Here is a 72089-nt window from a genome sequence, read left to right as displayed (position 1 = left end):
GAGAAGGGGTAGAGAGAGAGAGTGGGGAAAGGATGAGTGGGTAGAGAGAGCTGGAGGGAGAGAGTGATGCGAAGAGAGGGAAACGATAGAGAAAGGAAGGGAAAAAGTAGAGGAGGGAGGGAGAGGGAAAAGAGAATGGTGCACCTGGTTGAAGGAAGGGTAATTTGACAGTCGTCAAATGAGGTTATGAAAAGAGAGAGGGGTAGGAGTAGGATAAAAAAGGAAAGAAGAGAAAGAGATGTATGAGGTAGTGTAATTATGAAAACCCACCTCTCTATCTCCATCCCTCTCTCTCTCGCTCTCTCTCTCTCTCTCTCTCTCTCTCTCTCTCTCTCTCTCTCTCTCTCTCCCTCCCTCCCTCTTTCTCTCTCCCTCCCTCTGTCTCTCTCTCCTTTCACTGATATCCAGATATTTATGACAGCACACCAAGGACTCACAGACATATTTTATCTGAGTGCGCGCAAACACACACACACACACACATTTAAATGACAAAATCCACATCTATGGTTGTCAACAGATATGCAGAGTCCCCCCTCTTTTTCACTCACACACACACAATTACACTTTCTTAATGTGAAAGTCCTGCTTCAGTCAACAGTAGCAATAAGTTAGATCAAATTACCCTGTAAAACGCAGCAGAGATGTTGGCTTGTAATACAGAGTTAAAATGCTTCAAAAGCTCTTCTGTGGCTTCAGAAGTTTAGTTCTGGGTTGACTGCTACTATACTACACATTACAGTACATTGTGGTCCTCTGAAGCTCAATTGGTAGAGCATGGCGCTTGTAACGCCAGGGTAGTGGGTTCGATCCCCGGGACCACCCATACGTAAAAATGCATGCACACATGACTTTAAGTCGCTTTGGATAAAAGCGTCTGCTAAATGGCATATTATTATTATATTATTGCAGTTACTTGTGTAGTGGTCCTACACCTCCATCTAGTGGTCACTTGGCGCTATTACTGCACTGCTACTGTTAAATTTTGCAAAAGTTCTGAATGCGGAAGCAGGTCAATCCCAGTTTTATTAAAAGGGTCAATCTGCCTTTGGGACATTATATTTTTTGATTTTTTGATTATGAAAATATATACCCAATGATTCTTGAAAAATATAACTTAGAAATGCCTCATGAGCTTAATTCAACTGTCGTACCCTAACCTAACAGAGCAGGCATAAAATAAACTCCTGAAACTAAATGCCCCACATTCTGGTCCTGACAAGAAGAAAAAACAATCGGGGGAGGTTCTCTTCTGCACTGTTCAACCAATCCAGTAAATGTGGAGGATGAGTGAAGATGGAGTGTTGCAATTCCGAATGGAAACAACTTCAGAGAGCCAGCTCGCAAACTACTATATATTTCACCGCAGACTGCAAACAGCTTGGTGCAAGTCCAAAAGCGAAGTCATGTTACAGACTCTCCTCCTTTCCCCCTGAAAAGCAGATGCTTCCCCGCTGAGGGTTGTCCTACATCGGAACACAAAACATCAGAACCTAAAATACTATGCTTGTTTTACTACATTGTTTGTCAAACAAAATGGGTGGTCAGTCCTTCATAAATATGCCTGAATTTGTGTGTTTACATTTCTCCAACCCCATCCCTCTGCAGTTTACTAAAACAGTGTTGTTGTTTGAACTGCAGAGGGCTATACTACCAAGCAGATATAACTATAGATTTTCTTCTTCATTAAGAAGCCTACATTTTTGGTTGTTGAGTCAATAAGACCACGTCAATTTCATGCTTATCTTTCTAAAAAATAAAAATTATTTCAGAATATTTTGCTAAGTTAAGTGGCTAACTTGCCAAATATTGCATTGTAGTATAAACGCCTAATTGCCCATTTAATTAACAAAGTAGCAACAGGCAAATAACACTGAACAAAAATATAAACGCAACATGTAAAGTGTTGGTCCCATGTTTCTTGAGCTGAAATAAAAGATCCCAGAAATGTTCCATACGCACAAATATATTTTTCTCTCAAATGTTGTGCGCATGGCTCTACCGACTCCAGGAGAATGTTTCTTCAAATTACGTGAGCAAAATAATATTTCCTTTTATTTGGAATGGAAAACCAGATAAAGTTAAACCGGTATTTTTATATAATGAATATGAGTTTGGAGGTTTAAAACGATTAAATATCAAGGCATTAAACGTCTTCTATAACGCCGAAAATATATCTAAATCCAAAATGGTTTTCCAGTAGGCTTCTAAGAGAGGCACATCCTATGTTTAAAAGGGGGCTCTTTGCTGTTACACAGATGAAAACTATCAATTTCCGGTAGATTGACAATGGAACCCTGTTTAAATTATCCTTATTTTTAAATTAAGCTATCCAGAGTTGGCTACAATTCCAATTTTATCCTCCAGAAGAGGCAGAGTCTATATTAGAGCAAATAGTATGGCTAAAATCCCATGGACTGGTAGAGGATAAACCAATTTTCTTGGAGAGAATGTATAAGAAAGGTATCATGTTTATGAATTACATTGTAAACAACGAATGTAGAATTATGTCATACAACCAATTCATCCAGGTGTATAGAGATGCATGCTCAATACAAAATTATAACCAACTCATTGCAGCTCTGCCACAAAAATGGAAAAGGAAATTACTTAAAAGAGAAAGGAATTAGTGAGTTTGTCTGCCACCAATTAAAAAGCATAAATGGCTTGAAATGAATAATATAAATCTTAACATTTATCAGTTTCACTTATGGTCAAGAGGGTTTGTTGACAACTATGCCGCATAAAATTCAAGATATTTGGGAACAGATGTTCGATGTCCCAATGCCATGGCATCAGGTTTATGAACTGATATACAAAACAACAATGCATCAATTCGTTATTTTCAATTGAAGCTATTATATACAATTCTACAAAAAGAATGCTCAGTATACGGGGTATTCAACAGTCAGACCCGTGCAGACTGCCATGCGGAAACAGAATCAATAGAACATCTATTTTGGTACTATCCATCCGTGGCTTGTTTTTGGAGTCAGGTCCAGGAATGGTTGTTATGCCATAATTTCAGGGTGCGGTTGGACCTGCAAACTGTATTGCTGGGGGATTTGAAGGACCACAGTCAGGTATAGGAAATATAATTGTGCTCGTGGGTAAAATATTTATTTTTGGTGCAATTTCGGCAGAAATGTTGCAGATGGGGAGGTGTAAGTCCCCAGTGAGACACCATGGGAGAATGGAGGGATGTATTGCGAGAGGTAATGGTAGAATTATGATTTATTGGGAAAGATGGGTTGATCTGTGGCTGTCTGAAGGGTGGAATTGATGAGTGTTGGAATAATTATATACATAAATGCACAGTATAAATGTTTGAGGTCCTCCAATCAGGGGTGAAGGATTATTGTATGTTTTTCATTTCACCATTTATGTTTTGTGGTTTGGTTTCATGCTGTGAGCGGTAGGTGTGCTGGTCCTGGTAGTTATAGGTGTGCTCGCTTCCATGCCTGCCCGGGTGTCGGGCTGGGCTTGGTTTCTCCTGCCCTTGGAAAATCCCTTTGGGCCGGGGGCGGGGCCTTGCCTTGCCGGGGTCTCGGGGCGGGTGGGGGCGAGCGCACCCACTGACCAGAGCACCTACTGATGGGAGAGGCAATTTGCATTGTCTGTGTATTGTATTGTTGTTTTAAATAAAATAAAATATAAAAGTTAAAAAGTCAAAAGTTTTAGAACTACTCATTCAAGGGTTTTACTTTATTTGTACTATTTTCTACTGTCACGCCCTGGCTCTGGGACTCTTATATGCTGAGCCAGGGTGTGTAGATTCTATGTGTTTGTGTTCTGTGTTTAGGATCTAGTTCATGTGTATCTATGTTGGCCGGGGTGGTTCTCAATCAGAGGCAACGAGAATCAGCTGTTGCTTGTTGTCTCTGATTGGGAACCATACTTAGGCAGCCTGTTTGGCACAGTGTATTGTGGGATCTTGTTCCGTGTTGGTTTGTGTATTGTACCCAAGGACTTCACGTATCGTTTTGTTGTTTTTGTTCGTGTGGTGTATATTAAATAAAGTATGTTCGCATTACACGCTGCGCATTGGTTCACTCCTTTTGACGATCGTGACAGAAGATCCCACCAAAACAGGACCAAGCAGCGTGTTTCGGAGCTAACGCCGGGTAAGGAGATGGAGAGGTTGGCGATGGCCCAGGTGGGTCAATGGTGGTCCTTGGAGGACATGTTCGAGGGCAGAGGACCATGGGCAAAGGTTAAAGCCTTGGCGAGAGAGGAGGTACGGCGCCAACAGTGTCGTCGTCGGACAGGCGAGAGGCAACCCCAAGACATTTTTAGGGGGGGTCACATGGCATGGACGACGGGGCTGCTGGAGGCAGATAAGGGGCGAGTTTGTGGACGAGGAGAGAAGGCCACCGGGTTACGGGAGCCATTGGTGATTAGAGGGAGGGAAAGTGTAGAGGCACAGCGAGAGGTACTGAAGTGTGTTGCCAGTCCGGTCTGGCCCGTTCCTGATCCCTGTATAAGGCCAGTGGTGTGTGTTCCCAGTGCGGTCCGGCCTGTTCCTGTCCCTCGCACCAAGCCTGTGATGCGCGTCGCCAGCACGGTCCGGCCTGTTCCCGCCCCTCGCACCAAGCCTATGGTGCGCGTCGCCAGCCCGGCCCGGCCTGTTCCTGCCCCTCGCACCAAGCCAATGGTGCGTGTCGCCAGCCCGGCCCGGCCTGTTCCTGCCCCTCGCACCAAGCCAATGGTGCGCGTCGCCAGCCCGGCCCGGCCTGTTCCTGCCCCTCGCACCAAGCCAATGGTGCGCGTCGCCAGCCCGGCCCGGCCTGTTCCTGCTCCCCGCACCAAGCCTATGGTGCGCGTCGCCAGCACGGCCCGGCCTGTTCCTGCTCCCCGCACCAAGCCAATGGTGCGCGTCGCCAGCTCGGCCCGGCCCGTTCCTGCTCCCCGCACCAAGTCAGTGGTGCGCGTCGTCAGCCCGGCCCGGCCCGTTCCTGCTCCCCGCACCACAGGGGGTACTGTCACGCCCTGGCTCTGGGACTCTTATATGCTGAGCCAGGGTGTGTAGATTCGATGTGTTTGTGTTCTGTGTTTAGGATCTAGTTCATGTGTATCTATGTTGGCCGGGGTGGTTCTCAATCAGAGGCAACGAGAATCAGCTGTTGCTTGTTTTCTCTGATTGGGAACAATACTTAGGCAGCCTGTTTGGCACAGTGTATTGTGGGATCTTGTTCCGTGTTGGTTTGTGTATTGTACCCAAGGACTTCACGTATCGTTTTGTTGTTTTTGTTCGTGTGGTGTATATTAAATAAAGTATGTTCGCATTACACGCTGCGCATTGGTTCACTCCTTTCGACGATCGTGACATCTACATTGTAGAATAATAGTGAAGACATCAAAACTTTGAAACAACACATATGGAATCATGTAGTAACCAAAAAAGTGTTAAACAAATCAAAATATATTTTATATTTGAGATTCTTCAAATAGCCACCCTTTGCCTTGATGACAGCTTTGCACACTCTTGGCTTCATGAGTAGTCACCTGGAATGCATTTCAATTGCCAGGTGTGCCTTCTTAAAAGTTAATTTGTGGAATTTCCTTCTTAATGCGTTTGAGCCAATCAGTTGTGTTGTGACAAGGTATGGGGGTATTCAGAAGATAGCCCTATTTGGTAAAAGACCAAGTCCATATTATGGCAAGAACAGCTGAAATAAACGAAACAACAGTCCATAATTTCTTTAAGACATGAAGGTCAGTCAATACGGAACATTTCAAGAACATTGAACGTTTCTTCAAGTGCAGTCGCAAATACCATCAAGCACTATGATGAAACTGGCTCTAATGAGGACTGCCACAGGAATGGAAGACCCAGAGTTACCTCTGCTGACGAGGATAAATTCATTAGAGTTACCAGCCTCAGAAATTGCAGCCCAAATAAATGCTTCACAGAGTTCAAGTAGACACATCTCAACATCCACTGTTCAGAGGAGACTGTGTGAATTAGGCATTCATGGTTGAATTGCTGCAAAGAAACCACTACTAAAAGGACACCAATAAGAAGAAGAGACTTGCTTGGGCCAAGAAACACGAGCAATGGACATTAGACCGGTGGAGATTTGTCCTTTGGTCTGGATTCCAAATTTGAGATTTTTGGTTCCAACCGCCGTGTCTTTGTGAGACACATGTGTATTTCCCACCGTAAAGCATGGAGGAGGAGGTGTTATGGTGTGGGTGTGCTTTGCTGGTGACACTGTCTGTGATCTATTTAGAATTCAAGGCACACTTAACCTGCATGGCTACCACAGCATTCTGCAGCGATACTCCATCCCATCTGGTTTGGGCTTAGTGAGACTATCATTTATTTTTCAACAGGACAATGACCCAACACACCTCCAGGCTGTTTTACCAAGAAGGAGAGTGATGGAGTGCTGCATCAGATGACCTGGCCTCTACAATCCCCCGACCTCAACCAAATTGAGATGGTTTGGGATGAGTCGGACCGCAGAGTGAAGGAAAAGCAGCCAACAAGTGCTCAGCATATGTGGGAACTCCTTCAAGACTGTTGGAAAATCATTCCTGGTGAAACTGGTTGAGAGAATGCCAAGAGTGTGCAAAGCTGTCATCAAGGCAAAGGGTGGCTATTTGAAGAATCTCAAATCTCAAATATATTTTGATTTATTTAACACTTTTTTGGTTACTACATGATTCCATATGTGTTATTTCATAGTTTTGATGTCTTCACTATTATTCTACAATGTAGAACATGGTAAAAATAAAGAAAAACCCTTGAATGGTGTTCTAAAACTTTTGACCGGTAGTGTATATATAAAAAATTAAAAATTACAAAGGCGCTACAGTCAGAATCTCGATGTGTAGCAAGTGAGGTGGGAGATTTCTAATCAATGCAATTAATAGAATTAACATTATGGAATTATGTTGGCAAAATGAGGAGTAGGCGACAATGATCAATCAACAGGTTGGCTGTTTTTGATATGAATGGAGTTGTTGTAGACATTGCAACAAGTTTGTCTAACTAGCGCGAGTCAGTTTGGCTACTTTCTCTGTCTCTCTCCCCGTGTGACACATAGACTGTCACTCCTCTCGTCGTCCCTCCCCCGTCCTTCTGCTGAAACAAGCAGAGCGCAGCGCACCGGCTCTCGCGCCAGCAAGTCTCCATTGATTTTAAAAATAAAAAATAAATAAAACATGTATTTCGACTATCTGGATATCTTGAAAAAATATCATGATATTATTTGAATACTGAAATCATTTAAAATGCCGATCCCTAGTGTCCGCTTTGTTTTTGTCTGAACTGCAGATTGCCCCTTTTATGAACAAACTAGTAACAGGGAACATAGATACATTACATCATTAGTTTGACATTGGACTGAGCAGGATAAGGAGGACCAGTTAGAATTCGTTCACAAGTGATCTTGGGTGTATCTCAATACTCTGCTTAGTCCACTCTCTGCGTCTACTTCCTCATTTTCTTTCTTCTTTCCTTTTTTGTTTACTTTCTTTGTGGATCTTTTTCACATGCGTCAGCAGAGGAGTCTTTTGAGTGAATCTTTTACCACAAACTGAGCAGCCATGTAGTTTCACTCCTGTGTGACTCAGTTTATGATTGGTTAGGTTCCCCTTGACACTGAAGCTTTTCCCACAGTCACCACAGCTAAATGGCTTCTATACTGTGTGAGTCAGTTTATGCCTGGTTAGGTTCCCTTTCAAATTGAAGCTTTTCCCACAGTCACCACAGCTAAATGATTTCTCTCTTGTGTGAGACAGCATATGCTTCCTTAGGTGCCCCTTCTGATAGAAGCTTTTTCTACAATCACCACAGCAAAATGGTTTCTCTTGTGTGTGAGTCAGTAAATGCTTCACTAGGTCTCCCTTCTGATAGAAGCTTTTCCCACAGTCACCACAGCTAAACGGTTCTCTCCAGTGTGAGTCAGTGTGTGCAAGTTCATTTGCCCCGTCTGACTGAAGCTTTTTCCACATTCACCACAACTAAATGGTTTCTCACCTTTGTGAATCCTCATGTGCCTAGACAGATCTCCTTTGTATTTGATGTTCTTCACACAAACCGGGCAGGTGCAGGATTTCTCAATTTCTCCCACTCCTCTTCAATGGCTGTGTGAAGTTGCTGGATATTGGCGGGAACTGGAACACGTTGTCGTACACGTCAATCCAGAGCATCTCAAACATGCTCAATGGGTGACATGTCTAGTAAGTATGCAGGCCATAGAAGAACTGGGACATTTTCAGCTTCCGGGAATTGTGTACAGATCCTTGCGACATGGGGCAGTGCATTATCATGCTGAAACATGAGGTGATGACAGCAGATGAATGGCATGACAATGGGCCTCAGGATCTCTTTGCGGTATCTCTGTGCAGACGTTCTGCCAAATTCTCTAAAATGGTGTTGGTGGTGGCTTATGGTATAGAAATTAACATTAAATGATCTGGCAACAGCTCTGGTGGACATTCCTGCAGTCAGCATGCCAATTGCACGCTCCCTCAAAATTTGAGACATCTGTGGCATTGTGTCGTGTGACAAAACTGCACGTTTTAGAGTGACCTTTTATTGTCCCCAGCACAAGGTGCACCTGTGTAATGATCATGCTGTTTAATCAGCTTCTTGATATGCCACACCTGTCAGGTGGATGGGTTATCTTGGCAAAGGAGAAATGTTCACTGACAGGGATGTAAACAAATTTGAAATAAATAAGCTTTTTATGCAACATTTCTGTGATCTTTTATTTCAGCTCATGAAACATGGGACCAACACTTTACATGTTGCGTTTATATTTTTGTTCAGTCTAGATCATCTTTGGATATAGCTATCTGCATTCAGGCATGTCTAAAGGCTTGTAGAGCATAGAGATAACAATTTGACGTGTATAGTTCAAGTGTTTTATTTAATTCTGTGATATATAGCTAACCTCTGCTCCTCTTCTCCTTCCCTCCAGAGTCCCTGCAGCTCACTCTCGCGTGGAGCCCCAGTCCAGGACAGGAGGACCCAGAGCCCACACAGATTAAAGAGGAACAGGAGGAACTCAGGACCAGTCAGGAGGAAGAGCATCTTGCTGCTGCTACTCTGTTAATTATGTATGCATAGTCACTTTAACTCTACCCACATGTACATATTACTTCAACTACTTCAACTAGCCGGTGCCCCCGCACATTGACTCTTAACCGGTACCCCCCTTTATATATAGCCTCCCTACTGTTATTTTATTTTACTTCTGCTCTTTTTTTCCCAACACTTTTTTGTTGTTTTATTTTACTTTTTTATTAAAAAATAAATGCACTGTTGGTTAAGGGCTGTAAGTAAGCATTTCACTGTAATGTCTGCACCTGTTGTATTCGGAGCATGTGGCCAATAAAATTTGATTTGATTTGATACCAAAGACTCCATATTCACTCCTCCCTGTGTGAATGTGATCAAGAGGAACCACTTTGGTCCTCTACTCTTCCCCAAACCCAGACTGTGGAGAACAGAGACAGTGACTGTAAACCAGTGGATCTTTCACCTTTTGGCACTGTGACCCGCCCAAAGGGTCTCGACATTCCCTGTGTCCCTCCAGGTAATCAAAACAATGCTTCAGGTCGCAGCTCAGCCATGAGCAGCGACCCAGTAGGACTTGAGAGCAGCCCACTATTGGATCCCAGCCCACCATTGGAGAAATACTGTTCTAAACCCAGCACCACGTCTAAAAAAACTCACCACTGCCATGACTGTGGTAAAACGTTTGCTCTGAAAGCTGACATGCAAAGGCATGTGTGTCTCGTTAGGACGAGACTGCAAATTCCACTTCTGCAAAAAACGCTACAACTCCACCTTTAAACTAAAGGCCCATGTCACAGGCTAATGCCTAAGAATGCTAGTCCCGGATGTTGCGTATCAGTTGCAGCAGTCTGTTGTTTACCCCTGGAAGAATACGAGGTTTAACATCAGGAAGTAGCATTAGCCACTCTAGCATGGTGGTGGAAAATTGTGTTTCATAAAGAATGCGGGGCGCAACATCAGGAAGTAGCATTAGCCACTAGCATGGTGGTGAAAAATATTCCAAAAAATGCATCCTGTTTGCGACAAGGCACTAAAGTAATACTGCAAAAAATGTGGCAAAGCAATTCACTTTTTATCCTGAATACAAAGTGTTATGTTTGGGGCAAATCCAACACAACACATCACTGAATACCACTCTCCATATTTTCAAGCATACTGGTGGCTGCATCATGTTATGGGTATGCTTGTAATCGTTAAGTACTGGGGAGTTTTTCAGGATAAAAATAAATGGAATGGAGCTAAGCACAGGCAAAATCCTAGAGGAAAACCTGGTTTAGTTTGCTTTCCACCAGACACTGGGAGATTAATTCACCTTTCAGCAGGACAATAACCTAAAACACAGTGGCTGAGTTACAGTTTTGACTTAAATGTGCTTGAAAATCTATGGCAAGACCTGAAAACGATTGTCTAGCAATGATCAACAGCCAATTTGACTCAAAGAATTTTCAAAATAATAATGGGCAAATGTTGTACAATCCAGGTGTGGAAAGCACTATTGTATCCTGGCGCCAACGAAGATGGCGGCCTCTATGACTAGCTCTTAGGAAACTTTGCAGTATTTTGTTTTTTTATGTATTATTTTTTACATTATTAGCTCAGAAAGTGTTTTGCATCATTACATACAGCCGGGAAAAACTATTGGATATCAGAGCAGCGGTAACTCATTATGACCAGGAATACGACTTTCCCGAAGCAGATCCTTTGTTTGCTCTCCCCAGGGCAACTGAACTGATTCCAGCGGCTGACCCAAAACATCGCCGGCGGAGGAGAGGCACTCGGAGCGGCCTGCTGGTCCGACTTAGGAGGCGTGCACACCACCCACCGCTTCCAAGTATACTACTTGCTAATGTTCAGTCTTTGGTTAACAGGGTTGACGAACTACGGGCAAGGATTTCTTTCCAGAGAGACATCAAGGCCTGTAACATACTCTGTTTCATGGAAACATGGCTCTCTTGGGATATTCTGTCGAAATCGGTCCAGCCAGACCTGTTCTCAGTTCATCGCGCAGACAGGAATAAATATCTCTCCGGCAAGCAGAAGGGCGGAGGTGTGTGTTTCATGATTAACGACTAATGGTGTAATTGTAGCAACATACAGGAACTTGAGTCCTTCTGTTCACCCGACCTAGAATATCTCCCAAGATAATTTTCTTCGGTTATAGTCACGGCCGTGTATATCCCCCCTCAAGCCGATACCACGACGGCCCTCAAAGAACTTCACTGGACCTTATTGTAGCCGGGGATTTTAACAAAGCAAATTTGAGGACTAGGCTGCCGAAGTTCTATCAACATATCGACTGTTGTACTCGCGCTGCCAAAATCCTCGACCATTGCTATTCGAACTTCCAGGATGGTTATAAGGCCCTCCCCCGCCCTCCTTTCGGCAAATCTGACCACGACTCCATTTTGCTTCTCCCTTCCTATAGGCAGAAACTCAAACAGGAAGTACTCGTGCTAAGGACTATTTAACGCTGGTCTGACCAATCGGAATCCACGCTTCAAGATTGTTTTGATCACGCGGACTGGGATATGTTCCGGGTAGCTTCCAAAAATAATTTAGATGAATACACTGAAACGGTGACTGAGTTTATCAGGAAGTGTATAGGTGATGTTGTGCCCACTGTGACTATTAAAACCTACCCTAACCAGAAACCGTGGATAGATGGCAGAATTCGCACAAATCTAAAAGCGCGATCCACCGCATTCAACCATGGCAAGGTGACTGGGAATATGGCAGAATACAAACAGTGTAGCTACTCACTCCGCAAGGCAATTAAACTGGAAAAACATCAGTATAGAGACAAAGTGGAGTTGCAATTCAACGGCTCAGACACGAGACGTATGTGGCAGGGTCTACAGACAATCACAGACTACAAAAGGAAAACCAGCCTCTTCGCCGACACCGACGTCTCGCTTCCAGACAAGCTAAACATCTTCTTCGCCCGCTTTGAGGATAACACAGTGCCAGTGACGAGGCCCACTACCAAGGACTGTGGCCTCTCCTTCTCCATGGCCGACGTGATTAAGACATTTAAGCATGTTAACCCCCGCAAGGCTGCCGGCCCAGACGGCATCCCTAGCCGCGTCCTCAGAGCATGCGCAGACCAGCTGACTGGTGTGTTTACGGACATATTCAATCTCTCCCTTTCCCAGTCTGCTGTTCCCACATGCTTCAAGATGGCCACCATTGTTCCTGTACCTAAGAAAACAAAGGTAACTGAACTAAATGACTATCGCCCTGTAGCACTCACCTCTGTCATCATGAAGTGCTTTGAGAGACTAGTCAAGGATCATATCACCTCTACCTTACCTGTCACCCTAGACCCACTTAGATCCAATAGATCCACAGACGATGCAATGGCCATCACACTGCACACTGCCCTATCCCATCTGGACAAGAGGAATACCTATGTTAGAATGCTGTTCAATGACTATAGCTCAGCATTCAACACCATAGTACCCTCCAAGCTCATCATTAAGCTCGAGGCCCTGGGTCTGAAACCCGCCCTGTGCAACTGGGTCCTGGATTTCCTGACGGTCCGCCCCCAGGTGGTGAAGGTAGGAAACAACATCTCCACTTCGCTGATCCTCAACACTGGGGTCCCACAAGGGTGCTTGCTCAGCCCCCTCCTGTACTCCCTGTTCACCCATGACTGCGTGGCCAAGCACGCCTCTAACTCAATCATCAAGTTTGCAGACGATACAACAGTAGTAGGCTTGATTACCAATAATGACGAGACCGCCTACAGGGAGGAGGTGAGGGCTCTGGGAGTGTGGTGCCAGGAAAATAACCTCTCACTCAACATCAACAAAACAAAGGAGATGATCGTGGACTTCAGGAAACAGCAGAGGGTGCACCCCCCTATCCACATCGATGGGACCGCAGTGGAGAAGGTGGAAAGATTCAAGTTCCTTGGCGTACACATCACCGACAAACTGAAATGGTCCACCCATGCAGACAGTGTGGTGAAGAAGGCGCAACAGAGCCTCTTCAACCTCAGGAGGCTGAAGAAATTCGGCTTAGCACCTAAAACCCTCACAAACTTTTACAGATGCACAATTAAAAGCATCCTGTCGGGCTGTATCACCGCCTGGTACGGCAACTGCACCGCCCGCAACCGCTCTCCAGAGGGTGAACGCATTACCGGGGGCAAACTACCCGCCCTCCAAGACACATACAGCACCCGATGTCACAGGAAGGCCAAAAAGATAATCAAGGACATCAACCACCCGAGCCACTGCCTGTTCACCCCGCACTCGGGCTCCCGAGTGGCGCAGCGGTCTAAGGCACTGCATCTCAGTGCTTGAGGCGTCACTACAGACCCCCTGGTTCGATTCCAGGCTGTATCACAACCGGCCGTGATTGGGAGTCCCATAGGGCAGCGCATAGTTGGCCCAGCGTTGTCCGGGTTTGGCCGGTGTAGGCCGTCATTGTAAATAAGAATTTGTTCTTAACTGACTTGCCTAGTTAAATAAAGGTTCAATAAAAATAAAGGTGAGGTCAGTACAGGTGCATCAAAGCTGGGACAGAGAGAATGAAAAATAGCTTCTATCTCAAGGCCATCAGACTGTTAAATAGCCATCACTAGCACATTAGAGGCTGCTGCTGCCTATTGAAATCACTGGCCACTTTAAGAAATGGAACACTAGTCACTTTAATAATGTTTACATATCTTGCACTACTCATCTCATATGTATATACTGCATTCTATTCTATAATATTCTACTGTATCTTAGTCCATGCCGCTCTGTAATTGCTTGTCCATATATGTATATATTCTTGCATCCCATTCCTTACTAGTTTTGTGTGTATTGGGTATATGTTGTGAAATTGTTAGATATTACTTGTTAGATATTACTTTACTGTCGGAGCTAGAAGCACAAGCATTTCGCTACACCCGCTATAACATCTGCTAAACACGTGTATGTGACATATACAATTTGATTTGATTTGATTTGAAGCTCTTAGAGATTTACCCAGAAAGATTCACAGCTGTAATCACTACCAAAAGGTGCTACTACAAAGTATTTACTCAGGGGTGTGAATACTTATGTAAATTAGATATTTCTGTATTTCATTTTCAATAAATGTGCAAACATATTTTCACTTTGTCATTTTGGGGTATTGTATGTAGATGGGTGAGGGGAAAAAATGATACATTTTTATTCAGGCTGTAATACAACAACATGCGGAATATGTCAAGGGGTATGAATACTTTCTGAAGGCACTGAAGATGTTAAGCCTGGGGGATACAAATTAAGCTAGTTTCTAATACAAAAATTCCTTCATGTTTGTAAATAATCTTCACTGTCTTTCACAGAGTCAATTAATCAATCAAATCAATCAAATGTATTTATAAAGCCTTTTTTACATCAGCAGATCACACAAAGTGCTTATACAGAAACCCAGCCTAAAACCCCAAACAGCAAGCATTTCAGATGTAGAAGCATGTGGCTAGGAAAAACTCCCTAGAAAGAAAGGAACCTAGGAAGGATCTAGGCCAGTCCTCTTCTGGTTGTGCCGGGTGGAGATGATTAGAGTACATGGCAATTAAGGCCAGATCGTTCTTCAAGATGTTCAAATAGGGTCAAATAATAATCACAGAGCGTGCAACAGGTCAGCACCTCAAGAGTAAATGTCAGTTGGTTTTTCATAGCATTCAGAGGTCGAGAAAGTAGGTGCTGTAGAGAGTGAGAGAGAGAGGGAGAGAGAGACAGAGGGTCGAAAACAGAAGTTCTGGGACAAGGTAGCATGTCCAGTGAACAGGTCAGGGTTCCATAGCCACAGGCAGAACAGCAGAAACTGGATCGGCAGCACGACCAGGTGGACAGGGAACGGGGACAGCCAGGAGTCATCAGGCCAGATAGTCCTGAGGCATGGTCCTAGGGCTCAGGTCCTCTGGGAGGGAAGGGAGAGAGAGATGGGAGAATTAGAGGGAGCATACTTAAGTTCACACAGGACACCAGATAAGACAGGAGAATTACACCAGATAGGACAGACGGACCCTAGCCCCCTGGCACATAGACTATTGCAGCATTGATACTGGAGGCTGGGACAGGGGAGGGTCGGGGGACACAGTGGACCCGTCAGATGATACCCCCGGACAGGGCCAACCAGGCAGGATATAACCCCACCCACTTTGCCAAAGCACAGCCCCCACACCACTAGAGGGATATCAACAGACCACCAACATACTACCCTGAGACAAGGCTGAGTATAGCCCACAAAGATCTCCTCCACCGCACGAGCCTGAGGGGGAGCACAACTGGACAGGAAGATCACGTCAGTATAGCGTAAAAAGCTTGGCACGATGTGACGCACCCTTCCTAGGGACGGCATTGTAGAGCACTAGTAAGCCAGTGACTCAGCCCCCGTAATAGGGTCAGAGGCAGAGAATCCCAGTGGAGAGAGGAGAGCCGTCCAGGCAGAGACAGCAAGGGCAGTTCATCACTCCAGTGCCTTGCCGTTCACCGTCGCACCCCTGGGCCAGACTACACTCAATCATACGACCTACTGAAGAGATGAGTCTTCAGTAAAGAGTTAAAGGTTGAGACCAAGTCCGCATCTCTCACATGGATAGGCAGACCATTCCATACAAATTGAGCTCTATAGGAGAAAGCCCTGCCTCCAGCTGTTTGCTTAGAAATTATATGGACAATAAGGAGGCCTGCATCTTGTGACCGTAGCATAAGTGTAGGTATGTACGGCAGGACCAAATCGGAGAGATAGGTAGGAGCAAGCCCATGTAATGCTTTCAAGGTTTGCAGTAAAATGTTGAAATCAGCCCTAGCCTTAACAGGAAGCCAATGTAGGCTAGCTCTAGAGGCATATGATCAACTTTTTTAGTTCTAGTCAAGATTCTAGCAGCCGTATTTAGCATTAACTAAAGTTTATTTAGTGCTTTATCCGGGTATCCGGAGAGTAAAGCATTGCAGTAGTCTAATCTAGAAGTGACAAAAGCATGGATTAGTTTTTCTGCATAATTTTTTGACAAAAAGTTTCTGATTTTATGCAATGTTACGAAGATGGAAAAAAGCTGCCCTTGAAATAGTCTTGATATTTGCCACCATCCACTTCCTTATGTCTGAAACACAGGCTTCCAGGGTAGGCAATTCTGGGGCTTCACCATGTTTCATCGAAATGTATAGCTGTGTGTCGTCCGCATAGCAGTGAAAGTTGACATTGTGTTTCCGAATGACATCACCAAGAGGTAGAATATATAGTGAAACAATAGTGGTCCTAAAACGGAGCCTTGAGGAACACAGAAACTTACCATTGATTTGTCAGAGGGCAAACCATCCACAGAGACAAACTGATATCTTTCTGACAGATAACATCTAAACCAGGCAAGAACTTGTCCGTGTAGGCCAATTAGGGTTTCCAATCTCTCCAAAAGAATGTGGTGATCGATGGTGTCAAAAGCGACACTAAGATCTAGGAGCACGAGGACAGATGCAAAACCTTGTTCTGACGCCATTAAAATGTATTTTATCACCTTCACAAGTGCAGTCTCAGAACTATGATGGGGTCTAAAACCAGACTGGAGCGTTTTGTATATACATTATTAGTATTTTTCAGAAAATGTTGAGAGGAATGGGAGATTCGATATAGGCTGATATTATTACTGCCACTTTTAGTGAGTTTGTTACATATCCGGAGGATAGGGAGCCGCTTATTATGTTCAACATAGGAGGGCCAAGCACAGGAAGTAGCTCTTTCAGTAGTTTAGTTGGAATAGGGTCCAGTAGACAGCTGGAAGGTTTAGAGGCCATGACTATTTTCGTGAATGTGTCGAGAGACAGGACTAAAAAAACTTGAGTGTCTCTATTGATCCTAGGTCCTGGCAGTTCTGTGCAGACACAGGACAACTGAGTTTTGGAGAAAAATGCATATTCAAAGAGGAGTCGTAATTTGCATTCTAATGATCTTTTCGTCAAAGAAGTTCATGAATTCATCACTGCTGAAGTGAAGGCCATCCTCACTTGGAGAATGCTGCTTTTTAGTTGACTTTGCGACAGTATCAAACATACATTTTGGATAGTTTTTATTCTCCTCAATCAGGTTGGAAAAGTAGGCTGATCGGGGCTCTTCAATATTGCACAGTACTGTCTTTCCAAACTAGTCATAAGACTTCCAGTTTGGTGGAGCGCCATTTCCGTTCCAATTTTCTGGAAGCTTGCTTCAGGGCTCGGGTATTTTCTGTATACCAGGGAGCTAATTTCTTGTGACAAATGTTTTTTGTTTTTAGAGGTGCGACTGCATCTAGGGTATTACGCAAGGTTAAGTTTAGGTCCTCGGTTAGGTGGTTAACAGATTTTTGTACTCCAACGACCTTGGGTAGGTGGAGGGAGTCTACAAAGTAATCTAGAAACCTTTGGGTTGTCCGAGAATTTATAGCGCAGCTTTTGATAATCGTTGGTTAGGGTCTGAGCAGATTATTTGTTGCGATTGCAAACATGATAAAATGGTGGTCCAATAGTCCAGCAAAAACATTAAGATCCACAATATTTATTCCAGGGGACAAAACTATACTGAACAAAAATATAAACACAACATGTAAAGTGTTGGTCCCATGTTTCATGAGCTTAAATAAAAAATCCCAGAAATGTTCCATATGAAAAGCCCATTTCTCTCAAAGTTTGTGCACAAATTTGTTTACATCCCTGTTAGTGAGAATTTCTCCTTTGCCAAAATAATCCATCCACCTGACAGGTGTAGCATATCAAGAAGTTGATTAAACAGCATGATCATTACACAGGTGCACCTTGTGCTGGGGACAATAAAAGGCCACTTTAAAATGTTCAGTTTTGTCACACGACACAATGCCACAGATGTCTCAAGTTTTGAGGAAGCGTGCAATTGGCATGCTGACTGCAGTAATGACCACCAGATCTGTTGCCAGAGAATTGAATGTTCATTTCTCTACCATAAGCTGCCTCCAACGTCATTTTAGAGAATTTGGCAGTACGTCCAACCGGCCTCACAACCGCAGACCACGTGTAACCATGCCAGCCCAGGACCTCCACATCCGTCTTCTTCACCTGCGGGATCAGTTGAAAACAAAAAACCTGAGCAGCTGGTGTGTACGGTCACCAAAATGCCATACGATTTTGAGAGAGGACTTCGCCAGTATAATAATTTCATTTGTTCGATCTCATTTGTTCAGAGAGTATGGCTCGTTTGTAAATTGGCAATGTGAAACTTAACTGGAACCAATTTTTTTTAAATCCAGTGCTACTGCATAGATATCCTGTTACTAATATAATAGATCACTATAGAGCTCATGAGTTTATGAAAAACAATACTGTGATCTGTGTCTCTCAAATTCTAGGTTGATCTAAGCTTTGGCGTTCAGTTGGCCAAGGAGAAATCACTGATCAATAAAAAAAGCTTCAAAAGCATGACGCGAGACCTGATGGAGGTGCTCTTCACCAGGGAGGAGATACCTTTGTTTTCCGTGTCAGGCAGGAAATCAAACATCGTTCAAGATTCTGTGGCAAAGCCAGCTTTGTCAAGCAACAAAGTGCTCTCTCTTGTTGGTATGATTCTAATTAACTATGCTTAAAAATGTTACATTATTTTTTATTCCAGTTTTGATGTAGAGTTCCCTCATAACATTGCTTTCATAGATTATGAATGTAAGAGTTTGCAGGTAAATGATTCAAATTATGTATGTAATGATTCATATTCATGTTTTATTTCACTTTCAGCTCATGTCCAGAGATGTTTTGAGGGGCCTCAATAAGGCCTCAATAAGGACTGCCAGCCATGGTCTACAAGCTAAAGGACATCGTCACCCAACTGCAACTAGCCATGGAGGTTTAGAAGTCGGGAATTGAGGAAGTACCACCAAAAGTTTACAGCTAGTAATGTCGCACTAGCCATTGAATTATTAGCTAGTAGCTACTATATCAGTGGTTCTCAAATCACCAAGCCCTTGATTAGGTGAATCAGGTGGACTAGTTCAGGGCTAAAACAAAATTGTAAAACGTCTGGGGGTCCACTAGGAAAGGTTTGAGAACCACTGTACTATATATAGGTTAAGCAAATATACAGTTATATTATATAGTAGAATTTATGTCCTATTTGTTGAAGATTTCAACTGAGTCTGTGTGAACCAAAAAATAAACCTATTTATTCTGATACTGGGAAAGAAGGGGAGGTCTCCCTTTATTATCAGTGAATATTTAAATTGCCACACTTGGCTGATGGTCTTTATGACAAATCAGAATTTAATGACAGGAGACGTGGATTCATCATTGGCCGAATTATCAGTGATTTACATAGCACTAAAAATACTTGGATAAGAGTAGTTTAAGACGAGGGCCATTTCCTTCCCCAAAGCATACCCATTTTGAGTAAATTCTATCAATCAAGAAAATAATTAGTTTTGAATTTTATGGTGCAGTCATTTAAGAGGGATCTATATAAATGTTAGCCTTTTACTCTGTACCGGTACCCCCTGTATATAGCCTCGCTACTGTTATTTTACTGCTGCTCTTAATTATTTGTTATTTTAATAAAAAAAATTTACTCATCTATTTTTTACTTAACACTTATTTTTCTTAAAACTGCATTGTTGGTTAAGGGCTTGTAAGTAAGCATTTCACTGTAAGGTCTACACCTGTTGTATTCGGCGCATGTGAGAAATACAATTTGATTTGATTTGATGCATATCTGTATTCCCAGTCATGTGAAATACATAGATTAGGGCCTAATTAATTGATTTCAATTGACTGATTTCCTTAAATGAACTGTAACTCAGTAAAAACTTTGAAATTGTTGCATGTAGCGTTTAGATATTTGTTCAGTGTATTCTGGGAGTTTTAAACATGCACTCTGCAGAAATCACTCCGGCATTTCCTGGTGGCAAAAATTATAATAGTTTGCCTAATTTCAGTTTATGTGACAAACAAGCACATTTAGTGTAGAGAATCATTTTACCATCAAAACTGCTGTGAAATATATTTTCCATAACCAAAAATATTGTACTTTCAGCTGTTTGAAGCTGGTGCACAAAATCAAAAGTAAAAGACGAAAAAAACCAAATTTAAGAACGGGAAGCATAGAAATAACGTGCATAGAACAGATCTACCGCTTCTTAGACTTGCTTTCAATGAGAATGATAGATCTATAACACACATTTCTATGTGAATTTGTTCAGGTCGCCCAAAAAGTTCCATATTGCACTGTATTAGTAGTATAATCCTACATCTCTAACCTGATTTTAATTTGTTACTTTGGACTTTAATTGATTTGGACCAGACTACATGCCATCAGATCTAAACTGGAAGGGTCAGTAGCATCATTTATTAAGGCAAGGTGAGAGCTGGAGGAAATCTTCTCACCATCAATGAAAAAGGAAATTTTACACTCCCATCATACTGTAGCTCCAATTTGTTAGCCTTAACCTTGGTTTTGCTCTGGTATTGTAGGGAGAGTTTATATTTATGATGTTGGTTAATAAATGAACTGCTCACCCTTTTCATATCGGTCTGAATAAACTGATGATGATGATTTTTTTGCCATCAGGCTGCAGAGGGCAGCAGTGAGCTGAAGTTTCTTCTCGAGAGGCTCTGCTGAAGTGAAGAGTGAACTGAGGAGACACAGAGAGGTTGGTGAGCGGAGATTTAACCACTTAGTATAGCCATACAGTATATGGTATGACGACCAGGGCCATTCAATAAGCTGTAGTGGAACTAAGTCAAGTTATATGCTCAAAAAGCAATAGTTCCAAGAAGCATTTCACTACACCCGCAATAACATCTGCTAAATATCTGTATGTGACCAATAACATTTGATTTTGATTTGAATGTACAGATGTAGGATCTTAATTAGACCTATATTGTCACAGCAAAATTTGAACGTTTAGTCAAAGGATAGCAACTAGTGTCATGCTAGCTGTTCCCATAGATTTCCAGTCATTGAACCAACAACTATTAATTTAAAAGCGTGTCTAGGCAGAAATATATGTATACTGTATACTGAACAAAAATATAAACGCAACATGCATGAATTTCAACGATTTTACTGAGTTACAGTTCATATGAAGAAATCAGTCAATTGGAATACATTTATTAGGCCCTGATCTATGGATTTCACATGACTGGGAATACAGATATGCATCTGTTGGTCACAGATACCTTTAAAAAAATTGGCCTCAGAATCTCGTCAAGGTATTTTTGTGCATTTAAATTGCCAACGATAAAATGTAATTGTGTTTGTTTTCCGTAGCTTGTGCCTGCCCATACCACAACCCGCCACCATGGGGCACTCTGTTCACAACGTTGACATCAGCAAACCGCTCGTCCACATGACGCCATACACGTGGACTGTGGTTGTGAGCCGGTTGGATGTACTCTAAAACAACATCGTGAACAACATTGGCTTATGGTAGAGAAATTAACATTGAATACTCTGGCAACAGCTCTGGTGGAGATCCCTGCAGTCAGCATGCCAATTGCACACTCCCTCAAACTTGAGACATCTGTGGCATTGTGTTGTGACAAAACTGCACCTTTTAGAGTGGCCTTTTATTGTCCCCAGCACAAGGTGCACCTGTGTAATAATCATGCTGTTTAATTAGCTTGTTGATATGCCACACCTGTCCTGTCAGGTGGATGGATTATCTTGGCAAAGGAGAAATGCTCACTAACAGAGATGTAAACACATTTGTGCACAACATTTGAGAGAAATAAGCTTTTTGCGCATATGGAACATTTCTGGGATCTTTTATTTCAGCTCATGAAACATGGGACCAACACTTTACATGTTGCGTTTATATTTTAGTTCAATGTACATATAAAATACGAAAAAAAAATTTGTAGCGGTGACAACAATTTAGCAGCGGTGGGCCAACAATGCTTAATGAATATAGCGGAAACACTGATACTGTTGATATAACCGTGTGTTTGTTTACAGCTTTAATGAACATTTTATAATCAGATAATATGCTCTGAGGAAGGTCTGTAGGGCCAAAACATTAGCAGCATTTAAAATAAAAAAAGTGTAACAGTGTGTGGGCGCCTCTCCTTTTGACCAATCAGATAACAACACCCATAAGACTAATAGTTGCATTGTCTCACAGAAACATCATTGTCTTGTCCATGACATTCTGATGAGTTATGTCCTTTACTGAATTGGTTCAAATTAGATTGTTATGATGATGGTGACCTTATTCCATAAATGAGGGGACAGTGAATTTTTTTTTGGGTTCCACTGATTGATGACAGGGGTGTGATGGTTTTGAATGCAGTTACATGGAAAGGCTGAGGGCTCCAAGACATGATCTACCAGGCCTTGATCTGATCTATTACTTGGCTCATTTGTTCTACACTATTTATCCAGTATTCATTTAATATGTGTTTCTTTTTCCAAGAAAAAATACAACATTTTGTTTTCCTAACAGAAACAGTCATTTGCTCGATTTACCAGCCAGATAATTAATTTGGTTATTTCAGGCACACATTATGCCTCCAGCAAAACAATACTTGTGATCCAATCACATAATGGTGATTTGTGGAAAATGAATAGGGGGATTGTCAGGGAAGTCGGGTTTGTTTTCGGATAAGGTCGTTGGAAATTGTTTTAATTATTAACAGTGAAGAAGTCTAACCTACACTATACAGTTGAAGTCGGAAGTTTACATACACCTTAGCCAAATACATTTAAACTCAGTTTTTCACAATTCCTGACATTTAATCCTAGTAAATATTCCCTGTCTTAGGTCAGTGAGGATCACTACTTTATTTTAAATGTGAAATGTCAGAATAATAGTAGAGAGAATTATTTATTTAAGCTTTTATTTCTTTCATCACATTCCCAGTAGGTCAGAAGTTTACATACACTCAATTAGTATTTGGTAGCATTGCCTTTAAATTGTTTAACTTGGGTCAAACGTTTCGGGTAGCCTTCCACAAGCTTCCCACAATAAGTTGGGTGAATTTTGGCCCATTCCTCCTGACAGAGCTGGTGTAACTGAGTCAGGTTTGTAGGCCTCCTTGCTTGCACATGCTTTTTCAGTTCTGCCCACACATTTTCTATAGGATTGAGGTCAGGGCTTTGTGATGGCCACTCCAATACCTTGACTTTTTTGTCCTTAAGCAATTTTGCCACAACTTTGGAAGTATGCTTGGGGTCATTGTCCATTTGGAAGACCCATTAGCGACCAAGCTTTAACTTCCTGACTGATGTCTTGAGACATCTATTTTGTGAAGTGCACCAGTCCCTCCTGCAGCAAAGCACCCCCACAGCATGATGCTGCCACCCCCGTGCTTCACGGTTGGGATGGTGTTCTTCGGCTTGCTAGCTATCCCCTTTTTTCCTCCAAACATAACGATGGTCATTATGGCCAAACAGTTCTATTTTTATTTCATCAGACCAGAGGACATTTCTCCAAAAAGTACGATCTTTGTCCCCATGTGCAGTTGCAAACCATAGTCTGGCTTTTTTATGGCGGTTTTGGAGCAGTGGCTTCTTCCTTGCTGAGCAGCCTTTCTAGTTATGTCAATATAGGACTCGTTTTACTGTGGATATAGAGACGTTTGTACCTGTTTCCTCCAGCATTCTTCACAAGGTCCTTTGCTGTTGTTCTGGGATTGATTTGCACTTTTCGCACCAAAGTACGTTCATCTCTAGGAGACAGAACGCGTCTCCTTCCTGAGCGGTATGACGGATGCGTGGTGCCATGGTGTTTATACTTGCGTACTATTGTTTGTACAGATGAACGTGGTACCTTCAGGCATTTGGAAATTGCTCCCAAGGATGAACCAGACTTGTGGAGGTCAACATTTTTCTTTCTGAGGTCTTGGCTGACTTCTTTGAATTTCCCATGATGTCAAGCAAAGAGGCACTGAGTTTGAAGGTAGGCCTTGAAATACATCCACAGCTACACCTCCAATTGACTCAAATGATATCAATTAGCCTATCAGAAGCTTCTAAAGCCATGGCATCATTTTCTGGAATTTTCCAAGCTGTTTAAAGGCACAGTCAACTTAGTGTATGTAAACTTCTGACCCACTGAAATTGTGATACAGTGAATTATAAGTGAAATAATCTGTCTGTAAACAATTGTTGGAAAAATTACTTGCGTCATGCACAAAGTAGATGTCCTAACTGACTTGCCAAAACTATAGTTTGTTAACAAAACATTTGTGGAGTGGTTGAAAAGCGAATTTTAATGACTTCAACCGAAGTGTATGTACATTTCCGACTTCAACCGTATATACAAAAGTATGTGGACACCCCTTCAAATTAGTGGATTTGGCTATTTCAGCCACACTCGTTGCTGACAGGTGTATAAAATCGAGCTCACAGCCACGCAATCTCCATAGACAAACATTGGCAGTAGAATGGCCTTACTGAGGCGCTCAGTGACTTTCAATGTGGCACCGTCATAGGATGCCACCTTTCCAACAAGTCAGTTCGTCAAATTTCTGTCCTGCTAGAGCTGCTCCGGTCAACTGTAAGGAGCAACAACGGCTCAGCCATGAAGTGGTAGGCCACACAAGCTCACAGAATGGGACCGCTGAGTGCTCAAGCGCATAGCGCGTAAAAAATCGTCTGTCCTCGGTTGCATCACTCACTACCGAGTTCCAAACTGCTTCTGGAAGCAACATCTGCAAAATAACTATTTGTCGGGAACTTCATGAAATGGGTTTCCATGGCCGAGCAGCCGCACACAAGCCTAATATCACTATGTGCAATGCCAAGCGTCGGCTGGAGTGGTGTAAAGCTCACCGCCATTGGACTCTGGAGCAGTGGAAACGCGTTCTCTGGAGTGATGAATCACGCTTCACCATCTGGCAGTCCGACGGATGAATCTGGGTTTGGCGGATGCCAGGAGAACGCTACCTGCCCCAATGCATAGTGCCAACTGTAAAGTTTGGTGGAGGAGGAATAATGGTCTGGGGCTGTTTTTCATGGTTCGGGCTAGGCCCCTTAGTTCCAGTGAAGAAAAATATTTACGCTACAGCATACAATGACATGCTAGATGATTCTGTGCTTCCCACTTTGTGGCAACAGTTTGGGGAAGGTCCTTTCATGTTTCAGTATGACAATGACCCCGTGCACAAAGCGAGGTCGAAACAACAGAAATGGTTTGTCGAGATCTGTGTGGAAGAACTTGACTGGCTTGCACAGAGCTCAGACCTCAACCCCATCGAACACTTTTAAGATGAATTGGAACACCGACTGCGAGCCAGGCCTAATCGCCCAACATCAGTGCTCGACCTCACTAATGCTCTTGTGGCTGAATGGAAGCAAGTCCCCACAGCAATGTTCCAATATCTAGTGGAAAGCTTTCTTAGAAGAGTGGAGGCTGTTATAGCAGCAAAGGGGGTACCAACTCCATTTTAATGCCCATGATTTTGGAATGAGATTTTCGACGAGCAGGTGTCCACATACTTTTGGTCATTTAGTGTATGTGTTGCCTTGTGGCCCCACACCGGAGGAATGTCCTTTTTTTTATCATATGGTGGAGCAAGACATTTATCGTTTGTGCATAAACCCCCTTACAGCAACAAAGTTTACAACGTCAAAGTCGATAGCTCAGGGAGGAGAATCACTCCTCTGTTGCCTTGAGACACAAATTTAAAGTAAACAAACTGTTATTCAAGGCAGAGGAAGAGGAGAGCTGGCCCATATCTGTGCTGTGGAGGGAGCGTGAAATCCAGACAGATGATGGTGATCGTGTCATGGAGCCTGACGGAGGCATGGTTCTGCTGCCCAGTGTAAAATGTTTGTTTAGACTTGACGCTTGTGGCATTCAGGCGCTGGGTTCATGTGCTAAATGCATGGAGAGGTGTAAGAAGCTCTGTTGAAAAGGGTAACTGCTTTGTCAGACTGCATTCTTCTGGACCTGCATCACATCTATAGCTATTTTTATTTATTTAGCAGATGTGACTGACAATTCAGTTCCGACCAGTAGGCTACATTTAAGACTGCGCTCAAATGCTTTATATTTGGTCTAAAGTGTAACAGCCCACTGGGCAAAAACTAGTTGAATCAACGTTGTTTCCACGTCATTTCAACAACAAAAATCTATGTGTACCGTCAAATCAGCCAGGGCTTTGAAAATGGGTTGTGGATGGGCCCCGTCCATCGTCCCTTTGATATGGTGAAGTTGTCCTGTCCCCTTAGCAGAAAAACACCCCCAAAGCATAATGTTTCCACCTCCATGTTTGACGGTGGGGATGGTGTTCTTGGGGTCATAGGCAGCATTCCTCCTCCTCCAAACACGGCGAGTTGAGTTGATGCCAAAGAGCTCGATTTTGGTCTCATCTGACCACAACACTTTCACCCAGTTCTCCTCTGAATCATTCAGATGTTCATAGGCAAACTTCAGACGGCCCTGTATATGTGCTTTCTTGAGCAGGGGGACCTTGCGGGCGCTGCAGGATTTCAGTCCTTCACGGCGTAGTGTGTTACCAATTGTTTTCTTGGTGACTATGGTCCCAGCTGCCTTGAGATCATTGACAAGATCCTCCCGTGTAGTTCTGGGCTGATTCCTCACCGTTCTCATGATCATTGCAACTCCACGAGGTGAGATCTTGCATAGAGCCCCATGCCCCGAGGGGGATTGACAGTTATTTTGTGTTTCTTCCATTTGCGAATAATCGCACCAACTGTTGTCACCTTCTCACCAAGCTGCTTGGCGATGGTCTTGTAGCCCATTCCAGCCTTGCGTAGGTCTACAATCTTGTCCCTGACATCCTTGGAGAGCTCTTTGGTGTTGGCCATGGTGGAGAGTTTGGAATTTGATTGATTGCTTCTGTGGACAGGTGTCTTTTATACAGGTAACAAACTGAGATTAGGAGCACACCCTTTAAGAGTGTGCTCCTAAACTCAGCTCGTTACCTGTATAAAAGACACCTGGGAGCCAGAAATCTTTCTGATTTGAGAGGGGGTCAAATACTTATTTCCCTCATTAAAAATTCAAATCAATTTATAACATTTTTGACATGCGTTTATCTGGATTTTTGTTGTTGTTATTCTGTCTCTCACTGTTCAAATAAAACTACCATTAAAATTATAGACTGATCATTTCTTTGTTGGTGGGCAAACGTACAAAATCAGCAGGGGATCAAATACTTTTTTCCCTCACTGTATGTACACTGAGTGTACAAAACATGAAGAACACCTGCTTTTTCCATGACATAGACTGACCAGGTGAATTCAGGTAAAAGCTATGATCCCTAATTGATGTCACTTGTTAAATCAGTGCAGATGAAGGGGAGAAGACAGGTTAAAGAAGGATGTTTAAGACTTGAGACAAAACTTGTGAATGTGTTCCATTCAGAGGGTGAACGGCAAGACAAAATATTTAAGTGCCTTTAAACGGGGTATGGTAGTAGGTGCCAGACGCACCGGTTTGTGTCAAGAACTGCAACGCTGCTGGGTTTTTCACACTCAACAGTTTCCCGTGTGAATCAAGAATGGTTCACAACCCAAGGACATCCAGCCAACTTGACACAACTATGGGAAGCATCCCTGTGGAACGCTTTTGACACCTTGTAGAGTCCATGCCCCGACGAATTGAGACTGTTCTGAGGGCAAAAGGGGGTGCAGTATGAAAATGTATGCACTCACTAACTGTAAGCCGCTCTGGATAAGAGTGTCTGCTAAATGACTAAAATGTAAATGTAATGCAATTCAATATTAGGAAGGTGTTCCTAATGTTTGATATACTCAGTGTATATCTAGTGTTACAGAGAGCCCTAGCCGGCCTGCTTTGCGACTAGAGCATGACCATGATCTGACTGGAGACGAAGAGTCACCTCAGTGTTACCTGAGCCGTGTAGAGATGACACAAGCTCTTAGATCTGGACTGTGACCCTGGCACTGTCTAAGGTTTAAGCAAAGCCTCAAGCAGCTCAGTGCCAGGGCAGGACATACATACTGCCAAGGCAGCTGAGTCAATCGACAAGGATATTTTAGCATTGACGGCCAAACCTCTGAACCCACTTCACTTCCCCACCTCGTCCTCTCTCCTCTCCTCCCTCCTTCCCTCTTAGTTACAGACAGTAGCAAGCAGCACCCTTTATCTTCTTTCTTCAATGTGCTGGCCGTGGTGTTGAGAAGCGCTTACGGCCATTCTTTAAGGTTAACAAAAGTTTCGTGAATCATTCTGGAGAAGTCACTTTTCGTGAGCATTCAGGCTTCAGGCAGCCCTAAATCCACAGGGTTGCCCAGCCATTACAAATACCACAGGATGAAGGACACCTGTCTGTCCTGTATGTGCTGATAACTACAGAATTGAAAAGAGAATGCCATAATCATTGTGAGACAAGTTCCCCTCAGCAGAAGGTATTGATTATTTGTGTGTGGTTAGAGTTGGAAAATTCAATTAAAGGATTTGTGCAAAGGATTAATAAATTCTCCCCCTCCAACCCATACAGAGACATTGTTCTAAATCACTTCACAATATATTTTCTTAGGAGGATAAAAATAAATAACAATTAAACAGCTACAGAAACACATTTTAGTTTCTCAGAAACATTTAGTCATGGGCAACCCACCAACGTGTGGACATCTTCTGGGCAGTATCCAATTTTTATTGCCATTTTCCCATAAGAAAACCCTATATAATATGAATTTTCAGATGATAACATAAGGAGAAGGGACGACTCAGCAGTATAAAAATTGATCAGGCCATAGATGGGTCCATGTTGAGGAAGATTTGTATGTCAGCAGTAATGGGGTGTATCAAAGAAAGGACTCCTTAAATGTAATAAAAGCGATGGGATGGGCTGGTATCCCAGGTCCAGGGCTAAGGCCTAGGCTTCACCACTATCTGCCACATCAATCATCTCTCCTCCTCAGACACATGCCACCTGTTTGGGAGGAGTTTTATGCTTTTTGATTAAACACAGCTGCAATTAAAGAGCAGAGCTGTATATTACTTAAGAGGCTATTTTAGTGACGTTTAAGCCTGGCTGCAGAGTTGCAGCCTTTAGTTTGATCGCCCCCAGAGGCTTTAGACTACGCACGCCTTCAGACATGATTTCTGACACAGACCATGTCGTTGTATCTTCCAATTCTCCAGTGAAAAATAATAATAATTTATTTTATTGCCAAAACTGTAATCAATTAGGTGAGTATTTAAAAACAAAAAATGAAGATATTTATTTCACTGCTAAATCAAACCACTTGGGCCCTCAGATTTGTCCGTTTGGGATGTGTGAGTTGCAGTGTCAGTTATAATTTTCCTCTTAAAGCAGTAACTGTATTTAATCTCTGAATGAGAAGTAGTATCTAATAACATTTTGTTCTCTACAGGTATTGTCTGGCAGCTGGCAGCTCCTCTGACTTTCTGAAATCCATAATGGGCTTCTAAAGGTAAAAACCTCAGAGTATTATAGAGCCTACAGCTTTATCTCAAGTGCAAAAACTTGAATCAAGTCCAACGATCCATTATACTTTAACCCATTCATCGCTGTCTGCTTGAAATGTACAACATGTTACTTGTTTAATTTTCCTCCTGTAGAAGTACACAAATCAGTATGTCTTCCCATTGAATGTGGTGATATTACAGTGTGACAGACAGCAGGGTTACACTCATGTTTGCCTCTCTGATATCCCCCTGTAGGTTCCCCCTGTTGGTTACCGACGACAACTGGAATAGCTACTCTCTCCTTTTCCACAGCGTATGCTTCCTCTTCGGAGATGGCCGGTTGATGAATATAGAATCCAAGCTGTCAGTTGTGAGGCAGAGAGACGTCTCGGAGGCTGCCTGTCAGTCATTGGGGGAATGTGTCAGAAAGTGAAAAGGCAGTGTTAGACATCAGAAACGTTTACATTGAGCCCTGTCTGCTGGAGAAAGCCTCTCCCTCACCACTGACAAATGTTGATTCTACAATAACGGCCGCGATGCAGCACTGCAAAAATAAATTTTATTTCAGTGAGCGAACCCCCTCGTCCCATTAGACCTGATGCTGTATGAAATCCACCCCCACCATTTCCTTTAGCTACCTGGAAAAGTAAAGAAACATGAATATGGGCTCTGAGGAGAGGCTCCAATATTCACGTACGTGTACACACACTCAGACATACACTTCAGTCTCTGGCTCTTTATTTGGCTGTACATGGGAAGGCTGAGGCCTCTTGCAGCCCAAGCGACCTAAGCAACAGCTGGTGTGCACAGACACATTTCCTATTTCTACCCAAGGTGGATCATATAATTCTCACTTTATCATCCTTGGAGGCCATGTGAAGGACAAAGTGAGCACGCCGTTAAACAAAACTAATGTTTTCATACTGGCCCTCCGGAGGTGGGAGAAGGGGCCCTTTGGCGATCCTACACCCCCGGCCACCCACCACCTCTCCCGCTACTCCACATCACCTCAGACCTCGAGCCCACCAACCCTTTCCTCCTCGAGGGGTCCCACTCTCCTTCGCTCTCACCCCCCGTCTCCAGCCCACCACCCATCATGACACAGGCCACTCAGGCAACACTATGGCAATGCTTTGAACGTGGTGCATGAATCTATTCATTTATCAACATTTCTGAATGTAATTTCTAATCATAAATACAATAGGCCTAGTATGCATTTATGAAAATGACAGTGTTTTGGTACTGGCTATAGACGTTTGTACATGTTTCTTTTAACTCCATATCTTCATCTGTTGTCCCCTTCCTCCCAGTCCTTCCACAGTAGTAATTCTAAAGGCACAGGCCTCTGGATGTCTCGCCCTTCCCATCTCTAGTGTTATTGGCTGCAGGGCCAGCGGCTGCAGATACACAGCATAGCAGCCCGCCCTCAGTGACCCGATAACATTTATCGTTGTAATGGATTTTTTTTATGCCTGTCATTAACTCACAGGCAATGGGGGTAAAAGATTGCTTGTACCGTTTTTCTGTGGTATTTCGACTTTATGACATTATGTTCTGATATGTCATCTTCCATCATCCATGTTTTAGGGCCTGTCTGACCTGTCACTGCTTTTTGTGTTTAAATGCATAGCCCTTTGTGTGCTGTGTGGACTCTCTTTGTATCTAGCTGTTGTAATGAATCTTTTATGAAGCTAAATTAAATGGTTGAAAGACATGGTTTGGCTAATTATTGTCTGGCTACGACACAGTGCAACACTATTACCGCCAGTGATTTAGTTAGCTGAAAACTTGGAGAAGATGGACACTTTATGAGGAGGTTATTTGAAACTGCTTCGGACGGATCTAATCTACGTGCTGACAATACGGCTGTAAAATCAAGGTTCTTCGAGAATTCATATCAGAGGTGATTTAAATTGTCAAGAAAAATACAATTTGTAAAAAATAATTGTAATGATGGAACAAACATTTGGAAATATTGAAAAACAGTCAAGTAAAAAAATATAAAGACTTGTTTTAAGTTTGATGTACATAATTAGGCATTGACAAAACACCAACCATTCATGTTGACAGGAGGGTTATCTCTCTAGAATAAAGATTGTAAATGATTGGCCCTAGACTAGTAGCGTTTCTCCATGAGTCCTATTGGTCCTTGGTGGTCAGTGACTGAGGCACTGTGCATAGTTTGTTTTTCAGTAAGTTTTCTTTCTGCCAGGTGGCGACTACTCAGTTAGTTTTCTTCTGATTCTTACTCCCAGGTGGAGGCGGCTCGGCAATCTGGACATTGTTGAAGTAGAGGAGGAGGCGCAGGAAATGGTGGAAGGAGAACACTGACACCAGGAGGGTAAACAAATCATCAGGCAGCCTGGACGGAGGGGTCAGCGCCATGCTCGTAAAGCTCAAACCAGCCATGGCCACGATGGAGATGTAGAACTGCAGGAGAGATTGAGAGAGGAGAGAGAGATGGAGAGAGACTTTTCAGGTTTTTCTTTTTCTAAGGGAGTTAAGCCATCACAGCTAAGCCAAGGCCCACTCATAGCCCAGTGTTGGGCTCATTTGGATTTAAATTCCAGTCAAATCAGAAACTGAGTTTGACATGCAATTCAAATTGATAATGTCCTAATTACATTTTACATTGTACATTTTAGATTAATTAAGGGTTAGATTCTATCAGATCCATGCTAGCCGACACCCGCATAGTGGTTGTTTTGGCGGTGTCGGAGGTGGAACTGCGTTAGAGCGGTCAAATCTACAAGCAGCTCCCGGCATTATACTTAAAGCGGACATTGCCATTGGCTGCACGGAGTAAGTAGCATTAAGAGAAATCTCCATTCCAGTTCGAACACTGGAATGTGAGATGTAATCTACAACTCAATTAAGCTGATAGATTTCCTCATTTCATTTAATGACTTTCAATTTGAGAGTCATTATTTCTATATAGCCTACACTTTCTCGTTCTGACTCTAACGAGAGTGGGACGGGTATGTCTTCGTGACAGATCACAAGAGCAACTGCTCACAGATTTGACAGCTCCGACACTATCAAAACATCAGCCATGGGGGTCTCGGCTATCGCCGTTTAATGCTTAATCTGATTGAATTTAGGCCTCAAGTTCCTGGTCTTGAAATGGAATTGGCCCTAGTCATAATAACTATGCAACGTAGTTAAGATAAAAATCACAAATAAAATGAAGAGACATTGCATGACGATCCCCCATCACAGGACCCTCCCTCATCACAACTGACATTTATGTTGCAAACAGAGTGTTGGTAGCAGGATCAACATGAACATGTCTATTTGGGACCTGTGGACCTAGGGATCAGTGAGGGTAGGTGGCGTAAACGCCTCCGTATGAGACCCACCCCATTAAACCCTAGCCCCAATGCTGGGCCTCCTTATTTATGCCTCTTGGGTAAATAAATATATCTAGGCAAACCTGTGTTAATGACTCTATAAAAAGACACCTCTTCCTTCTCATGATCTCCCACACCGCACTGCGCCGTCCAGTAGCGGTGTCCATGGCTACGTCCCAATCCCAAATGGCACCCTATTCCCTATATAGTACACTACTTTTGACCAGGGCCCATCCTATTCCCTATACAGTGCACTACTTTTTACCAGAGCCCTATGGGGCCTGGTCAAAAGTAGTGTACTATATAGGGAATAGGGTACCATTTAGGATGCAATCCCCGTCTGTCGCTAAGGGAGGGGAGGGTGCAGCAGCACAGCTGAGCAGGGCCAGGAAGCCACTTCAGACAACTGTATCTTAAATAAGTGATAAATAATACTTGGGGCCTGGCAGTGGCTTTCATCCCAGGCAGCTTACACAGCTTACAGTACAGTGGCACATTATATTTATTTATACAGTTGGAGAGATATGTATCTTCTCACGCTGATGCAATTCAGGTTATGAAATTACTGTAGCTAGTTTTCCATCTAATTGGTGACAGATTTTCATGCGAATATTCAAAAATCTGCATAAAGAAAATATGTGAATTTTCCCACCAGTGGTGTTTCCACCAACCAAATTAGTTGTGGATAAAAATCCGTGCGTGATAATATAGTGCAGACAACATGTACTTTTTCACTGAATTTTTCATGTACCGAATAAAAATGTAAAGTTCAATGTGTTTCCACTGTACCAATAGTTTTGTCAAAAAAACTGTTGAGTTAAATGGCAAATGTGCCTACTCAGGTCTTGGCACGTGCGCTCTAGCCAACAGCTAGCAGATACAGTGTGGGTAGGCTAGTCTACATGATGAGATTATTTGTCAAAGGTAGTCAAGCATCGATCATCATGTCACCAGAATAAGATCCATGATATTTATTGGAAAGGAGCATCAAGTTCATCGTAACATTTTCTTTAGTAGCCTAATAAACTGCATGCTTTCCCAAGTCGTAGAGGGAGGACTACACACCATATCATCGCGTGACTCCAAGTTTCCTTCGATATGATGGTTATCATAATTAATATTTGTGCATAAAGGCGTTTCCACCGCCATTTCGCACATTATTTATTTTACCGACACAAAAAGATCTCACCAAACTTCCTGTTTCCATCACAGCTGCTGTGATTTTTTTTATACGGTATGACTTTACTTGCATAAAAACTGTGGATGGAAACGTGGTTAGTGACAACAACCTTCTGAAATTACTTTGAAATTCCTGTGACAAAAACCTCATCTTCCTACCAGGTGGCTGTGGACATTTTTTACTTATCTGAAGTAACTTATGTAAGGTAAAGAAAAGATTGGGCAACCCCTGCCCTACCCACTACTAAAACAGACAACATTGCAACTATCTGCCTGGTAAAGAACGCTATCTGTTTTTGCTTTGCAATCTGATAAATATTTTGCTATGAATGGATGAATGAATACTGTTGTATTTTCTTGTATCACAGACAGGCATAGGGGTAGTGTAACGTGAAACGTGCAACGTGAACCACTAGGTCACACTTACTTTCCACTTGGTGACCCTTCTGAGGTCCATGCTGGGCGTGCAGATAGGGTGGTGGTAGGGCCTCAGACGCAGATCATCATCTGAGCAATGCTCCAGGGCGGAAAGCAGGTATATGCTGACGAACAGGAAGGCCAGGGAGGTGACCACGTACGGCACCAACAGACCATCCTTCAGGAACAATGGCAGCATACTGCAGGGGGGAAGAGAGAGGGAGAGTACAAGAACAATGCAGTCTCTCAGAAACACATATCTCCATCCAATAAACTCTTTCCACGCCACATAAAGACATGTGTTTACAATTCAGACAGCCGTAGTAGGGCCCACTTAAATCCAACAAAACCCCATCTATTCAATGGCAAAATAAATACCCATTACATTTTTTTTAAATACATACTTCGCCAATTCAACAAACCCAGTGCATTCAGACGCTCTTACAATAACTGTGCTTAAGAAACCATTTGACTAAATTATGCAATTATGTCTTCAATTTACCCAAACAAAAGATGTATGTCTTCAACAATGGGTGGAGTGGAGATGCACAATGCAGGCCCTGTCAGTTAGACTGTACTAGAGGAGACATACAGAATGACTTGCTGTCCGTATACAAGACATGCTTAGAGGAGAGGTATGCTGGCTATGCAGTGTAATCCACGGATATCCCTATACTAAACCACACGTACAACAATTAGTACTGCCGGAAGAATTTAACGACAGCTGGTGAAAGTTAGTCAGCTTCACTTCCTCTCCCCTCATACTGACTCCATTTCTATCTTTACTTGACTCTTAGAATATCAACACAAACATTCATCTGACAAAGCATCCTATTCTTTTTGAGGAGTTTTCTAACAGCTAATTTTTAGGATTTACATTTAATGTACATGATTGTACTTCTGCTTTTTGAACAGTCTCTCCTATGACCTTTAACCTGGTCTGTTGGTCTGCTATTATTGGCCAGTATAGTTTCTCCATCAGTGGTTCCCCTACAGTAGCTTCTCACCTGAACATAGAGGCCTGTAGAAACCAGATGGCTGGCAGAGGGAGGTCATTCAGTAGCAGGCAGACTGGCCTAGAGGCAGACAGAAAGTATTAGAGGAGAAAGGGTTAAACACCCCTAAATTATACACACTTTATTGAACAATAAACACCCTATGGGCCTTGGTCAAAAGTAGTGCACTATATAGGGATTAGGGTGCCATTTCGGACGAAACCCATCACTCCCTGATTGTATAATTTCAGTAGTACTCTTTGCGTATCCAGTTACACTCATTCCTATAGCCCCAATAATTGATCGACCACAAACAACGCCCTCCTCTGCTCCACATCCCGGCGTTCCTCCCTAAGCCCTGGACATGCATTACTGATTGATTCGGGGACAGACAGGTGGGAGATATAACTCAATCAATAAATAATGCAACAATCTGCCTGATCTAGATTAATAGATCACAAAATCTGTAACCAAATCCCACTGTGCAGCAAAACCTGGATAGCCTAGCGCTTACAGCTGCCTGTTGCTTTTTATATACTGCACTGCGGTTGGTGAGGTATATGATTAGGAACCGCATGCAGGCAGGAAGGCACACACACACATGCGTGCATGCGTGCACACACACCCCTACTCCTCCCCTCTATTCATCAGGCAGGCAGGAGGATAGATTTTTCGTGAACTTGGAAGGAGAAGGAGAAGAATGCCAGAGAGGAATTGACCTAAAATGACAGTTTACACAGGTTAGCATTACATCATCATTCTCTGTAATCAAACATCAGAAAACGAAGGTAGGAAAGCCAGGACAGTAGCCAGGAGAGTGGCGGCCAAACTGAAAACAAAACAGAGAAGAATGAAGTAATCTATCATCATTCATAGAAACAATGCTATGGTAAATCTGACCAAATAGTGAATGGCCCAGCCCAGAAACCTAAACCTCATGGTGAAACCGAACTGTGCGGCTGCTGGCTCGTTTTAACCCCAGCACGGTCCACCCATAAGACCCCAGCTATGTGGGAACTGTATCAAATACTGGCCCGCTTAGGGCACCCAAAGCATTAGTTTAACCCTTCAATTGTCACTTACTGGGGATAGACACAGGAAGGGAGGGTGAGAGGGGAGTGGACCAGAGGGGTACCTCCACTCCGGCTGAAGGGGTAGGGATAGGGTAAGGTAGGGCAGCGCATGAGTAAGAGGTGTGAGGGCAGCTGTGTCATGGGCCCCATGAAGGCCTAAAGGGCCCCTGGGGAGAAGGGGCAACAGGACCCCCAACATGGGGCAAGAGGAGTGCTTAGAGGGGTAATGGATGGGTGGGCTATGGCAGTGGGCTGGAGGGTCAGGGTGATTTAGGGTACAGTTCACAGATCATTTTTTGGGGTTGTTGAGAACTATTTCGTGGTATTCCACATACATAAATAGTCAACACAGTAGTTCACATCAACTGTAACGATAAGGTGACCAGTGATACATCTTTCTATGGCCTGGTATACCCCTCCTCCCCTCAAAACATACAGTTATTATAATATTCACCCATGACCAACAATATCTAGTGTTTTCATTTGTTTTAAATACGCTGCAGTCAGAGAATTCCCAGTTAATCCCTGGTCTTAACAGTCTGGCAGAAACGTGTCCACCCTGTTCAGAGTGCACACAGCACCACTAAATATAGCCCAACAGGTTATTCAAGCACGCACCACCATGACGACAAGAGAAGGGTTCTATGACTGACTACAGCCTCTCCTCATTCATAAGGACCTTAGGGGAGAATAAGCTTTGACTGGCATAACATTTCATGGCACCACAGAAAAGTTAGCTATCTTTGCTTTGTCCCAAACAGAAATGGTTCAAATGGTTTATTTTGGCATTCCAAATCTGAAATCTCATCAGCAGATTTCCAATAGTTGTCAGAGTGCCCATAAAAGCCCATAGCAGCTGATAGTGCTCAGTATTCAGAAGCTGCTCTCACATATTATTACAAGGGATAATCTTAATTTCACTCTGCTATAAAACAGTGTCTCTAATGTGAGGCTTCTCAGAGAGCGAGAGAGAGGAGAGACAGAAAGAAAACGAATGAGATGGAGTGATAGAAAGAGATAAAGAGATGAAGAGGGGGATTACCTGAGGTAGAGCTGATGAAGAGGGGGATTACCTGAGGTAGAGCTGATGAAGAGGGGGATTACCTGAGGTAGAGCTGATGAAGAGGGGGATTACCTGAGGTAGAGCTGATGAAGAGGGGGATTACCTGAGGTAGAGCTGGGTCTCAGTGGACAGGATGGTCTTAATCTTTAACAGGACGTTCAAGCTGCACCATGTGTTGGCCACTTTATCCTGTCAACACACACACATCTTTAAATAAGAAAATAGCTCACTTCCTATAATGATGCAGAACTAATATACTTTTTTTTATTATTAAGTGTTTATAATTGATGTGAATCAATAAAATTAGTTACAAAACTCATTACAAGCCAAGGGTTTCAAATTTTGAAACCCACATATATAGTATTACAGTACGCTGCTTTAAAAAGCAGAAGGCAAACAAGTGGCATTGCTCTAAGTAAACATTTCCCAACTGAAAGTGCAATAAAAATCCCTTCTGTGCATTCCACAGTGCATTTATAGCACTAGAAGCGATGCACTTATTTGTACACTTGGGGACATAGGGTTAAATGTTCAAAGATAATCACATTACAACAACTTCCGCATACTTCGGCACATTCACATTCAGACCACCCCATAGAAGACCACTGTAGTGTCACAGTGTCCACCCACCACACCCACCTAAGGCAGATGGAGTTATGACCATTGTGATTAATGTGATTTAAGTGCCTTAGAAGTTGTTCTGGGATCAGATATTAAGGCTGTTTCTGTGATATGACACAATGTAGAAATGCAATGCATAGATCAGTCTAACCCAGTGTTTCCCAAACCTGGTCCTCGAGTACCCCCAACAGTACAAATGTTTACTGTAACCCTGTGCAAGCACACCTGATTCAACTTGTCATCTAATCATCAAGCCCTCGATGAGTTGAATGAGGTGTGTTTGTCGAGTGCTACAACAAAAATGTGTACTGTTGGGGGTACTCCAGGACCAGGGTTGGGAAACACTGGACTCTAACCATGTCTTGTAATAGTGTGGTCCCTTCTATAGTGTGAATTTCTACGAGGTCCTCTGGGCCTTGCCACAGCTGCTCAGAGCACAGCTGTGTGTGTGGAGGTTACAGGCAGGCTGTCCTGCCGACATCTAGGCCTCATCTCTCCTAGAACACCCAAATAAGTACCCTACTGGAATGTCACCCAACGCTGCCTGGGCTGAGGTCAACACATGAACCATTCGGTTCAGCCGCATCGGCAGCAAATGTGGGTTAGTGCCGTTGGTGGCGCTCCTCACCTACAGTGGGGGAAAAAAGTATTTAGTCAGCCACCAATTGTGCAAGTTCTCCCACTTAAAAAGATGAGAGAGGCCTGTCATTTTCATCATGGGTACACGTCAACTATGACAGACAAATTGAGAAAAAAGAATCCAGAAAATCACATTGTAGGATTTTTAATGAATTTATTTGCAAATTATGGTGGAAAATAAGTATTTGGTCACCTACAAACAAGCAAGATTTCTGGCTCTCACAGACCTGTAACTTCTTCTTTAAGAGGCTCCTCTGTCCTCCACTCATTACCTGTATTAATGGCACCTGTTTGAACTTGTTATCAGTATAAAAGACACCTGTCCACAACCTCAAACAGTCACACTCCAAACTCCACTATGGCCAAGACCAAAGAGCTGTCAAAGGACACCAGAAACAAAATTGTAGACCTGCACCAGGCTGGGAAGACTGCATCTGCAATAGGTAAGCAGCTTGGTTTGAAGAAATCAACTGTGGGAGCAATTATTAGGAAATGGAAGACATACAGTGGGGAAAAAAAGTATTTAGTCAGCCACCAATTGTGCAAGTTCTCCCACTTAAAAAGATGAGAGAGGCCTGTAATTTTCATCATAGGTACACGTCAACTATGACAGACAAATTGAGAAAAAAATATCCAGAAAATCACATTGTATGATTTTTTATGAATTTATTTGCAAATTATGGTGGAAAATAAGTATTTGGTCACCTACAAACAAGCAAGATTTCTGGCTCTCACAGACCTGTAACTTCTTCTTTAAGAGGCTCCTCTGTCCTCCACTCGTTACCTGTATTAATGGCACCTTTTTGAACTTGTTATCAGTATAAAAGACACCTGTCCACAACCTCAAACAGTCACACTCCAAACTCCACTATGGCCAAGACCAAAGAGCTGTCAAAGGACACCAGAAACAAAATTGTAGACCTGCACCAGGCTGGGAAGACTGAATCTGCAATAGGTAAGCAGCTTGGTTTGAAGAAATCAACTGTGGGAGCAATTATTAGAAAATGGAAGACATACAAGACCACTGATAATCTCCCTCGATCTGGGGCTCCACGCAAGATCTCACCCTGTGGGGTCAAAATGATCACAAGAACGGTGAGCAAAAATCCCAGAACCACACGGGGGGACCTAGTGAATGACCTGCAGAGAGCTGGGACCAAATTAACAAAGCCTACCATCAGTAACACACTACGCCACCAGGGACTCAAATCCTGCAGTGCCAGATGTGTCCCCCTGCTTAAGCCAGTACATGTCCAGGCCCATCTGAAGTTTGCTAGAGTGCATTTGGATGATCCAGAAGAGGATTGGGACAATGTCATATGGTCAGATGAAACCAAAATATAACTTTTTGGTAAAAACTCAACTCGTCGTGTTTGGAGGACAAAGAATGCTGAGTTGCATCCAAAGAACACCATACCTACTGTGAAGCATGGGGGTGGAAACATCATGCTTTGGGGCTGTTTTTCTGCAAAGGGACCAGGACGACTGTTCCGTGTAAAGGAAAGAATGAATGGGGCCATGTATCATGAGATTTTGAGTGAAAACCTCCTTCCATCAGCAAGGGCATTGAATATGAAACGTGCCTAGGTCTTTCAGCATGACAATGATCCCAAACACACCGCCCGGGCAACAAAGGAGTGGCTTCGTAAGAAGCATTTCAAGGTCCTGGAGTGGCCTAGCCAGTCTCCAGATCTCAACCCCATAGAACATCTTTGGAGGGAGTTGAAAGTCCGTGTTGCCCAGCGACAGCCCCAAAACATCACTGCTCTAGAGGAGATCTGCATGGAGGAATGGGCCAAAATCCCAGCAACAGTGTGTGAAAACCTTGTGAAGACTTACAGAAAACGTTTGACCTGTGTCATTGCCAACAAAGGGTATATAACAAAGTATTGAGAAACTTTTGTTATTGACCAAATACTTATTTTCCACCATCATTTGCAAATATATTCATTAAAAATCCTACAATGTGATTTTCTGGATTTTTTTTTCTCATTTTGTCTGTCATAGTTGACGTGTACCTATGATGAAGAGAGGAAGAGAGAGGACCAACTTTGCGGAAAATCTGCCTTCTTCCAGCAGGTGACGTTTTTTCACCCACCAAGCAAGGAGTTTTTGTATGAAGTGTCGAATTTTTGTTCAACCAAAACATTTATGGCTTATTTATGGCATTGTTACAGAAACGCGGTGGTCGGGAGAGGTTGTGTTTTCTCTAGCAGGAGGTAAGCTTGGCTTCTTATATGATGTTGAGTAAAGCTTAAACCATGTATTTAGATTGTAGGTAGGTATTGTAGTCAGGTATTATAGGTAGTTTACTTAGGTAGTTATTGTAGGTTATTGTAGGTTATTGTAGGTAATTATTGTAGGTAATTATTGTATTCGGCGGACCCCGGCGAAGCACGAGTGCTAGCTAACCTACTACTTGGACCAACAAAGCTAGCTAGCTAGCGGGTAGCTACTGGTAACTTTTAGCAACTGTGGTTAGTTGTTTCCAATGTTATTTCACGCTTAAGAGTACCTGTAATTGAGCCAGCTAGCTGCCTACCATTCAGCTGTTTTTCTAACCTCATTATCCGAGGCATTAACGTTAGGTGGTTGGTAGCTGCTGTACTTAATTACAGCTACTGATTGCAGTCTGCCACCCAGTTAGCTGGCGTTGGGTAAGTTTGGCTTTATACATAGCTTGGGCTTTGTCGAGTAAGGCTTAAACTATGTATTTAGATTGTAGTTAGGTATTATAGGTAGGCATCGTGGGCTGTATATTATTAGGTATTATAGGTAGGCATCGTGGGCTGTTGTGGGTAGTTGTTGTATGTAGTTATTGTAGGTTACTTTTGTATTCGGCGATGCCGGGTGTAGCACGAAGCTAGCTAGCTAACTCACCTCCTGGACTAGCTGGCTAGTAGCTATTAGCAATGGTAGCAACTAAATACAATATCATTTTAGCCAGCTACATTCGTTCGCAGCGACGCCGTTTTTCAAACAAAGTCAACACAGCAGCCATTGCTAGCTAGCCAACACTACCAGCTGGTTGTACTGTGGTAGCTAAATACAATATCTTTGTGCTAGCTAGCCAACGTTTAATCATTGCTGCGTTATGAAAGAACTAGACACGGACATGAATTATCTGTTTAGTGTGTTAACACACTATTGGTAGTTTGTTGTAACCAAGTATTGGTGCTAAACTGTGTGTTATTGGATGCTAGCATGCTAGTTAGCTATGGCGTCATAGTTAGCTAGCTGAATAAAGTAAGTTGAGTCTAGTCCTTGAAACATTGAACCGCTGTAGTTTACAACAATTCTAATTTCTAAAGTGGAAGTTGGGAGAGTTTTATTCGGGTGGTTCAGTGAAACAATTATAGTTTCTGAGGTGGAAGTGTGGAGAGTTATATTTTTTGGTGAGGGAGGCCTTGCTCTCTCCTTTCCCAGATGTTTAGTTCATTTCATTCCGATCTCCTCTGCATTATTGTAGCCATCTGCTACAGCCTGTCAACTATGCCTCTGCCTATCCCTGTTCTCTCCTCTCCGCACAGGCTACACAAACGCCTCACACCGCGTGGCTGCTGCCTCTCTAACCTGGTGGTCCCTGCACGCACCAAACACCTGGAGTTCCAGGTCTCAGGCAGCCTCTGGAACTGCCGTTCTGCTGCCAACAAGGCTGACTTCATCCCAGCCTATCCTACCCTCCAGTCCCTCGACTTCCTGGCGCTGACGGAAACATGGATTACCACTGAAAACACTGCTACTCCTACTGCTCTCTCCTCGTCTGACCATGTGTTCTCGCATACCCCGAGAGCATCTGGTCAGAGGGTGGTGGCACAGGAATCCTCATCTCTCCCAAGTGGTCATTCTCAATTTTCCCCCTAACCCATCTGTCTATCTCCTCATTTGAATTCCACGCTGTCACAGTCACTAGCCCATTTAAGCTTAATATCCTTGTCATCTATCGCCCTCCAGGTTCCCTTGGAGAGTTCATCAATGAGCTTGACGCCTTGATAAGTTCCTTTCCTGAGGATGGCTCACCCTTCACAGTTTTGGGGGATTTCAACCTCCCTACGTCTACATTTGACTCATTTCTCTCTGCCTCCTTCTTTCCACTCCTCTCCTCTTTTGACCTCACCCTCTCACCGTCCCCCCTACTCACAAGGCAGGCAATACGCTTGACTTCATCTTTACTAGATGTTGCTCTTCTACTAATCTCACTGCAACTCCCCTCCATGTCTCCGACCACTACTTTGTATCCTTTTCTCTCTCGCTCTCCTCCAACACTACTCACTCTGCCCCTACACAGATGGTAACGCCGCCGCCGCAACCTTCGCTCTCTCTCTCCCACTACTCTCTCCTCTTCCATCCTATCATCTCTTCCCTCTGCTCAATCCTTCTCCCTCCAATCTCCTGATTCTGCCTCCTCAACCCTCCTCTCCTCCCTTTCTGCATCCTTTGACTCCCTGTGTCCCCTATCCTCCCGGCCGGCTCGGTCCTCCCCTCCAGCTCCGTGGCTTGACGACTCATTGCGAGCTCACAGAACAGAGCTCCGGGCAGCTGAGCGGAAATGGAAGAAAACTAAACTCCCTGCCGACCTGGCATCTTTTCACTCCCTCCTCTCTACATTTTCTTCATCTGTTTCTGCTGCTAAGGCCACTTTCTACCACTCTAAATTCCAAGCATCTGCCTCTAACCCTAGGAAGCTCTTTGCCACATTCTCCTCTCTGCTGAATCCTCCCCCCCCCCCCCCCCCCCCCTCCTCCCTCTCTGTGGATGACTTCGTCAACCACTTTGAAAAGAAGGTTGACGACATCCGATCCTTGTTTGTTAAGTCTAATGACACTGCTGGTCCTGCTCACACTGCCCTACCCTATGCTTTGACTTCTTTCTCCCCTCTCTCTCCAGATAAAATCTTGCGACTAGTGACTGCAGGCCGCCCAACAACCTGCCCGCTTGACCCCATCCCCTCCTCTCTTCTCCAGACCATCTCCGGTGACCTTCTCCCCTACCTCACCTCGCTCATCAACTCATCCTTGACCGCTGACTATGTCCCTTCCGTCTTCAAGAGAGCGAGAGTTGCACCCCTTCTCAAAAAACCAACACTCGATCCCACTGATGTCAACAACTACAGACCAGTATCCCTTCTTTCTTTTCTTTCCAAAACTATTGAGCGTGCCGTCTTTAGCCAACTCTCTTGCTATCTCTCTCAGAATGACCTTCTTGATCAAAACCAGTCAGGTTTCAGGACTGGTCATTCAACTGAGACTGCTCTTCTCTGTGTCACGGAGGCTCTCCGCACTGCTAAAGCTAACTCTTTCTCCTCTGCTCTTGTCCTTCTAGACCTGTCTGCTGCCTTTGATACTGTGAACCATCAGATCCTCCTCTCCACCCTCTCCGAGCTGGGCATCTCCGGCGCGGCTCACTCCTGGATTGCGTCCTACCTGACCGGTCGCTCCTACCAAGTGGCGTGGCGAGAAGCTGTCTCCGCACCACGTGCTCTCACCACTGGTGTCCCCCAGGGCTCAGTTCTAGGCCCTCTCCTTTTCTCCCTATACACCAAGTCACTTGGCTCTGTCATATCCTCACATGGCCTCTCCTATCATTGCTACGCTGACGATACACAACTAATCTTCTCCTTTCCCCCTTCTGATAACCAGGTGGCGAATCGCATCTCTGCATGTCTGGCAGACATATCAGTATGGATGACGGATCACCACCTCAAGCTGAACCCTGGCAAGACGGAGCTGCTCTTCCTCCCAGGGAAGGACTGCCCGTTCCATGATCTCGCCATCACGGTTGACAACTCCGTTGTGTCCTCCTCCCAGAGTGCGAAGAGCCTTGGCGTGACCCTGGACAACACCCTGTCGTTCTCCGCTAACATCAAGGCGGTGACCCGATCCTGCAGGTTCATGCTCTACAACATTCGGAGAGTACGACCCTGCCTTACACAGGAAGTGGCACAGGTCCTAATCCAGGCACTTGTCATCTCCCCGTCTGGATTACTGCAACTCGCTGTTGGCTGGGCTCCCTGCCTGTGCCATTAAACCCCTACAACTCATCCAGAATGCCGCAGCCCGTCTGGTGTTCAACCTTCCCAAGTTCTCTCACGTCACCCCCCTCCTCCGCACACTCCACTGGCTTCCAGTTGAAGCTCGCATCCGTTACAAGACCATGGTGCTTGCCTATGGAGCAGTGAGGGGAACGGCACCTCCGTACCTTCAGGCTCTGATCAGTCCCTACACCCAAACGAGGGCATTGCGTTCATCCACCTCTGGCCTGCTGGCTCCCCTTCCTCTGCGGAAGCACAGTTCCCGCTCAGCCCAGTCAAAACTGTTCGCTGCTCTGGCACCCCAATGGTGGAACAAGCTCCCTCACGACGCCAGGACAGCGGAGTCACTCACCACCTTCCGGAGACATTTGAAACCCCACCTCTTTAAGGAATACCTGGGATAGGATAAAGTAATCCTTCTACCCCCCCCCCGAAAATAAATAAATAATAATAATAATAATTGGAAAGTGGTTATCCCAATTTGTAAGTCGCTCTGGATAAGAGCGTCTGCTAAATTACGTAAATGTGCCCTTGAGCAAGGCACTTAACCCTAATTGCTCCTGTAAGTCGCTCTGGATAAGAGCGTCTGCTAAATGACTAAAATGTAAAATGTAAATGTAATGTAAATGTAATGAAAATTACAGGCTTCTCTCATCTTTTTAAGTGGGAGAACTTGCACAATTGGTGGCTGACTAAATACTTTTTTCCCCCACTGTATAAGCCAACGTAGAATTTCACAGGCTGCAGCATTTGGTGCCATTTTTGTGAAGCAGGAACACTGAGATGGCTAGAGTGCTGCTTGGTGGGTAAACGTACGCCCCTCCCCTTCTCACCCTCCCACCCCTTCTCGCCATGTCCGCTTGTCTTGGTCCGGCTTCCGCTTACGTGCACAATTTCACAATTAGTTCAGGCAGGCTTCCCCTGGAGCGCCTCGCACTGCGGCCCATTGGGGTATAGAGTCGCTCACACCCTGTGTATTACGTTGGCATCGTTTCATAAACAAATAACTGCCATGCATTCTGCCACCCTGACCAGTCTCACAGAATGTTCAATTACTTCTCACATCACCGCACCTTGGGTGCCACCTCCGGGAATGGGTAGGTCTACAGGACACGGCGGGCATAGGGCAGGTTTCAAAAAGCCGAACCGCGAGCCCCCTCTACAACCCCCGACCCCCCTCCTCCTCCTCCCCCCATAACAGTGTTACTTTACCTCAGCACCTCGATCATGACACGCTTTCAACGGTGCCGCGGAAGTGTTGCGATGCTACTCTCACTAATGTCCCCTGTGTGATCCATCATTGTCCGTTCGTCTTTAATTTCCTCCCCCCTCTCCCTCCCTCCCTCGTTCCTTCTCCCCCCTCTTCCAGTGTGGCCTCGCTGGGTGTAAGTTCACTTATCAAGGACACAGCGGTTTGGCTGCCAACATTTTGCACAACGAATGGATGTACTCTGACACGGATAGCATTGGACCCTGGCACCACATCAGATCACATCACACGGCTAAAACATGGCCCCACAATGATGTGCTGAAATGACCCTGGCAGTAAATTAGCTAGATTTATCTGTATCCCCCAACCTAGTCACAACGACCCCCCCTCTGACCTTTCAACATTTTATTCCTCTGTTTTCTATGATCCTGCATGGGATACATTTCCAATTGGCTAAGCACAGAGGAATTGTGTGTGTGTGGGCATGTAGGCTGTGCTTTGAAGAACAGGGGGCACAGCGTACCACTCCTGTCTATGAGGGCAGCACTGTGTTAACTACCTTGAGCCCCTCGTCTTTCTACCACCAACTGATTTCAACTTGGCAGATATTGTGGTCCCTCAGGTAAAAACGTAGTTATCACTGTTGATCACGGCCTCCTAAACGATGGGTAGGCATCCTCTACATCCTAAATCAGGGGTATTCAAACAGGGGTGGAGCAGCAGAAGTACTGCAGGGGGTCCTCAAATGTTTGTGGAATTTTTATTTTAATGTCTTTATGAATATCACTGGCAACAGAACAAAAAAATATGGAATTACATACCTACAGTAGAAAAGAGGAGAATATATTATTTCTAATGATGTCAACTTAAAAGCTAATTACACTGGAGTAATCTGACATAGGCTTTGAAAAAGCACCCGGGTTACACTAGTCGTGGCAAGTGCCGCTGGCTGCTGGTAAGCTTTCTTGACTTGGACATACATTTTTGCCAAAACATGGCTAACCTTTGTTTAACCAGCTAAACGGCTGCTATTAGCAAAAATGGGTTTGGAGTTATATTACCTTTCTAGCTAATAGGCTATGTTAGAGTTTCCACTTCCTCTTCCAATTATAGAACTGTGGGGAGGTCAAAATAATGAAAAGCTATCCACCAAATGTATTCATATTAAAATGTTGATTACTTCTCCTTTCCATTATCATTCACCTGATGATAATACAAGATGTGCATTTTTATTTTTTTGCTAACATATGATGGGGGGTAACCTATGTCACCAGTTTGCCTGGGCGGGGACAGTGTTGTAAAGTAACTAAGTAAAAATACTTTGAAGTAGTTTTTTGGGGTACTTTATTATTCATATTTTTTTACAACTTTTACTCCACTACATTCCTTAAGAAAATATGTACTTTTTACTCCCATACATTTTCTCTGTCACTCAAAAGTCCTCGTTACATTTTCAATGCTTAGTAGGACAGGAAAATGGTCCAATTCACGCACTTACCAAGAGAAAGTGCGGTCATCATTACTGCCTCTGATCTGGCAGACTCGAAAAAACAGAAGTGCTTCTTTTGCAAATGATGTCTGAGTGTTGAAGTGTGCCCCTGGCAATTTGTAAAAAATTAAAAATTAAAAAATATTGTGCTGTCTGGTTTGCTTAATATAAGGAATTTGAAATGATTCATAGCATTTCCTTTTACTTTTGATACTTCATTATATTTGAGCAACTACATTTACTTTTGATACTTAAGTATATTTAAAACCAAATACGTGTAGACTTTTACTCAATTAGTATTTTACTGGGGGACTTTCACTTTTACTTGAGTCATTTTCTATTAAGGTATCTTTACTTTTACTCAAGCATGACAATTGGGTACTTTTTCCACAACTGGGTGGGGGTCCCTAGGTCGCCAGTTTGCCTGGGTGGGGGTTCCTAGGCAAGAAAATGTTGTCCTACATCCATCTTTTATGTCAAAAGACTGGGTTGTGGATGGAGAACCTGGTTTGGTCACCATAACACTCTAGAACAAGGAACTAGATTCAGCCATGGGACGATTTTGGTCGGAGAACCGGAACATAATTATAATTATTTGTGCACTTCAAATTGTCCGAAAATAGATTGCATTTTCAAAAAACTTTGGGGGGCCAAAAGACCTTACCATGAAATGCTTACTTAGAAGCCCTTAACCATTACTGGCTATAAATGCACTTGTAAAGCAGTAAAACATGATCATTCATATTTTCAACAGTATTCACTGGCTGAATCTCAACTCTCTCTGTTGTTCTCTCTCACATTCCTCTTAAATTAAGATTGATGTAGCGGACTCCAAAATGACAACAGCTGTGTACATGACTGTCCGCGCATCCCAAGTTAGTCAATGTATGTTGTGAAAACCATGCATCAGCTAAAAGTATTTCACAGTAGGTCAGCTGTAGTAGCTGTGTGGTGATAAAGTTGCACACACAGGAATAGCTGAGGAGCTTGGGCATGGTAATAGTGTCATCTGGACATATCTTCCCCTACCCATCTAATCCAGCTATCCATTTGCTACCAGATGCCCTTGGTACATTGTTACTAGATAAACAAATGTGAGGACACTAGTAACAGTCATCCAATCGGATTGCCTCGCCTCAGTAACTCTGCTACTCTGTTTGGGAGAGTGGACATAGTGTAGGCTACTTCATGGGGCCATGTTTTGTCCAATGGCTACAGGAAGTCGTAGATTCTGAGTATTTCTTGAAAAATAATCATTCTGATTGTGATTCAGAGTTAATTAAAATAATCTGATCTTTGATGCTTTTTTTCGTCAGACTTGATTTAACTGGATGGTAAACTGATAGTCTTTGATTTATTGATTTTATACAGTGAAATCATATATTCTGTGCTGGCTGCCACACAACATCTCTCCACACACACAAACCTCGTTAGCCAGGGGTGTAAGTCTAAGTCAGCTAACTCACCCTCGGCCTGCCAGGCCCTGCTTGAAACACTTGCCCAGTAAGTAGCAGAAGAAGGGCAGGGAGTGGTAGAGCTCCATCTGTTTGTAGTTGAGGGCCAGGATGAAGGCCAGAGAGCCTAGCATGTCCCAGCCCAGACCCAGACCCACCACACTCCATAGGGCCAGCCCCAGGCTTATACTGTTGTATTTGACGCCAGGTTAAAGAATATAGACATGATGATACTGTTAACACCTTCACTTGTGGAAATTGGTCTATATGGATAGGGCCAAATTGAAATGTTTCTAACAGAAGAACTATAAAAAGCATATGCATGACCATGGCAGCAATTGAAAGAGAACAGTTTGGAGATTATGGGGAAATGATCAGACCAAAGGTGAAGACACAAGAGTTCACCTGACACAAGACTGAATCCAAACATTACACTGTTGATTGTATGTGCATTTTACATTTACTGTACTTTTCACAGCATTTGTCAATAGCGAAATCTGAAAATATTCGGAATACATTCAAAAACATAATAAGAATATTCATTGAAATGTTGGAGTAGGTGCAAGATAAGAAAATAACGATTACAAGGGTTTGAGTGACAAGTCTAACTGGTGTCTCCAAGTGGCCACACACCTCTCCAAACTGTGCACAGTTTCTAAGTAATTTCAATGCACTTTTATGACTCAATGAAAGAGCCTTCAACTATAAGGTGCTTTTTTGAGCTCTCCCAGCTTTGCCATTGAGGAACTAAAGCAAGCACACTTGTAGTTTTTTGTTTGGAACACAGCCCTGTGTCCCCACCAACACTAAATAAATCGCAATCTGGGTCAGGTGGGTATCATTTGACAATCTTACAGTGTTAGGCTTTCAAAAGGCACATCAGACAAACAGATTGTAATTTTGGTGAGCATAGAATGGAGTCATGAGTGCATTCAAGTGCGTGTTCTGCAGCTAATTTTCTTCACAATACGACAAACACAGGCTCATTCTGTTAATGACAACCCAGGGTATAACGCATGTCATCCTTGTAACTGTAGATCAATCATAGCGATCATAAAACGTTGATACTGTAAATGACATGAAATTTCAAATATGGAAATGTTAACAGTGGTTATCCCACTGGCTATAAGGTGAATGCACCAATTTGTAAGTCGCTCTGGATAAGAGTGTCTGCTAAATGACGTAAATGTAAATGTAAATGTAAATGTGTGTGGTTTGCTTGTATGACATCAAAGCAGTATTTATTATAATCCTCAACATTTCATCTTTCAGAACACATAGACTCCTCTCGATTTACAGCATTTCCTTCACTCAGACAACAAAACATTTGCAAAAGTAGCCCAATTAGAGGGAGTGATGGGAGGCATCTTCTGGTCGCGAGTGATGCTGAAGTTTATAACGGTTGTCAGTCAAAACCCATACAGAACTGTGAAGCGGAGAACCTGAGCTCTGACATCATTTATAGCATGTTACTGTACAGCCACTGCGTTCCAATTTAGGCGCTTATCAATGACAAAAAATATAAAATTCAACCTGCATATGGGATGACAGGGGCTGTGAGTGGAAAGGGCTACAGCTCATAAAGTTTCTAACGCTGGTCAGTCAGAATCTGTAGTCCAGTGATAAGAGACAGCTTTGGTTTTTAAATAAATGCCCGTAGTCTATGAGAATAAGGCCTGGATAGAGCAGGATACAGAGGAATGTGCAGACCTAGGCAAGAAGAGAATATAACACGCATTATAGTGAGGTAATACCAAGACACTACATTATCTTTGTTTTTCTAGTTCTACAGTATCTTTGTTTTTCTAGTTCTCAAAACTGAGACTGCACTTCTTTTTAGTTACAAGCAAATAGAGGACATGTACATGACAGAATTCTGCCGTACCTTCTCTTCGTTTGATCTTTCACTGAGGTAAAAACAGTCAAGCACAACAGCAGGAACATACAGTGAGGAAAAAAAGTATTTGATCCCCTGCTGATTTTGTACGTTTGCCCACTGACAAAGACATGATCAGTCTATAATTTTAATGTTAGGTTTATTTGAACAGTGAGAGACAGAATAACAACAAAAAAATCCATAAAAACGCATGTCAAACATGTTATAAATTGATTTGCATTTTAATGAGGGAAATAAGTATTTGACCACTCTGCAAAACATGACTTAGTACTTGGTGGCAAAACCCTTGTTGGCAATCACAGAGGTAAGATGTTTCTTGTAGTTAGCCACCAGGTTTGCACACATCTCAGGAGGGATTTTGTCCCACTCCTCTTTGCAGATCTTCTCCAAGTCATTAAGTTTTCGAGGCTGACATTTGGCAACTCGAACCTTCAGCTCCCTCCACAGATTTTCTATGGGATTAAGGTCTGGAGACTGGCTAGGCCACTCCAGGACCTTAATGTGCTTCTTCTTGAGCCACTCCTTTGTTGCCTTGGCCATGTGTTTTGGGTCATTGTCATGCTGGAATACCCATCCACGACCCATTTTCAATGCCCTGGCTGAGGGAAGGAGGTGCTCACCCAAGATTTGACGGTACATGGCCCCGTCCATTGTCCCTTTGATGCGGTGAAGTTGTCCTGTCCCCTTAGCAGAAAAACACCCCCAAAGCATAATGTTTCCACCTCCATGTTTGACGGTGGGGATGGTGTTCTTGGGGACATAGGCAGCATTCCTCCTCCTCCAAACACGGCGAGTTGAGTTGATGCCAAAGAGCTCGATTTTGGTCTCATCTGACCACAACACTTTCACCCAGTTCTTCTCTGAATCATTCAGATGTTCATTGGCAAACTTCAGACGGGCCTCTATATGTGCTTTCTTGAGCAGGGGGACCTTGCGGGCGCTGCAGGATTTCAGTCCTTCACGGCGTAGTGTGTTACCAATTGTTTTCTTGGTGACTATGGTCCCAGCTGCCTTGAGATCATTGACAAGATCCTCCCGTGTAGTTCTGGGCTGATTCCTCACCGTTCTCATGATCATTGCAACTCTACGAGGTGAGATTTGCATGGAGCCCCAGGCCGAGGGAGATTGACAGTTCTTTTGTGTTTCTTCCATTTGCGAATAATCGCACCAACTGTTGTCACCTTCTCACCAAGCTGCTTGGCGATGGTCTTGTAGCCCATTCCAGCCTTGTCTAGGTCTACAATCTTGTCCCTGACATCCTTGGAGAGCTCTTTGGTCATGGCCATGGTGGAGAGTTTGGAATCTGATTGATTGATTGCTTCTGTGGACAGGTGTCTTTTATACAGGTAACAAGCTGAGAATAGGAGCACTCCCTTTAAGAGTGTGCTCCTAATCTCAGCTCGTTACCTGTATAAAAGACACCTGGGAGCAAGAAATCTTTCTGATTGAGAGGGGGTCAAATACTTATTTCCCTCATTAAAATGCAAATCAATTTATAACATTTTTGACATGCGTTTTTCTGGAATTTTGTTGTTGTTATTCTGTCTCTCACTGTTCAAATAAACCTACCATTAAAATTATAGACTGATCATTTATTTGTCAGTGGGCAAACGTACAAAATCAGCAGGGGATCAAATACTTTTTTCCCTCACTGTATATCAGCAGATCTGCAACAGGAACTGAGAAAATATATATTATTCAGTCCCACAAATTAATAATAAGTGAATCATTTTCTTCATTGTCTTCCGACAGGTGGCGTCACTCCCATGCGATGCTCATCCTTCAACCGACAGTTAATGCAGAGGGAGTCGCAATGTTATCGGACATAAGACATTTATTTATTTATTTAATTTTTTTACTTTTATTTAACTAGGCAAGTCAGTTAAGAACAAATTCTAATTTACAATGACGGCCTACACCGTCCAAACCCGGACCAATTGTGCGCCGCCCTATGGGACTCCCAATCACGGCCGGTTGTGATACAGCTTGGAATCGAACTAGGGGGTCTGTAGTGACGCCTCATACACTGAGATGCAGTGCCTTAGACCGCTGTGCCACTCGGGAGCCCATTGCTTCTTGTTGTGATAAATGAATGACATACAATCAGAAGATATATTGTCAAACAGGATAGGAATATGTAGAAAGAAAGCAAATTCTTTATATCGAGCCATGAAATGAGTCCCTTTTGCGTCCCTTTGATATTTTAAGTAGAAATTGTGCACCAATATTGTGTTTTAAAAGCCTGATATACAGTGAGCTCCAAAAGTATTGGGACAGTGGCACAATTGTTGTTGTTTTGGCTCTGTACTCCAGCACTTTGGATTTGAAATGATACAATGACTATGAGGTTAAAGTACAGACTGTCAGCTTTAATTTGAGAGTATTTTCATCCATAATGTTTGTGCATCTGTAACTTTCTCACTCATCATTATTCACAATTCATTCAGGACTATGCATAATAATGGTAGCATCCACATTAATGTAGAAGTGTTTAGAAACACATTCCATTCTTAATTACAATAAAAGTGACTCCAAAATGACACAATACATTATTTACCATTAATTTCTATTGGGCACAAAATAATCTGAAACACAACCAAAACAAACAGCAAATGCATCCAACAAGTTTGTAGAGTCACAATCTTGATGTAATCATTGCGTGCTAGGAATATGGCACCAAATACTAAACTTTTGACTACTTCAATAAACATAAGTAAATTTTCCCAATGCTTTTGGTCCCCTAAAATAGGGGGACAAAAAGTGCTGTAATTTCTAAACTGGTTTCCCCGATGTGGATGAAAATACCCTCAAATTAAAGCTGACATTTTTTACATTTTTGTCATTTAGCAGACGCTCTTATCCAGAGCGACTTACAGTTAGTGAGTGCATACATTATTATTATTATTATTATTATTATTATTATTATTATTATTATTATTATTATTATTATTATTATTACACAGCTCAAAAAAATAAAGGAAACACTTAAACAACACAATGTAACTCCAAGTCAATCACACTTCTGTGAAATCAAACTGTCCACTTAGGAAGCAACACTGATTGACAATACATTTCACATGCTGTTGTGCAAATGGAATAGACAACAGGTGGAAATTATTGGCAATTAGCAAGACACCCCCAATAAAGAAGTGGTTCTGCAGGTGGTGACCACAGACCAATTCTCAGTTCCTATGCTTCCTGGCTGATGTTTTGGTCACTTTTGAATGCTGGCGGTGCTTTCACTCTAGTGGTAGCATGAGACGGAGTCTACAACCCACACAAGTGGCTCAGGTAGTGCAGCTCATCCAGGATGGCACAACAATGCGAGCTGTGGCAAGAAGGTTTGCTGTGTCTGTCAGCGTAGTGTCCAGAGCATGGAGGCGCTATCAGGAGACAGGCCAGTACATCAGGAGACGTGGAGGAGGCCGTAGGAGGGCAACAACCCAGCAGCAGGACCGCTACCTCCACCTTTGTGCAAGGAGGAGCAGGAGGAGCACTGCCAGAGCCCTGCAAAATGACCTCCAGCAGGCCACAAATGTGCATGTGTCTGCTCAAATGGTCAGAAACAGACTCCATGAGGGTGGTATGAGGGCCCGACGTCCACAGGTGGGGGTTGTGCTTACAGCCCAACACCGTGCAGGACGTTTGGCATTTGCCAGAGAACACCAAGATTGGAAAATTCGCCACTGGCGCCCTGTGCTCTTCACAGATGAAAGCAGGTTCACACTGAGCACATGTGACAGACGTGACAGAGTCTGGAGACGCCGTGGAGAACATTCTGCTGCCTGCAACATCCTCCAGCATGACCGGTTTGGCGGTGGGTCAGTCATGGTGTGGGGTGGCATTTCTTTGGAGGGCCGCACAGCCCTCCATGTGCTCGCCAGAGGTAGCCTGACTGCCATTAGGTACCGAGATGAGATCCTCAGACCCCTTGTGAGACCATTTGCTGGTGCGGTTGGCCCTGGGTTCCTCCTAATGCAAGAAAATGCTAGACCTCATGTGGCTGGAGTGTGTCAGCAGTTCCTGCAAGAGGAAGGCATTGATGCTATGGACTGGCCCGCCCGTTCCCCAGACCTGAATCCAATTGAGCACATCTGGGACATCATGTCTCGCTCCATCCACCAACGCCACGTTGCACCACAGACTGTCCAGGAGTTGGCGGATGCTTTAGTCCAGGTCTGGGAGGAGATCCCTCAGGAGACCATCCGCCACCTCATCAGGAGCATGCCCAGGCGTTGTAGGGAGGTCATACAGGCACGTGGAGGCCACACACACTACTGAGCCTCATTTTGACTTGTTTTAAGGACATTACATAAAAGTTGGATCAGCCTGTAGTGTGGTTTTCCACTTTAATTTTGAGGGTGACTCCAAATCCAGACCTCCATGGGTTGATAAATTTGATTTCCATTGATAATTTTTGTGTGATTTTGTTGTCAGCACATTCAACTATGTAAAGAAAAAAGTATTTAATAAGATTATTTCATTCTTTCAGATCTAGGATGTGTTGTTTAAGTGTTCCCTTTATTTTGTTGAGCAGTGTATTTTTTTTATATTGTTTTATATATTTTTTTTATACTGGCCCCCAAAATACCGGTTGCCTTTTACCACTCAAAATCAGCAATTTGACAAGTTTACAATAGCACGCTAGCTAGCTATGTTTGAAACTGAGAGCTGTCAGTGAGCACTGCAGCTAGCTAGTCCACTTCCTACCTGAATAAGAGTTCAAGGATACAGCCCATCTCGCCGCAAGACCGAGCAAAATACAAAGGGATACAAGACTCCAGTTCTCTATGCTCGCGACCATAAAATAGATGTATTATCGGCAACGAAATGCTATAGTTTTCGGTGCATGTGCATGTTGCAGATTCCCTGCAAGATTGTTGTTTACACTTCCTGGACACGTCAGAGCAGGCGCGGGGTGATGACGTATCTCTCTTCCTCTCGGTGCCTTTTTGATTAGAGATGGATGATGCTGACTGAGGATAGAGAATATTCGATCCCCATCAAAAGTGGCATAAACCGAAATTTTCACATCATGTGTCAAAAATGTACAGGTAATAGGTGAAAAAGCAGAGATAGTAAAGGTTGTATACATTATGTTTGTTCATACGTGATTTGGAGATTTATGGAACCAGTTTTCCACAAATGTCCTTTTAAAATGTCAGTAGTAGGCACACATGAGTTTGAACGCTTAATAACCGTTTCCAGGTGTTAGTCCAAATGATAAACGAATGCCTAGTCTGAACATTAGACTGACTTATTTTTATACAAATGATGAGCCTGAGACTTCAGTGATTAGTGCTATGAAAGCCATGATTCTCTCTGGAGGAATGACATAAACGAGAGAGGCTATAAGCTAATCACAACAAGATGTGACAACAATATGAGGTAATTTATGACTATCCAAATACTGTAGAAGAATATACTGTATCACCAAGGTGCTTGTTGTCACCTCCAGTCCAGTTACTGTCTGTCCAGAGGCACATCCTGTATGACCTTTTAATCCGGTGACATCTACAGTACAACCATGTCTCTGTTTCCATTCTGAGGGGTAAGAAGTTATTGGATAAAACACGTCACTTTTTTTGTGGTTCACGCATCAATTATTTATAAATAATAATAACCTCGGACAACTGCTGATTTGCAATGACTTTCATTACAATGAGAAGCCTATAACTCGTTGATGGCCATTAGTTATTAATACCCTGGTGTGCCAGCTTTACTTGGTCATTTATTGCTTCATCTCTGTGCCTTTTAAATATTCAGTAACTGCTGTATCTACATTTACTGTCTATGATCTGGCCTGGCTTGTCACCCCTGCTATAAGTCTATATTGAAGGCTTTCCAGGTCTTGCCTGACAATGCACTGTGTCTGAAATGGCATCTTATTCCCTGATTCACTATCTAGGGAATAGGGTGCCTTTTCAGACGCAGACCCAGTCTTTGGTTATTCCTTTACCCATGTTTGGAATGTATGGAATAGAGGGGATATCTGTGGAGAAGGAGATGAAGCAATGCAGCCTTGTTCTTTGCTTGCCAATGCCACTTGAGTTTATATGGTTTTTTACTTTACCTCTGTTATCTACTGTGATGTCACGAGAGGCTGTGTCCTGGAGGGACGTTACATCCCCCTGAGATGGCTGCAAACCCAGACAGCTATGGCTCCATCTGCTGGTATGGTCGGGAACTCCACCCCTCTATGGCCAATCTTCCCACGCAGCTGAAACCAATCAGGAGCTGATGAGCTGAAGGTTTTTGAAGGGAAGAGACACACTGAGAGTGGGTGTGTGGGTTGTGAAGTAACACAGTCTCCAACCTGGGCTCTCTGGAGGACAAGAGTGCTGCACGTCCACTTCCATGAGGAATATAAGGATTTGGAGATACTTACCTTTGGGAAATACTCACCTTTGGATATATGCACCTGTGGAAATACGTGAGAGACATTTGGAAGGACTTTTTGCTGGGTTGGCCACTAGCTGCAACGTGGACTACAGTAAGGCTGGGGAAAAGTTAACTGAGCGAGTGAGAACTATGATTTTGGATGTGGAAGAGACATCCCTGAACTGTTAACCCTTAAAGAGCCACAAGAGAACAGAATTTGGTTATATTTTCGTTAATTTCCCAAGACCTTTAATAAAATCCTTGTTTTGGTTGAACCTGGTCTCCTTGCCCTACTTGAGCAATCCCGCTGAAAGCTGGGTAGCCTCTCGTGACATCACACTACCAATCCAACAGAGTGGGGAATGGACGTGGAGAAGGAGACGAAGGAACGGAAACAGCCTAACCCTTATCATCATCATCATCATCATCAGGGTGACCAATGACTGAAGGTGCTGCTGCTGGACTCTAGTGGATGCCTGTCTGTTTGCCCTTAGGGGATGAAGGGATCAATTAAGTAATGAAGTAACTCTATCCAATAGGTGACACTCGTTGTTGCTACAACACAGTATTATGACAATGACAACATTGTAATAGCACAATGGCAGTGTTAGCTAAATGCAACAACCAGGTATGCAACCATAATAATAATAATCATAATAATAATAATATGCAACCATTCTGTTTGATTTGCACAGTTAATATAATTATTGACCATTTGTCATAGATCATAGGTAATTATTTAAATGTACTTGTAGATTTCATTACACACACACACACACACACACACACACACACACACACACACACATACACCTACACACACATTCCCAGTAAATTGCACTTTAGCTCAAATGAAACAACTTGGAAATAGATCAATAACGTATTATTATTTTTAAGAAACAGTGGGTAATAGGCCTACAAAACAGAGAGATTATTATGGGAATGTGTCACCTGGAATATTAGCTATGTGTCATCTGGAAAATGGATCAATTAAGTATTCTTCGTTGTAAAACAAAAAGGCTACACAAAACATAGCCTACATTCCCAACTGAAACACCTTTTATAGCTAATAAAGTAGGCAGCACAAAGCAGAGTGATCATTATGGGAATGTGTCATTTGCAATATTAGAGGTCCGAGGTCCATATTAGAGAATTGATTTTATTGGGAGAATCAATGTGTGTCAACCAGATGAGACAGGCCAGTATAAGGCCCCTCTTTCTATGTGTAACTATATGTGAAATATGTTCCTTGCGCGAACCACCGCATTTCACCATGGCAAGGTGACTGGGAATATGGTTGAATACAAACAGTGTAGTTATTCCCTCCGTAAGGCAATTAAGCAGGCAAAACATCAGTACAGAGACTAAGTGGAATCGCAATTCAACGGCTCACACACGAGACGACATATGTGGCAGGGTCTACAGACAATCACGGATTACAAAGGGAAAACCAACCACGTCGCGGACACCGAAGACTTCATAAAGTACCTTCTTCGCCCGCTTTGAGGATAACACATTGCTCCCAAGGCCTGTGGGCTCTCGTTCTCCGTGGCCGACGTAAGACATTTAAGCGTGTTAACCCTCGCAAGGCTGCCAGCCCAGACGGCTACACTAGCTACGTCCTCAGAGCATGCTCAGACCAGCTGGCTGGAGTGTTTACGGACATATTAAGTCTCTCCTTATCCCAGTCTGCTGTCCCCACTTGCTTCAAGATGTCCACCATTGTTCCTGTACCCAAGAAAGCAAAGGTAACTGAACTAAATTACTATTGACAAGTAGCACTCACTTCTGTCGTCATGAAGTGCTTTGAGAGGCTAGTTAAGGATCATATCACCTCTGCCTTACCTGACACCCTAGACCCACTTCAATTTGCTTACCGCCCCAATAGATCCACAGACAATGCAATCGCCATCGCACTGCACACTGCCCAATCCCATCTGGACAAGAGGAATACCTACGTAAGAATGCTGTTCATTGACTATAGCTCAGCATTCAACACCATAGTACCCTCCAAGCTCATCATTAAGCTCAGGGCCCTGGGTCTGAACCCCACCCTGTGCAACTGGGTCCTGGACTTCCTGATGGGCCGCCCCCAGGTGGTGAAGGTAGGAAACAACACCTCCACTTCGCTGATCCTCAACACAGTGGCCCCACAAGGGTGCGTGCTTATCCCCCTCATGTACTCCCTGCTCACCCATGACTGCGTGGCCACGCACGCCTCCAACTCAATCATCAAGTTTGCACAACAGCAGTAGGCCTGATTACCAACAATGATGAGACAGCCTACACATCACTGACAATCTGAAATGGTCCACCCACACAGACAGTGTGGCAGCGCCTCTTCAACCTCAGGAGGCTGAAGAAATGTGGCTTGGCCCCTAAGACCCTCACAAACTTTTACAGATGCACAATTGAAAGCATCCTGTCAGGCTGTATCACCGCCTGGTATGGCAACTGCACTGCCCGCAACCGCAGGGCTCTCCAGAGGGTGGTGCGGTCTGCCCAACGTATCACCGGGGGCACACTGCCTGCCCTCCAGGACACCTACAGCACCCGATGTCACAGGAAGGCCAAAAAGATCATCAAGGACATCAACCACCTGAGCAACGGCCTGTTCACCCTGCTATCATGCAGAAGTCGAGGTCAGTACAGGTGCATCAAAGCTGGGACCGAGAGACTGAAAAACAGCTTCTATCTCAAGGCCATCAGACTGTTAAATAGCCATCACTAGCCGGTTACTCAACCCTGCACCTTAGAGGCTGCTGCCCTATATACATAGACATGGAATCACTGGCCACTTTAATAATGGAACACTAGTACATACTGCTTTACTCATTTCATATGTATATACTGTATTCTATTCTACTGTATTTTAGTCAATGCCACTCTGACATTGCTCGTCCTAATATTTATATATTTCTTATCCATTCTTTTGCTTTTAGATTTGTGTATTGTTGTGAATTTTTAGATACTACTGCACTGTTGGTGCTAGGAACACAAGCATTATCTACACCCGCAATAACATCTGCTAAATATGTGATTTTATTTTATTTGTTTTCTCTATTGTAGGCCTAGTAGATGTAAAAGGCAAACATTTAGAACACATTTATACACAGACACAACTGTGTATAAACATCAATTTACAAAAAAACGTAAATAATAGGCGAGGCTATACTGTAATACTGCTATTAATTTTACTCGATCTTCACTCAAAATGCCTTGCTATATACTGTATACCATGCTGTAAGAACAGCATCAGCTAAGCCCAAATTTACTTTTGGATAGGCCTACTGTATTTATTAAAGACTATTTTTTTATTATGTCAAGTAGGCTAGATGATAAGAAAACCTCAGTGATGTTCCATGCTGACTGTGCTGTCAGTATTGTGAGTGTGTTAAGGGGTTGTGGGAACCGCTTGTTCTCGCTATCCATACACCCCACCTGTGCAGCGCGCGAGAGCAGGTGCAGCTGCAAAGGGCAAACGTCGTGTGTGCGTGTGAGCTCCGCGCAATCTACAAAGCGCAGCAACTTTCAACAGAGCTCTATAGGCCTCCCTAAAACGGAAATGCGTCCAAACATTTGTGCGCAGGTGATCATTCTTCCCGTGTTGTAAACCATTTCGTTGGAGAAGACGTGGCATAGGCTATGCCAGTATGATTATTAGTCTATTCATCATATTTGAGATATAGTAGCTTACTAGCCCATATAGCCTATCTATAGGGCAAAATCTTAAAACCTTCAAACGGCTAAACCAGGCTTGTGGGGAATGCGTAATTTCCATTCAATAACTTATTTGATCGAGGCCTGTAATAAACACCAAATTGAATTTTATTCATATAACTAATAGCTATAAATATAATCGTTATTGTTGTCCATAAATAGGCTATGCTTGTTTTTTCGTCTTATTTCAAGTCAAAATAGTTTCATTATAATAGCTTATTTTCATATGGGCTCCGATTTTTTTTCTGACAATTATTTCATTGTGCACACTATGAAAATACTTACATATTCTACACAACAATTCGTCAAAGCAACCTGAGACTGCAACAAGAATAAAAAGTATATTCACTTTGTCCTGATATTTAAGCTTACATTATGCAGCCCAATTACTTTGAGGATTGTGATTGTCAAAATGTGTTGGCAGCCCCTGTCAGTCTGCTTAAGGAGCTCTGGTGGTCCACAGTTGCAATACCCATCGAAGGTTATTACTTGACGTCAGGTATATAAAAAGCATGGGATCTATTATAACCTTGCACTTGTTAAAGAGTCAACTATTTCCCACCAGCTGCTCCTAAAATAAACACACTATTAAAAGCCGTTGAATCTAAACAATTTCACAGTGTCCCTACTCCAAGATATATAAGATCTACCCAAACCACTCCAGTATATGAACCTACGAATTCTAACAGAACAGTAGCCCCTGATGAAAGTCACCCATATAATGCTCCTGGGAGGAAATGTAGGCCTTGCCTTATGTTTCTCTATGTTTAAATTGCTTTGCACAAGAATAAAGGTGTCAATTAACGCCACCTAGCGATCTTCACAAGTCATTGCTGTTACACGGTTATGTCTGTGTTATTGTGTGCTACATTCTTAACAGTGAACACAGACCAGGCAGATCCGAAAAAGACAGGGGCGGAATGGCTCCATCGAATAAAAGCCATATTCTTATCAAACTAATAGCCTACTGGTATTCCATGACAATATAGACTGTATACCTATGTAGGCTTGAATTTGCTGAATGGCTGATGTTTTTGTTTTGCTAGAGAGGAATTGTTATACTGTCCACTTAATTAAAATGTATTACTCTTACTTAAGACATAATAGAGAACATGGTAATAATTATGAGACACATACCCACATTGTGTCAGTCAGAGTTTTTTGGAAAATAACCAGCTTGCCAATTAAAAATAAACATTTGAATGAACAACCGTCGGTTGATAAGCGTTCGTTTATTAATACACTCATTTCGATTAGACGTTACATTATAGCCTAATATAGGATCAACAATAGCCTATCGAAGTGATTGTAGGCCTTACATAACTCCCTTCACAACGAAGTCCCAAGGTCTACATTTGAATACATTATATTTCCTCGCAAACCAGTAGGCCTGGGCTTATATGCCATCATATTAAATATATGTCTTCTAAGAGAAGCCTCTGCATCGCTACGTCCTGTAAATCACCGGTGGTATGTGATATCAAATCGGAGCAATGTGCATAAAAATGTAGTCTCATCTGAATGAATACGAAGTCAGTCGTGGAATGGGCGCCCCGTTATCCAGTGTCATTGAGAAGCACTGCCTCAGCAGCTTCTTGAGACTGAAAGTGAATTCAAGAAGAGAAGCCTTTCTCTGTTCCCATGAGTATCAGTTAAATATAGCCCCCTAACCCCTGCACCGGCCACACACACCATCCACCATTTGCTGTTTGTGTAAAACTGATTAGCCAGACACAACTGTGAAACTAAGTGTTACTTTTATAGTAGCAACATGCAAACGTATTTATATCTCCTTAGTTTGTCTTGTAAAAGGACAGCGTAATGTTTTTTCATTTTTTTATTTAACCTTTATTTAACTAGGCAAGTCAGTTAAGAACAAATTCTTATTTACAATGATGGCCTACCAAAAGGCAAAAGGGCTACCAGTTTAGGCTAGAGCATCTGCACTCATTGTGAAATCCACTCTCATTTTCATGTTAGTAATGTTAGTGAAAACATTAGAAACAACTTATTTGATAATAAAGTATTTCACTATTTTGAGCCACCAAAAATCATTATCATACCAGTTCTAATGATTATATGTTTGTTTCAAGTTTTGTCGATAGTAAAATAACAAGGAGGCAGAATGTTGAATCGAGCGTTCCGTGGCCTTATAATTTCAAGATCTCAGAGTAGCCTAATTTCTGATTTGTGTTTAGGCTTACATTCTATTCATATTCAAATGTAAATAAGCCATCATAAGGTACTAGCACAAATAGGCTATACTTATATAGTTATTGTCATGCCAAATGATAAGATGACATCATAATAACAAACCATAAACTAGTTGTAAAAACAGTTGAATTGAGGCCTAACTGTAAATTGATATTGATAATGAAATGATATTAAATTAAAGATTTCCTAATTTGTCATATCAATAGGCATATTTTATATCGATATTACATTTTAACTTTAGGAAATGACCTGTGTTTCAGTTGACTAATTTATTACTTGCTCGAGGTAATGAACAGGTAATTACACTCTCACTTAATTGTCATAAGCATGGCAATAGAAATATTGAAAGGATAGAGGACTACGTTTGTTATTGGCCTTAAATTAAAAGCACCGGTTTGCAATCTGTTTTAATCATTAAATCTGTTTAAATTTTTATCTAGGCTATTTGCTTACAAAACCATACTGATTTGTTGTCATATCCCAGGCTACTTTCAGATTATTTCCAACTATAAAAATGGTTTCAATTAGAGACGTTTCGATAGTAATTATCACAAAGCAGATCTATATCAGATAATTCAAAAACTACATAAAGAAAATGAATACTGCTAATGCTTCTTTTTTTAAAAAGATTTATTAACAAATGAATCAATTTTACAACACAATAGAGCTACATAGAATACATATATTTGAATTTATAAACAGACTATTTGTCCAGACTTAGAATAAGAACATGTTGTATCTTGTATGAAAAACCAAAGCAAAATAGTTGATTATTTTCAACTAACAGTGAGCTCCCAGTTACAAAAGAAAATAGAAAATAATATCAGGAAATCCCATATAACTACAACTGTTGTACAGTTCAAACACCAAAAGAAAATAGGTAAAAGACAAACAAGTACAATTATTTATATTTTTACAAATATGTACAAATATTACCTGTACAAAAAGCATCCCTTTTCAGTTTCTCTCTTTTTTTGTCTTTACATGGCTACAGATTGGCGGACATCAGAGTCCAGTGCTGCCTATTTCGTGCTGCATACAGTCCCTCCAAGTCTCTAGAAAAATATGAGTATTTTATTGAGAATGCCATTTGGACACTGCTGACGTTACTGAGGGTAAAAACTGTCCCGACATTATATTGGATGGCATGCTAAGAATTGGTGCAATAGCTGCTGTTGTCCTGGTTAGGCCATGTGCGCTCAACAACGCAGACTGAACAGTCACGGGAGGCCGCATGAAAGTCTGTGCACTAGAGGAAGTGGATACCCCAATGATGTTTTCTATACTGAAAGACGGTCTACTGGAGGGTTCGGACTTGATCATAGACGCGGTGCTCAGGCTGTTAAGCTGCATCTGAAGGCTGGGGCTGAGCTGGGAGTTGAAGGCTTTTCTGTTCAGCTCAGCGGAGGACAAAAGAGGGACAGTCGGGGGAAGCATGGGACCTACCGGGTGCATGTAAGGGTACATCCCTGCTGGATGGGTGTAGGCTGGGTGAATTCCATAGTGACGTCCGTAAGGATTCCCAATACTGTAAGCCCCAAAACTTTGCATCATGAGGGCTGTCTGGTCCCTGAGAATATCTGGCTGGTGCCTCTTGAAACGTTTCCTCCTCCGGAGGAAGCTTCCGTTGTCAAACATATCTTCCGATTGTGGGTCCAGGGTCCAGTAGTTGCCCTTGCCAGGGTTGCCCGGCTCCCGGGGGATTTTCACGAAGCAGTCGTTCAGCGACAGGTTGTGGCGGATGGAGTTCTGCCAGGCTGGAAACTTCTCCCGGTAATACGGGAACCGGCTACTGATAAACTCGCAGATCCCGCTGAGTGTGAGTTTCTTCTGCGGGCTCTGGAGTATAGACATGGTGATGAGCGCGATGTAGGAGTAGGGGGGCTTCACCAGGCTGTTTTTCGGCTTGCTGCTTATGGAACCCGACGCGCTTTCCGTGCCGTCTACTTTGGTCTCTCCCTCCCCGGCGCTCTCGCAGGGACTCCCGGGCCTCTCCTTCACTTCTATCTCCTCCACCTCCTCCGAGCGGTCGTGCATAACCCCCTGGCTGTCGCAGTCACTGTCCCGCTCCATTCCCTCATCACATTCGCCCACCACGTCGATATCCACATCCTCGGCAGTGAGCACTGTCTGACCGGACATGTCGTTGGCACTGTTGCCACCAGACAGGGTCATCACAACTTACTTTACTGAGAAACAACCAGGGATCTAGGAGCGTGGGTGCGCGCGCGGCACGTAGCCGTTAGATCAGATGTCGCCGGATTCTAAATGCAGGTCAGACCGGTCTGCCAGAGAAACTTAAACTTCTGAAAATATTTATCCAGTCTACTAAGCTTCGTAGCGTCGTCTTCTTTAGGGTTTTCGTGTGGGTGCGCTTCACGGAACGGTGTCCTTCAACCGCTATTTCCTAGTAAGAGTGATTTTTGAGTGCGAAGTTTAGATGACACGTGCTTTTAAAGCCGATGTTAAGGACCGTCTGAAAGATTACTTTTCCAGTTTAAGATATACGATCAGTGCTGCCACGTGATTGGGTGACGTCAGACGTCCCCCTGCTAAGTCATGCAAACTGAAGTTGTTTAATGGATTTGTCAACAATGGGACAACAGTAATGCTGCTTTTCACTTTCTGGCTGTGTTCCTCCGTCATAGACAATTTAACCGTAGCTGGGGGAAGAACAAAATAATATTGGCCTGCATGATTGAAAAATCTGATGAGCATTAATTCGGGGCTGCGCTAAATCCAAATCTTAACTTTGCTTAAAACAAATTACTTGTGTTGAAAGCTACTGAATGAAAACGTCGACAGCTAAGTTAATCGAATCTCTTGGAGTTATTGTTGTGTATGCATGGAAAATAATAATGTTATTTAATTGGGAAATAGGCTATAGGCTAGTCCATAATTTGTGTTTGCTTGCTCAGTACCCAAATTACTTTACGCTAATTCTTACTTTAGGCATAATACTGTCTATAAAAAAACTATTATAGGCCTACTAAAAATATAAAGTTTCACTTTCACGATGGATTTTGCTAATTGAACCAGATAATGTAAGGCTATATTCAGTCGATTAATTCAGTGGATTTGTCAAAGGTGAGAAGGATATTGAGCAACAACAGTGGAAAATAAGAAATAAAGAATTGTTAGCAGATTTTGCCAGAGGTGTTAACGACCTAATCATTGTAAGTGTTAGCATATGAATAAGTAGGAAATACGGGACCGGGTGAATGCAAAAGGTCCATTCACAACCATGAAGGTGCGCGGTATATGTGGGCTGTTCTCAAGAAAGGATGTAGAAACGAATAGAGAAGTTTCCTGCGACGTATGAGAAAATTTTGCCCGATGTCATTGTAGCGAGTGGATCGAGGGGGGTCAGGAGAAGTATGTAACATTACCATCCGTGTTCTGATAATAGCGTGCTAACAGCCTGATGATGGTCGGACACATAGCACTGTTTATCTATTCAAAAGAGGAATGGTTCATTGCTAATTTGTTAACGCTGCGGTTGCATGGTTTGTTGTGAAGAAATTAAAAAGGAGAATCTTCCTATCTTACATTTTCTATGGGCACAAGTAATATAACGTCCTATTGATTCGGTCTGAAACCCACCTCCTGCCTTAATGAAAATATATTTAATTGACAACAGAATCAATTATTCTTACCACCCCTCCATTAGAACTAACAAAAATGTGTAAATTACTTTACGATGGGAACGGAGTAGCAGTTAACCATGACAAGGTCTATTTCGCTCAGTTCAGCCCCTCGTCTGGCCTCCATTGAAAAGCTAAACAGCAATCTGTGCACATTGGCGTTGCACTGTGAGGATTTCGCTACCACTAACCACAACTCCCTCAGACAGCACATAGCCCTAATACTTTGATTATTTGCTTATAAACACTATTATGTAGACTACATCATCTTTATTTAGGTCTTTAAAAAACTATAACTAAATTAGGCCTAGTGTTAATAATAGTGTACCTAATTATTATTTTAATTTGATAATTTTGCAATATTATTACAATATTATAACCATTATATTTTATAGGCTATATTTTACATTGTTATCGAGAAACCGTCCAAATTATATATTTTATTTCTAATAATATGCTCTCATAGGCTATAAGTAAATCGAAAATAGACCTTTACGAAGGCATAAAGGAAACCTCTTCTACAATTTGAGGATCTAATATTAGGCTACATAATTTCTGGCATCATTCGATTCCTCATTCCGGAGCCTGTATTTTGTTATTGAGGGTTTGGATGACATTTAATCTGAAAACAGGCGCCTCGCTGCCGCGACCTCGGTCTTCTCTCTATCCTTTAATTCTCCCTGGCATTCTCCCTGGCACGTGGGGCTCGTGCCTAGTGCTGCACCTTTGACGCAACTGCTCCTTTTGTTGAATAAAAGTCGGATTAATTAAATCATATCGTTAATAATGGTGTCATGGTGAAAAGGGACAAGGCCCCCCGATTAGACATGCATTCAGCTAATCTCTTGCTCAGGCAAGCATCCGGTGACCTGTGTGATGTGTAGTCTATCAATACTGAGCTACTTCGCAGATGAAATCACAGCTCACCAACTCCTTTCTATTGCCTATCTACAGAAAGACACTACACAACTATTTGCGTAACATGTTTGTTTCCCTTTTCACAAGGTATTTTTTATGTTTATATCATATTGTTTCTTTTTTTTGGGGGGGGGTGCTTTTTCTTTTTCTTTGTGCATTATTGACTAGATTTGGGCATCTCAGAAACATTTAGGCTATCCTAAACGGCTCCTTCTTTTTTAAATCCGAGGTGCAGCGAGTTGTGAAAGACAGGCAACTTAAATAGGTTATATTACGATATTACACCAAAAGGGGATCAAACCCCTCCTTGCTGTGATCTTTTAAAGCCTCATAAATCCGCTTTTATACCTTCGCAGTTTATTAATTAAATGTAGCCTACATTTAAGCACATGCACGGCTTAGCCAGTCAAACCTTTTAGAATAATAAGCTAACTCTCTCCACCATGAACCATTAGAGGACGCAGCAGCGATAGCAGTTGACAGAGCGGTTACAGTCGCCGCGTCGCCGCGTTGCAATGTGATTACCAAGCAAGGTCAGAAACAAATACCACCCGGATAGCAAAACGGTATAGAATTTCTGCCTAATTAAATTGCGAGAATAAAAAGAGATACGGATGAAATTGAAAGGTGTGGATGAGAGAGGGAGTGAGCGAGAGAATGTGTGCTCTTAAGGAAAATAGATTCCTAGAATAGAAACGTGAAGGGATGTAGAAGGCTGCACTTGAAGCAAGAACGGCGCGTAATAGTTACGCACGGCTACATATGAATTACCCACGGCCATATATTCCTGCACTGTACTTGTATAAGCCATAATGCTGCATTAATTTCCGTATTAAGAAATATCATACACAATTAAAATATCCTAAACATCGAATAATGTGTTATTGTCTGCAGAGGAAAAATAATCAGAAGACTCGGCGCGTTCTTGTTGAGCGGTGCACAATCGCTTTAGTGGTGGCTGCAGAATCAAAGGATGCTCTCTCATCTGTATAAACCCTTCCCTTCCGGTAAAATTTGGAGCTGGAGCTGCTGCAGATTAAGAGCTATGGCTCCTGGTATTAGCCTGGTGCTTGTGAGTCTGTTTGGCGTTCACCACGTTTCGTTTCAGCGTTTCAGACTGTATTTTGAGATTTTTATGTAAGGTTGAGATTAATGTAACCACTCTAATCAGGATGGTTTTAAACATCAATCTGACGTGAAAATGTTGGTTTAGCCCAACAACTCGTTAGAAAATATTTCCAGTTGATTTTCCGGTTGATATAGCAGTGTATTGTCGATAAGGTTAATTTAAAGATTTGTGCAACTTGACTAGGCCACTGATCTTATAAAATATGCAAAAAGCTAAATAAATAGTAGGTGTATTTATAAAAATTGGTCAATTTCTCTAATAACGTGAGGGGCCTTTTGTCCGAGTGTGATACCACAAGGATGTAGGTGTTAAATGGGTAAACAAAACGTGCAGGAAAGAACAATGTTTACAATGAGGAAGATGACAGCAAAAATGCAAAGTTACATTTTGTTCAAGTGTGCAAAGAGCTGCTCCTGAAAAACAGATTTTTGAAAGGCAACTGATTTAATTAATTATCGGAGAGCAGTTGGGGGCAGCAAGCTAGTAAAACGGTATGATAAATTAATGCCATTGTTAGCGCGCTTTTAATTACTGCTATTATGTTAATTATTTTACATCACTGCCGAATGATCAGCTCGTCACATTTAATAAAAACGAGCCATTCTCTGGAAAATTGTTATTTTCATATAGGAAAAGGAAGGTGCCATGTTATAGGCTACTTGAGTAAAAAAAGAATACTTTTAATTTAAATGCAATCTCTAATTACATTGTTCACGGTCGACACCGTGATTCCCTCAAGGCTATAGCTACCCACCAGAAGGCAGGATCTCAGCCGTTCCTTTTTGGGGGGAATTCGCCATTTTCACCCCCTTGAAGAATCCACTCTATCAAGCTGCAACTTTCTGTCAAACAATATGATGTAGGCCATTTTTAACCGTCCCCTTTGTAGAATCATCGCAGAGCCTCGCACGGTCACAACAAGGGGCCAAAACAGAGAATATGTGTCGCGCTCTGCAGATGCGCCGGAATGATAACGACATAATTGCTTTGGTAGGCCTATACAAAATACACAATGACATGATGATACTGTTAAAGGCCAAGCGGAAACAACATGGACAATCTGTAATATCACGGCCTATAAACTGGTCTATGGCTGATTTATCGAATGGATACCTGAGTTAGAACACCTTAGATGTGGAGCTGGAAGCACTGATGATGGATATGAGAGATATTGCTATGGACACATGATCAGTATCACACATAACAATATGATTCTAGACCTATTCTTTCGATGCATGCATTTTCTTCATATTGCTCTTCTTCCATACCTTTTGATAGATAATGTCCTCCCGCTCCTTAAAATAACAATTTCAGGCTGCATCATATTTTCAGTTATTTATTCAATATTGTCTGAAATGGAAGTTCATTTCACTCAATTTGTATGCATTAAAATGGGAAATCTGAGGGTCGTTTTTCGTTTTATCCTCAACATTTGACAAATCCATTGCTAGATTTTTGTAACGAAATATACACTGAGTGTACAAAACATTAGGAGCACCTTCCTAATATTGAGTTGTACCCCCTTTTGCCCTCAGAACAGTCTCAATTCGTCGGTGCATGGACTCAAGGTGTCGAAAGCGTTCTCTAGGGATGCTGCCCCATGTTGACTCCAATGCTTCCCACAGTTGTGTCATGTTGGCTGGATATCCTTTGGGTGGTGGACCATTCTTGATTCACACGGGAAACTTTCGAGAGTGAAAAACCCAGCAGCGTTGCAGTTCTTGACACAAACCGGTGCACCTGGCCCTAATTACCATAGCCCATTCAAAGGCACTTAAATATTTTGTCTTGCCCATTCACCCTCTGAATGGCACACACACACACAATTCATGTCTCAATTGTCTCAAGGCATAAACATCCTTCTTTAACATCTACGCTGACTGAAGTGGATTTAACAGGTGACATCAATAAGGGATCATAGCTTTCACCTGGATTCACCTGGTCAGTCTATGTCATGGAAATAAGGTGTTCCTAATGTTTTGTACAATCAGTGTACTCAGGGTTATTGTTATTCATTTTTGACCCAGCAGTGGGTTATTTCTTACTTTATTGCTGGGTAATCATTATTTGATGTTTTATTTACCCAGCAGTGGGTCATTTCTTGCTCTCTTGCTGGGTTATATTTTTATATCTTCCCTCTATTACAGAACCTGATAATTGCTAAAAGTACAAATACTTCTAACAATAACAATAACAATGTTGCAATGTTACTACACAGTCTATGAAATTCTTAAAATGACATATGGTCAATCATGACAAATTCTAGATAAAATACAACATGTTAATTTTCAGCTATTAATTTCAGCTACATTTACATTTTAGTCATTTAGCAGACGCTCTTATCCAGAGCGACCTACAGTTAGTGAGTGCATACTTTTTTTTTTTTCATACTGGTCCCTCGTGGGAAACGAACCCACAACCCTGGCATTGCAAACGCCATGCTCTACCAACTGAGCTACAGGGGACTACAGTATAGTCAGCTACAAACTGAAGTCATGCAAAAGATAAACAACAAATAAGGAACACACAAATAAACCAAAACTTTAGAAGCACAATTCATAATTAGAAAATCATAGTAGCCCTGCCAATTAAAGCTGAGGAATGGGGCTGAAGAAAAGTAACCACTTTAATTTATGTAAAACAACAAAGAAACATAATATCTTCTGATCCAGGACCTGCCCATTCATGATGGTGAATGCCAGGGAGTAGTGGCTATTGTCCCCGGGAGTCAGAACGAAGGGTTCGGGTTAGAGGTCTTCACGGGTACACCCAAACCCGAATACCCGAAACCCGACCTGGGACCCGAGCAGGTCTGGGTCCAAAATTAAAACTTGTCCCTTAGGGGTGGGTCGGGTCCTGTTTGATTGTCATTGGGTCTCGGGTCTATGTAACTACAGCTGATTAACCCGAGTGGACCCTAATGGCCCCGAGCATGGCTCTGCATAGCCTATATCATATTTATTTTACGCTAATAAGGTGAATTTATTCACTTATAGAAGGCCTAGCCAACTTACAAAGACCTATTCGTTAACCAGAAGAGCAACTTGGCTGATAAAGATAATTCTTTGGTCAATCGGTTCCAATCGGGTCTGGTCTAGACAGGTCGGGTCTAGGTCTGATTGTTCTCGGGTCTGTTTGGGTCCAGGTCCCCCTTTAAAAAAAATATTGGGTCCGTTCAGGTCCGGATCTGATTTTCCTCGGGTCCGTTCTGGTCCGGGTACAACTTTTTGGACCTGAGAAGACCTCTAGTTCTGGTCTCTTATTCTTCTGATCACCGGGTGGAGATATTCAGACACACA

At 42.9% G+C, this 72089-nt stretch overlaps 1 protein-coding gene and 1 pseudogene across 1 annotated transcript; both read right to left on the bottom strand.

Moving 5' to 3' along the window:
• Positions 1-31589: 31589 nt before the first annotated feature.
• On the bottom strand, positions 31590-50829 carry LOC121539859 (annotated as a pseudogene).
• A 12930-nt stretch (positions 50830-63759) lies between these two features.
• LOC121539929 (forkhead box protein D3-B-like) lies at positions 63760-65585 on the bottom strand. Its single transcript, XM_041848576.1, has one exon. The coding sequence runs from the start codon at positions 65272-65274 to the stop codon at positions 64174-64176; it is 1101 nt and encodes a 366-aa protein (XP_041704510.1). The 5' UTR covers positions 65275-65585; the 3' UTR covers positions 63760-64173.
• Positions 65586-72089: the final 6504 nt, after the last annotated feature.

This window comes from Coregonus clupeaformis, chromosome 26 (genome assembly GCF_020615455.1).
Source record: "Coregonus clupeaformis isolate EN_2021a chromosome 26, ASM2061545v1, whole genome shotgun sequence".
NCBI lineage: Eukaryota > Metazoa > Chordata > Actinopteri > Salmoniformes > Salmonidae > Coregonus > Coregonus clupeaformis.
The sequence above is the reverse complement of the archived record's forward strand: the minus strand, read 5'-3'. Positions and strand labels throughout refer to the sequence as shown.

Coding starts and splice junctions, on each gene's coding strand:
- LOC121539929 (XM_041848576.1), bottom strand. CDS start 65,274: ATGACCCTGTCTGGTGGCAACAGTGCCAACGACATGTCCGGTCAGACA.